General features: G+C 34.6%; 7 protein-coding genes and 1 non-coding gene across 15 annotated transcripts in view; 4 read left to right on the plus strand and 4 right to left on the minus strand.

The window, feature by feature from the left end:
• Window positions 1-11,054: 11,054 nt before the first annotated feature.
• Window positions 11,055-11,438, minus strand: LOC136062677 (cyclin-dependent protein kinase inhibitor SMR9-like). The gene has a single exon (XM_065762020.1). The coding sequence runs from the start codon at window positions 11,436-11,438 to the stop codon at window positions 11,055-11,057; it is 384 nt and encodes a 127-aa protein (XP_065618092.1).
• Window positions 11,439-15,631: 4,193 nt separating this feature from the next.
• Window positions 15,632-21,307, minus strand: LOC112033835 (uncharacterized). Of its 2 annotated transcripts, none has more exons than XM_024066600.2 (2): window positions 21,135-21,307; window positions 15,632-16,585 (listed from the first exon to the last, which is right to left on the minus strand). In XM_024066600.2, exons 1-2 carry the CDS (start codon window positions 21,146-21,148, stop codon window positions 15,817-15,819), a joined length of 783 nt encoding a protein of 260 aa, XP_023922368.1. In that variant the 5' UTR covers window positions 21,149-21,307; the 3' UTR covers window positions 15,632-15,816. The 2 variants fall into 2 exon arrangements, with proteins under 2 accessions (XP_023922368.1, XP_023922369.1); XM_024066601.2 differs by having other exon boundaries at window positions 15,632-16,582; window positions 21,135-21,304.
• TRNAQ-CUG (transfer RNA glutamine (anticodon CUG)) lies at window positions 19,391-19,463 on the minus strand. The gene has a single exon. It is a non-coding gene; the product is annotated as a tRNA-Gln (tRNA).
• A 5,806-nt stretch (window positions 21,308-27,113) lies between the features above and the next one.
• LOC112033837 (chaperonin-like RbcX protein 2, chloroplastic) lies at window positions 27,114-31,404 on the plus strand. 5 transcript variants are annotated; one of them, XM_065762041.1, is made up of 6 exons: window positions 27,114-27,813; window positions 29,339-29,430; window positions 30,044-30,101; window positions 30,417-30,482; window positions 30,603-30,772; window positions 31,285-31,404. In XM_065762041.1, exons 1-5 carry the CDS (start codon window positions 27,475-27,477, stop codon window positions 30,723-30,725), a joined length of 678 nt encoding a protein of 225 aa, XP_065618113.1. In that variant the 5' UTR covers window positions 27,114-27,474; the 3' UTR covers window positions 30,726-30,772; window positions 31,285-31,404. The 5 variants fall into 5 exon arrangements, with proteins under 5 accessions (XP_065618113.1, XP_065618111.1, XP_065618112.1 ...); XM_065762039.1 differs by lacking the exon at window positions 31,285-31,404 and adding an exon at window positions 31,039-31,265; XM_065762040.1 differs by lacking the exon at window positions 31,285-31,404 and adding an exon at window positions 31,042-31,265.
• A 1,079-nt stretch (window positions 31,405-32,483) lies between these two features.
• On the minus strand, window positions 32,484-42,547 carry LOC112033839 (uncharacterized). Of its 2 annotated transcripts, XM_024066609.2 has the most exons (10): window positions 42,056-42,547; window positions 39,747-40,463; window positions 38,460-38,555; window positions 38,294-38,377; window positions 36,195-36,429; window positions 35,945-36,105; window positions 34,066-34,344; window positions 33,792-33,975; window positions 33,224-33,326; window positions 32,484-32,973 (listed from the first exon to the last, which is right to left on the minus strand). In XM_024066609.2, exons 1-8 carry the CDS (start codon window positions 42,413-42,415, stop codon window positions 33,919-33,921), a joined length of 1,989 nt encoding a protein of 662 aa, XP_023922377.1. In that variant the 5' UTR covers window positions 42,416-42,547; the 3' UTR covers window positions 32,484-32,973; window positions 33,224-33,326; window positions 33,792-33,918. The 2 variants fall into 2 exon arrangements, with proteins under 2 accessions (XP_023922377.1, XP_023922375.1); XM_024066607.2 differs by having other exon boundaries at window positions 32,484-33,326.
• A 6,557-nt stretch (window positions 42,548-49,104) lies between these two features.
• LOC112033831 (zinc finger CCCH domain-containing protein 56) lies at window positions 49,105-53,316 on the plus strand. Of its 2 annotated transcripts, none has more exons than XM_065762019.1 (2): window positions 49,105-49,419; window positions 50,457-53,316. In XM_065762019.1, exon 2 carries the CDS (start codon window positions 50,497-50,499, stop codon window positions 52,663-52,665), a length of 2,169 nt encoding a protein of 722 aa, XP_065618091.1. In that variant the 5' UTR covers window positions 49,105-49,419; window positions 50,457-50,496; the 3' UTR covers window positions 52,666-53,316. The 2 variants fall into 2 exon arrangements, with proteins under 2 accessions (XP_065618091.1, XP_023922365.1); XM_024066597.2 differs by having other exon boundaries at window positions 50,473-53,316.
• Window positions 53,317-62,995: 9,679 nt separating this feature from the next.
• Window positions 62,996-64,177, plus strand: LOC112033827 (receptor-like protein 46). Its single transcript, XM_024066593.1, has one exon. The coding sequence runs from the start codon at window positions 62,996-62,998 to the stop codon at window positions 64,175-64,177; it is 1,182 nt and encodes a 393-aa protein (XP_023922361.1).
• A 6,557-nt stretch (window positions 64,178-70,734) lies between these two features.
• The window catches only part of LOC136062680 (cytochrome P450 94B3-like), a 958-nt gene continuing 244 nt past the window's right edge, over window positions 70,735-71,448 (plus strand). The window contains exon 1 of the mRNA XM_065762045.1: window positions 70,735-71,448. This exon is cut by the window's right edge and continues 244 nt beyond it. Within this exon, the coding sequence (XP_065618117.1) occupies window positions 70,821-71,448 (628 nt within the window). The 5' untranslated portion in view covers window positions 70,735-70,820.

Consider the following 71,448-nt stretch of genomic DNA (forward strand, 5'->3'; position numbering starts at 1 on the left):
AGTTTATCGAATGAATAGTAAATAACATTCGATTTGAACGAAACTTAATATGCATGTTAAGAACATAAGAAATATAAAATTCAGCAGTTAGATTTTCAAAATTCACACTTAAAAAAAAAAATATATGAGAAGTTTGAAAAAATTTTCTCCAAACTAATTTGGAGAGAAATTTTGTTCTTAAAATTTTAATTTTGATAAATTTGATTTGGAAAATGATTTTGGTTATATAGTAACTTAGTTTTTCTGAAAATTTGTCTGGAAATATAATATATATATATATAAATAATTTGATAGTTACTAGAGTGGCAAAAATAATTACATCAATGGTGAATGTCATGTCTATATATTCCCATCTACACTCCACCCTCCCTTATTGAAATTGTTGTCCCCTTACCTCTCCAACAAATTATTTATTGACATCAACTCTGCTGGCAAGCAAAAGTTAAGTTTCCACGGCGCGAGCTGCGCTTTAAAAGCTTTGTCTAAAGACAACATTAATGCCTTAATGGAGGCCTTTGGTGGTGGCCATCCATGCAGGGTTTCAATCCTTTAGGGACTTACAGATTGTAGAAAATAGAAATAATAAAGCGATAAATTAAAGCACTATACAAAAGTTGAATTTGATTCTTCTTTAAAAAAACAAAAGTATGGTTCAAGTTTAGACGGAATGATTCTTTGAATCAAAGAAATTGGTCAAGACATCAAATTTGTATGTTGCAGTTTTTGATGAAAAGATAACTAAGAAATTAGAAAATTGAAAAAACAAGCATTGGATTGTGCCATAAATAAAAAAGATCATCTACAACAATCATGTAAGTACTTGAAGAATCAAATACCCTTCTAGCTAGTAACAAACCATTTTAATTGTAATTTAATAATTATTTACTCCTAATTCATGTCAAGCTTTATTGTTACTCATGAGTGATTTCATCATAAATAGAGAGTAGTGCCATGTGTTGGGTCCTGGCTATAAGCTGACTAATTTTTTTTTTTAAGAACCATACTCCTTAAATATTATTAAATAGTTTTTAAATATTAATACAATTGAAATAAAGTTGCAATTTAGGACATTAAACAAGAATAATGATGATCTACATGTAAAAATAACAATAAATAATTTTTTTAGTTATAATCCTTATAACAAGTAAAGTAAGGCAGGCTCTATTTGGCTAAGATTATTTTAAAACTTCATTTTTTTTAATAAAGTTATATTTTCATAGGTTGTTTTTTAAAAAAATAAAAAAATAAAAAACAAAAAATTATAAAGAATATATTGCCACAAACTATGACTAATTCTTTTTCTTTGTTCGTAAGTTAAAAAAAAAAAAAAAAAAATCAAGGTATAGGGAAGAATAACTAACTTGACCTGATTAGTTGTAGAATATTGACATTGATGTAGGTGTATCTAAAAAAATGGTTAGTTAAAAATTAAAATAGGAAAAAGTTGAGTTTTTTGTGTTAATTTAAAATTTGTGTAAAGATATTAAGACACTATAAGCCAAAATTTCATTGTAAAGGCTTTTCTTTTCTTGTATTTTTTTTTTCCTTTTGTTGATGGAAGTATGAAAGTTTTATATAAAATTAATAATTCTATTTAATAATTATTTTTGAATGTTTATATTAGATGATCTATTGCACATGCACACCCGAAGGCTAATAACTAAATATAATACATACATTTCTATAGGAATATTCAAATCTCTCTCTCTCTCTCACATATTCATATATATATATATATATATTGTTAGAATCCAAGACTTATCCCAAACCCAAAACCAACTGCACTTTTGCCGCCCAATCAATGCTAAAATAAAGTTATGCAATTTATGCGGATTTATTGACAAAGTAATACTTTTATCTAAGCAACTACTATCTCTTTGTCACCGGATATACTAGTACTTTATTTTATTTACTAAATCAAAGGATATACTAGTACTTGTTGCTTTTCCTTGACCATTTGCCATTTGCTTTCAACTATAGACCATATATTCCGTTTGCTTTTCCTTACTATCAAAGAAACTAGCTAGATGGTGTTTATCAAAAAAGAAACTAGATGGTGAAGTTTCTTATGAAACTTCCATCGATATGTATGAAAGTTAAGTGTGCTTATAAAAACAATAATCCATATACTCTGTCTTAACCACTCTTATTTAACCTAATTAATTATTGGACATTATCAATAACCTGCAAATTAGTTAGTAATAATTAATGATGTTCATCACACTAGGGCATTGGTTGTGATGAGAGTTTCTTTTATTTAGATAGCTACATAAAGAACTATAAACCATTAAAGTTAATTATTCTTTTACAAAATCAATCGTGACGTGCTAGAACTCAAGACCCCCCCCAAAGCCAAAGCTATTTTCACCTTTGCATTGTCTCTTGATCATGCTAAGATTCCAATAAAGTTATGTAATTTATGCTGATTTATTAACAAAGTAATACTTTCATCTCATTAACTACGGTCTCTTTGTCAAGGATATACTAGTACTTTTCTTGATCAAAGGATATACTAGTACTAGTACTTGTCTAGTGTTGCTTCCTTGACTATATTCCATTTGGTTTCAACCATAGGTTACTCTAACTTTCATAAAGAACTACGTGGTGAAGTTTTCTTAAGCAGCTTCCGTGGATAATATACCATAAACAATTAATACTCCATATTCAGTCTTAACCACTCTTGTTTAACCTAATCATTGGACATTAATTATCAATGAGCCCCGAATCAATTAGCAGTGATGTTAACACATTGGTTGTGGTGAGACTTCCTTTATTTAGATTGCAACATAAAGAACTAAAACTGTAAAGTTAAGTGCAACAACGATAGCTATTTCAGTCTAAAGTGTTCATAGCCAATTCTTTTATAAATTCAATCGTGACATGTTGGGGGGGTTGGTCACTGGTGTCAGGTCTATTAATATTCCTTCTTGCTTTGCTTTGTAGGTGTGGCCTAAGCAAAAGTTAAACAAAAGCTGGTGGCACTGATTTTGTAAATGATCTTTGGGTCTACTTCTGGATACGTACACATATTCTTTTAAAAGGGAAGGAAGCCTTTCCAACAAATAAGAGGAAAATTTTGTTATTAACAAAGTAGTTTAAGTTTTATACAGTTGCAACTCAATTGAATTCAAAAAACAAAGTTAAATGTTAGTCTAAATGATTTTAACTTTAGTGATTTCAGATTAGTCTTAAGAGAAGACTATCCTTTGTATTGACTATTGATATGGGATTTTACCATGCAGGCATGCACGTGGATATATGTAATTTTGAACGAAAGAGCTTTAATTTGGTCCCAAAGGCAGATGAGAATGATTAGTAGAAACTATCAAAACTAGTGAGTAGGGACCTAAATTAGAAGAAACAAAAAAAGAAAAGAAAAAAAATATCCTCATCTTATGTGAAAGAAGAAGATTTGCATGAAGATTTAGTTTTCATAAACTTAAGGGTGTAAATAGTGTGATATCATTTAAAATTTAATTCTGCCAAATAAGAAATAATAACCAATTTTAATATACACGACACTTTGTTTACTTTTATATTTTTTGACTACTAGATCTTTAATGTGAAATTAGCTCATCTCTATCTCAAAGCAAATAGAGGGAATCCTTTTTGTGGCAATGTGCCCTCACCATTCTTTGAATGTATTGTCCTTGTTTTTCTTTTTAAATTCTAATGATTGTATATGAAAGATGAGACATGATATGGTTTTATCTTAATTTATTACAACATCTATTTAATTCTTTATTTATAGATACCATAAATTTAACATATGGCATCTACACGATGATGATTGCTTTTTATTTTAAGAAAAAAGACAAATTAGTTTTGTATGTATATGCGAGACTTGAACTTGAGTCAATCTTCTATTTAAGAATAAAATACTTTACCAATTGAGCTAAATGTACATACCTTTTTAATATTTGTGCTTTACTTTTAATTAGTCATCCATAAACTTAAAAGTTAAAATTCTAATGATACTTGTTTTGATTTGAAGACAAAGATTGTGCAATGAAATTTGTAAAATTTAAAATTACAACCAAAAGTAGGGAGGGAGAAAAAAAAAAAAAGAGAGAGAGAGAGAGAGAGAGAGAGAGAGAGATCCAAACTGGTTAAAGGAAAGAGTATACATATCTAGTACACTCTGATTATGAGAATGGTTCCCCCCCCCCCCCCCTTTCTATTCTTTCTTTGGGTCACAAAGATGAATTACGCATGAAGTTTTGAACTTGGTTATACATACATGAAGATGGAATTGCCTATTTTAAAGATATTCTATATCTCTTTTGATTCCAATGTTATCAAATCCAAACAAACAAAACTACAAATGGTCAACTGGCTAAAAGTCATTCTTCCCTATGTATCAATTAATTGAAGAATTTTAGCATGTGGATTATATTCACCAAGGATTATTATTCAGGGTATCAAAATTAGTTTACTTTTTTTTTGGCAATAATTTTACAATAGATTAACATATATAGCTCTTATTACTTGGCATATATAAACCCCTTAAATGTCATGAATCAATAATAAAAAGTAAGTGATAATTGAAGAAAATTATATCCTAGCGTTTGATTTTTGTAACCATTCATAAGGAACCTTCAAAACACTAAAAATGAACCCAAAAAAAAAAAAAAAAATTAAAAGGTTACAAGAAAAAGGAAAAGATAAAGAAAAGAAAAAGGTATAGGATCTTTTAGCATCAACAGCCCAATAATCAGTATGTTCCACAGCCCAGCCCACGAGGAGAATCTTTAGGGCTTACAACCACAATTGATCTGAAATAATAGGATAATTATGAACCTTTTTAAGTTTTAAGCATTAACGTACCTCTTTAAAGCAAAGCCTTGGATTCCTCTTTAGACTTTAGTTAAAACCTTTTAATATATATGCTTCTCCCAGTTCTGTCGTTTTACTTAGCAAAAATAAATAAATGCTACCCTCAGGCCACAAAATAATAATAAAAATAAAAAATATTATCATTATCATTATTGTTATTATTTTTTAGGCAAAAAATAATAGAGGAATCTTGTTATTTTGCTATGGATCGACCTACATCATTGGTTGGATCTATTAGAGCTCCCTTTAAATGTCAAGTGTAGGAGGCAACAATAAGACAAATGTTAAATTTTAATTAAAGATGAGTTAATATATATGTATATATATATATATATAATAATTAAAGATGAGTTATGCATGAAAGTTTTACACGTGGGATTCAAGTTCCACACAACAACTTAGGTTCATGAATGATTTTATCGAAGAAAGAAGCAAATCATTATTATTATCATTCATCTTCTTCTTTTTTCTCTGGTGAACTAGGTGTCAAAGACTAATACCTTGTAAATTTCAAAATAATTCCCTAACACATAAAAAAAAATTAGTACATCATATAAATCAAACAATCAAAATTAATGATAGAGCCCAGAGGGTAGTCCAAATTAATTACTGTGGTTAACTAGTTTGACCCAAAAGGTAATTAAAGAAGCTAAGCATCCTTTTGTGAAAGAAGTGGGGCAACCTCGGATTCTAGAAAAGTTAGCCAAGTCGATGATCTTAATAAATTTACTTTAACAAATCAAAGTAAATTAAGTCCGTGTTTGATAAGATATTGCATCATTGGAATTGAAAAAGAAGCTCTTTACTTTAGGGAAGAGACACCAATCCATATGCAATTTCTTATAGTAAAATATTAATTAATTTAAAGGGCCACTCAATTCATTTCTATTCTATATCATATTCATTCCTCATTCCAATGTTTCTTCTTGCTTCTCTCTCTCTCTCTCGTTACACACACCCTAAAATAGTAAAAAAGTTTTCATGAAGGTGAAGGTATCCATGTTCTCTCTTAGTAAAAGAAGTTAAATATTAAATAAATGGGTCCGATTAACGTATGTCCTTAGTTTTTACGGCACACATTAATTATCTATTTTAAGAAATTTTTTATGAAAAATTGAAAAAATTGTAAAAAAAAAAGTTTGTAATTTTTTCATCTTTCCATAAAAAAATTTCTAAAATGGTTTACTAATATATGCCTTAAAGGTATACGAAAGTAAAATTCTTAATAAATAAAAGAAATGATATGTTTATAACATTTTTACAACAAATCCTAAGTGGCAGGTTGTTATTAGTTGTTATAGTTGGGGCAAAAAAGTAATCTTAATGTTAATTTCAAATTTGAACCAATAACATCTAACTACCTGTGATTTGTTGTAAAATTGTTGTAGACGTAGCATCTCTCAATAAATAAGTACCTCATTGTTTTAATTTTTGGATTTAGATCCTCTAGATTTCTTAGGGTACTCTACTAAATAGATTTCTTTAAATCTTAACCACTCTTTAATGATTTGATGGTCAAAATTCTGCCATGTCAGCATTCCACTAACAATAATCTTAATTGTTTTGTTTACAACATTATTTTATTATTTTAAGAATATTGTTATTGAAATGCTGATATGGCAAAATCTTGACATCAAATCATTAAAGAGTGGTTAAGATTTAAGAAAATCTACTAATAGAATACCCTAGAAAATCTAGAGGATCTAAATCCTTAATTTTTTGCTAAAATACAAAGTTAATTAATACTAAATAAGCTACACGGATTAACTCGAATCTTGTCAATCTCGAATGTGCTGTAAAAGATAGACATGACGTAGCTTAGTTCATACCATTTTTTAAAATATCCTACCGAAAGAGGAAAAAACAAATTTAGAGAGAATAATTTGTTAGAAAATATTTTTTCACAAGAAAAAGGGTATCATGTGAAGATAACTTTCTCTAATATTATTATGTCTTTCTAAGTTACTGTATAACAATATCCTTTTCCAAAACAAAAAGTTATATATAGCAATAGAATCATAGTATTATGATTGCATTTCTGTTTATATCTCATTTTATTTATAAGTTGTTCTAAATTTTAGTATTTTATATTTTTAAAATATGAGATTTCAGACATACACACAATTATAAATATTATTTAACCGATGAGCTAAATAAAATATTGATCCAATATAAGATTATTAAGTAGTTTAAGTTTTGTTAAAATTATTAAACTATGTGTAAAAATTAAAATCTTTGTATAAAACTCTCTCTTTGGGATGACAATAAGGCAAAGTAAGCTCTAACACAAAATCCCAATATATCAAACATTCCAATTAAAATAAATTTTAAATTTTCTAATAGTCATAAACTCATAATGGTAAGTTTATGACCAAAATCCATCCCCATCCTACACTTCTTCGGGACTGTAAAAAAACTTGCTAGAATAGGATAGGTTTGGATGAAATTGCCACTCTAAGCTAGCGAGGTACTAATCATTTTTTTGACTGAAACTAAGCTAGGATAAAATAATTAACTAAAATCAAGATGCTACTAATAAGTAAACAGGAAAATAGTAACAATGTCATATATAATAGATAGGGCTCCTTGAATGATTTCTCTCTTTATCTATTTTAATGAAAGCCATGTATCAGTAAACAAGATCTTGCATGGGAAACGGCCGACAGTGCTTAGTTGCTAAGGCCATAAATTGAGGCGTGGACAAAGATTTTGTAGATTTTGCAAATTGGGTGTATATATAACATCACCATAGCTTTGTAACCAAATTAAATACTACTTTTTCATGAATTTCAATTAGCTCAATTGATAAAGTTTTCAATAGTTGAATAAAAGATCTGATGTTTAATCCCCATTTACATCAAAAATCGATTGATGTCTTGGTTTGATAATAAATAACACAATCACCAGAAACAGATACCATAAGTTGAAACTTTATTTTAAAAAAAATAATAGTAATAATACTATTTCTCCTTTTATGTACATTTTGCACATACACATATGGAGGCATGAACAAAACAAAAACGTTGTGTCTGCAAGATTATAAACATGTTCAAGAAGGAAATGTCCATGAAATTAACCTGGTTTTAAATATGCACATGAAGATATAATCATGCCCAACAAAGAAGGGCCCACAGTATTGTGAAAAAAAAAAAAAAAAAAAATTTCTCTTAAGTGAAAGGGAAACCCATCATCTTAGAAGATAGGACTCCTAATGATGCAAACTGTCCTTCACATATTCTTTCCGCAATTTTATATTCCAAAAGCTCTCAACACATTGAGATATTCAAGCTATTTGCTTTACCCACCACTAATGTCCCTTTTTAAGTCAATTCATTATGTTAGGACTAGTGGATTATCGCACTCCTAATGTGAAAAACACACATAGTTTGGCCAAAAAAAGGTTATTTTTGGCCCGGACCGAACGTTACAGACAAATTATATAGTGCTTTGTTTCCTAAAAGAACATAATTGAATGGATAAAAAGAAAGAATTAAGAATGAAAACTCCACTAATAACATGGAATCCGAGGAATATATAAAAAAGTAGTATATTGTGTTCTAACTTCTAACTCATAATTGTAAAAGATTTTAAGAATGTCGGAATTGTAACTAGACCAACTACAATAGACTTAAGGGTTTATGTAAGTATGAGCTAATTCAGCTGATTGTGAAATTGTGAAGGGTATGTAGAAGATTTTGTAAAAATTATGGTTATGATTGTCATTCGGCAGAAAATTAATTGAATTTCATGCTAGAATCCTTCAATCAATCTTGTCTGTGGCCAACCAGTATTATTAATATAAGACTCACAGACATGCATGTAACGATGAAATAAAGCTCGTTCTCAAATGTCTTAAACTTTTAGTTCGTGTTCAAGCTGACAACTGATAAGGACAAAACAGGGTTTGGATGGGTGTGTGAAAGTCCAGCTGATGTTATTTTCTTTTTCTTTTTATTAAGTAATAAAAAAATAAACTTAAAGAGGTCGGTAATAATTCTTAAAGTCTCGTGAGATTCATGAGTTTTTAGGTTCAAAACTTATACAATAAATTTAGATGTCACAATAATTTTCACCCAAAAAAAAAAAAAAAACTTTAAACCAACTAGTTTGGAACTATCTCTCCCTTTAATCAACTATGTGAACTATCTATATGTAATTTTAGTCATATGACATGCAACTTATTTAAATAATATATATGGATAGTTTTATAAATCGTGACGAAATGAGTTGGTAAAGATAGCTTTAAACTAGTTTGGAGGCAAATTTTCTTATTCACAAAATACTTCACAATTATTAAAGTGACAAGTTGTGAATAGTAAATGATAAAATGATGTCAACGGTGAATCCAAATTAGAATTAATAAAAATTCGTCAATTCAACTGTTGTGAGAAATGAATTAGGCCTGTGACATTATTAAGTCTAAAAATCTTAACCACCATCTTGGTGTTACCTTTACAAGATTTCTCCATATAAATCTATAAAGGATGTGGGAAATGGCAGACTACGCACATATGGGCATGTATTTGATTCTGACCAACAAAATACAAATGGTGAAAGAAATAATTGAGGAGTATCTAATGGTCCATCCATAACACACGAGTGCCCCAATAAATTTCACAAAATTAATTACTAGTATATTGAATGGGGTACAAAGTATTAAAGTCTGAGAGAAAAAAAAATGATGAGAAATTTCTTGAGATTCTCTAATGTGACAATGATCGCAACCCGCACGAGAGTTTCTCATTGGATTCTCTTAAGATGCAGGGCTCAGCTCAGACACACAGACACTCGCAGATCTGACAACATGATCTCACCTCAAACAATACGCATAAAAAAACACAAAACACCCCCAGTCACTTTTGTGTTCCCACTCGGCAAGGAAAAGTTAAACAAAACTCTAATATTTACTACTAAAAAAGCTGTGTCTTTGCAAAATTACACTAAAAAGTTTGTCTTGTGGCCAAAATTCCAAGAGAATTTTAACTGCAAGTAGCATTCAATGTGGGGGAACCTATAAGGAATTAAGAACTTTTCTGGAAGTCTTTTTTTTGGGCAGGAGAGAAACTGTGCTTTCACATCAAAATTTGGAGTTGATTATCAACTGTTTAAGGGGGCCCTTGGTTTGACAAATATAAGTCACTAATTGAATTTAATTAATTATCTTAGACAAACATTAGTGCTGTCAATGCAATGATTAGGGGTGTTTTATAGGCTCCTCACATCATTAATGTGAAAAAAATAGAGCAAATTGAATTTGATTCAACTGTACAAAACTAAATATGCCCAGGAAAAAAAAAAAAAAGTGTACAGAACTACACATATTAGAGAATATCTATTGGTAACTTTATCTATATTCTTAACTCCTGCAAGTACATGTTTAGGCTATACAACATGCTTTAACCTATGGATTCGAATACATCTAACATAATGGATAAAATTGAAACTATTGTCCAACTTAAGAGCAGTCAATATTTGTTAATATAAATAAAGTATAAATGACTTCCAAAGGGATCAAACAGGTCATTGGGTAGACAAAGGATAACAGATATCACCTTAAATCCTCAAGAATATGTTAATTGTACATTTTTTTTTTGTGAAGGGTCGTAAACGAGTTTATTTTATCCACTTTTCGGTACTAACGATTACTCTTGAAAAGTAAGATCTTAAAAAATTATGCATAAACAAATAAGTTAATAAGCTCATACATGAAAACTAATCCAAAAACACTACAGTGCAAATTGAAGAAGAGAATGATAATAAAGAAAGGTTATGCCTTTACTTTCTCAGGTTGACTTGACAAACAAAAGCTGATATAATTGCAAGCTAAACACACTCACAAATTTACCTCAAATCCACCCATTACATTTCACTCACCAAACTATATAGAGTCAGCAATACATTATAAGAAGAAGAAAAAAAAGAGAAAAAAAATAAATAAATAAAAGGAAAGTAGACATAAAGGCTAAATTTAGTTGGACAACACCAGCTAAATTTAGTGATTAGTATACCCTACAATTTGAAAAAACAACTAAAATAGTAGCAAAGGGAAATTAAAGCTAACAACTGCTTCCTAAGATCACCCAATCAAAATCCCAAATTCTCACACTATACTTCAATAATCAAAAGGAAAAAAAAAACACAGATTAAAACTAAAAGAACTTCACAAAAACCATCTCTTAAATTAGTGGAATGATCTTTATATTCTATAAACACACATGTCAAACCGAAATATCTCTTAGTGCAAAGAAGAAGAAGAGCTCTAAGTCTGGAGGAGCAAAGAATGCGATTGGAGACCTTTGCAGTGAGCAATTTGAAACTACCCTTTGCTTCTTGGGTGCTGGTGGGCATGTTAAAATCTCTGGTATTTTGAATCTCTGAGCTTTTGGTGTAGAGCAGCCACTTGAAGTGAGTTCAACTTCAACACCCTCAGAAGTTAACTCACCAATCTTTGAATTGAAGCTTGTGGTGGTGGAAGAGTTAGAAGGCAAACTCCTTGATGCTCTTTGATTCTTGGGCTGTACAAGCTTCTTCTTGAAATATTTTCTTCTTGGCTTTCTTGTTGGTCTTCTTCTTGTTGTTGTTGTACTACCAGATGGAGCCATTTGAAACAAAATGATGAAGCTTTTGCTAAGTACAAAGAAGAATTGTACTGAAGCCGGAAAGAGTAGTAAGCTAAAAACCTTTACCAAGTTTTCTAGGAATAAGATTGCTAAGAAAACACAAAACTTGCACTAGAGAAAACCCTATTGGAGTACTATAAAGCCACTATTTTTGACTGGAAAGTAGTGAAAAACAAAAGTGAAGTAACCACTAACCACCCCTTTCGAACCAAAACTTTTCAAGCTCAAAACTACTTGAAACAAAAACCCCACTATAGATGTTGCACTTTTGAAGTTCCTAACCCAGAAATTTTTATGAAGATACACTCATAACAGATTCATGTACATGATGAATCTTGAACCTTGGAGCCAACAAAAGATAGCACTAGCTACTAGGACTGGTACTAATGTAAACTATTAATTAAGACCATCACCACTCTACCTAAACCTTGATAAAGTCATGACTAGCATCAATCTTTCAGAAATCCAACAAAAACCCTACTAGAGTTTAAGGAAAATAACAACTAAGAGGCAATGACCCACTTCAGTATAAGCCCAGAGAAACCCTAATTAAACCCTAAAAGGGAAATGGGAGTTAGAGAGAGAGAGAGATAGAGATTTCATTTTCAGAGTTGATGAGTGCTTTGTTTAGGCCTTATATTTATGAGGGATAATCTGGGCAGGTCTGCCCGCTGACCTAAGCAATACCTAGAGAGGCTAGAGAGAGAGAGGGAGAGAGATAGTTCAAATTTCTGTGCAATTCCTACTTCCTAGGGATTACAATTGATGAGGAATAATTATGGGTTTTACTTGCCCTGTGCCCTAGAGAGAGTTAAAAGTGATTAAGATATTTCCTATTGATTTCCCCTCTCTTTTTTAACCCTAGATTTCACACTTTTATGTTAGGGTTTATTGCATTGCTTAGTGTTAGTGGTAATTTGGTCAGGTCTGCCCGCTGCCCTTAACAAAAAGCCAAAAAGAAGGAGAGAGAGAGAGTTCAAATTTTTTGTTTATGATTAAAGTGATTAAGTTTATTGTTTTAAATTTTAAATATATATATATATATATAAATTTCAAATTTTTATGTACATTTTCAGAGTTGATGAGTGCTTTGTTTAGGCCTTATATTTATGAGGGATAATCTGGGCAGGTCTGCCCGCTGACCTAAGCAATACCTAGAGAGGCTAGAGAGAGAGAGGGAGAGAGATAGTTCAAATTTCTGTGCAATTCCTACTTCCTAGGGATTACAATTGATGAGGAATAATTATGGGTTTTACTTGCCCTGTGCCCTAGAGAGAGTTAAAAGTGATTAAGATATTTCCTATTGATTTCCCCTCTCTTTTTTAACCCTAGATTTCACACTTTTATGTTAGGGTTTATTGCATTGCTTAGTGTTAGTGGTAATTTGGTCAGGTCTGCCCGCTGCCCTTAACAAAAAGCCAAAAAGAAGGAGAGAGAGAGAGTTCAAATTTTTTGTTTATGATTAAAGTGATTAAGTTTATTGTTTTAAATTTTAAATATATATATATATATATAAATTTCAAATTTTTATGTGCATTCTAGGGATTATATAGATTAGGAAGAATGAGGGCAGGACTGCCTGCTGCCCGAGGAACAGATAATATATTTAGTTAAGATTCTCATAAGTTTATTTACAATTCCATTTTAACACTTGATTTAAATTTTAAAAAGATTTCTAAAAAAAATCTAGATGAAAATTTTCTTATTAAAATATTTTTTTTCTATTCAATTTTTAACACTTGATTTAAATTTTAAAAATGGAGTTCTAAATAAAATTTAGATGAAAATTTTCTTATTAGAAAAAAGAAAAAAAAAAAAAAAAGAAAAGAAAGAAAGATGAAAGAATAAAAAGATGCTATTGAAGATGCTTTAGCAGGCTAACAATAGTGAAGACAAACAAAACTAAAAGACAGTGAAAGGACACAGGACACTTGAGTGTGCTATCTGCCGCTAGAGTCCTATAGCCTATTTCTAAGTTTCACCGGGTCAGATATATTTATTTAATTAATTAATTAATTAATTGTATGGGTTTTGGTTCTGATATCCTTGTTTTTCTCTTCTTTTATTAACCTTTTGTTTTAAAAACTTTCCTTCATGGGATTCCAAGGGGTTTCACTATTTTTGCACGTGGCTCGGTAATCCACAAGTTGACAAATAACATATGACTTTAAAGTCATAGTACTGTACTATTACTTATTTATTTGAGATGGGTTGGATAAACATAGGTCAATGGACCTAAAATCTCAGATTTTATTTTGTTTTTTTCTTGTCCTTTTTTAAAAAAAATAAATGTCAGGTGATAATATTATCATGCGGTATCAGCTTAATGGACCTAATTTGAGTTTTCTTTTTTTAACAATTGGACTTAAGCTGAGTTGAACCGCCCATGTTTAAATTTGTCTAATATCTTAAAAAAAAAATTATTATTATTATTATTTGTATGTTATATGTGCGTGCAGTGAATCTTAAACCCACAATTTATGATGCCACTTGAATTAAAATTCAATGCTGCTTCATTTCAGTTTGGCTGAGGAGTAATTGATTTTACAAGTTCAAAGACATAGAAACCTCTGAATCTTAGACCAGAGAAATAATGGTTGGTTAAAACTGAAAACCTGTATATATTGCTTACAAGCTTATCACTTAAGTTAATGTGTATATTATTGCCCTAAAAAAAAGTGTTTATATATATAACACGCGTTTAGAAGGTCTTATTTACTTGCTATTAGACTATTTAGATGGAGGATGCTTTCAAAAGATCCTACTAATATTGAAAAATAACAAAAGTAAAAAAAAAATATGACCGTGAAACTAAAAGCAACTAGATTCTTTATAAAAAATAGATCGACTACATTATAAAATTTTATTTTAACGAGTGCACAAAGGCACCTCATCCTCGTTGAGCAATTTGAAGTTATCACATAACACTTATTTAAAGGCACAAAACAATACTTGTACGCTTCTGACAGAATCTCATCATGTTGGGATGGGAGCATATGGATTGGTTCCAATCAATATTGAACTATTGCCACTCATCGATATTTAGAGCCTGGTTGATGATAGAAGGCACAACATTATTTTATGCAACTTCAGCGTTCCCTAGCCAACCTAATTTAAATTAGCACTGAATTTAATATAGCTAACCTTTTCAGAATAATAAACAAGCTTGAAAGAGATGCTGAACAGCTGAGTTCAGCAAAATATACTTTTATAATGGGAGGAATATAATAATTCCCAGCTATTAAATGTCAAATATCCATAATTACTATTATGGATACCAATGTAAAATGAAATATATATTTATAGTCTTCCTCTTGTGAGCCATGAAATTAAGTTCGGATGAAACTATTATGAAGCAAATCAGGTTATGCATGACAGGAATGTATGAACTGTGACTGCAAAATGCATTTCCAGAAAAAAGTAACAGAGTTTGGCCCTGCAGTCTTAAGATGTCAAAAAGAGAAGGGCTTACAGTTTGTTCCATAGACTTCAAATTGAAAGCATGGTAACAGAGTCAGATTTCAGAATAAAAGATTTCTGCATTCCGCATTAGACAGTTTTCCTCAAAAGAATTTCCATTGACCCATTGCGTGGCAATTCATAAAATCATCAAGAGGTATATTATTTCAACAAATCACATGATCCATTAAATAAATCATGTAACTAAAAGTATATTTGAATGGTTTTATCAATCGCCCCGTGGTGGGCTGAAGGAATTTTCCTTCAAACCGGTTTGGAGGTAAACTTTTCCCTTCCATATTTTCTCTAGCCAGGTTGAGCAAAAAAGCACATGGTTAAATTCTGCTTTGTGCAAACAATAAAAGACAAATCAGCTTAACAATGTCATTGCATACATCAGAACCATTAGTTGAGGCAACAAGCAGCTCCTTAAACTCATTTTAAACATTCACATGATGCACAAATAAACAATGTCAAAGGGCCAAGGTTAATAAGCCCTTCTTCCTAAATAAAAATTAAAAGAACCTGAACATAGATAGCAAATCCATCTCATGGCTAAACCAATTGGTAGACATATAGTAAGCAAGTCCTTGCAAAGCTCTCAGAAATTCAATAACAATTTGAGTATAGTGCATTTCAAGTCAATCCACCAATTTGCCAGGCCATTCTCAAAAACTAGTCAACAAGCACAACTGAAATAGATGATACAATCTAAGTACGCATAACTTCTTATAATTAATTCCAAACATAATTTGAAAATAATTTTCTCAAACAACAATGGTAAGTTATGTTTTGACCTAAAAAAGTGAAAACTAGTAAAGCAAAATTCATAGAAAGTAAGACAACCTTAAGATAATAAAAGTACAAAGTAGCAAATTAAAGAAAAAGGCACAATAAGAAGTCACCGCCCTCTAGAGACTGCTTCTTCCAACTCTTCGTTCGAGGATGGAAACAGTTCTATATATCGACTCCCAAGCGTCATCCTATCTTTAACCATTGCTGCTTTCGAATCTTCTGCACTTGCAAACTCCACAAATGCTTCCCCTGTAGGCCTCCCCTCCGAGTTCAATGTGATATTAATTGCATCTTCTGACAACACAAAATCTTTAAAGAACTCCATTATGTCATCCTTTCCAGCAGAAAATGGCAATCCCCTCAACCGCAATACCCCAGTGTGTTCAGCTGAGTCCTTTGCCTCATCATAAGATTTAGCCCTCGGGGCCCTTCGGTGTGGTGAACCACCACGAGCATCTGAAACCTCCCTTGCTATCGCTTTATAGTACTCCTGCCTCTTACTTCTGAAAACCTCAATGTATCTCCTGCCCAAGTTCTGCCTATTCCTTTGAAGGGCAAAATCAACTTGGAGAGGATACCCCAAAACACAAAATGCTTCCCCAGAGAACTTGCCATTGTTATGGACAAAAAGAATATCAACTATGTCCAGACCATGGAAGAACTCAGCCACATCAGTTTCCGTGCAATCAAATGGAAGACCACGTACTCGGACAACAGGGAAAGGTGGAGGTTGGTTAACATAGGCCGTATAAGGAGCTGGATTATACATAAAACTTGAAGCAGGGGAAGTCCCATAGAATGAAGGTCCCTGATCAACAACCCGTTGACGTTTCGCGCCCATTTCACGCCCATCACCACCATCAATAAATTTACTGCTGTTTCCAACATCCATGTAGACAACAGAAGTCAATGTTTCAATAGTCCACGTAAAAACTACAAACAAATTAACATTACTTTATTCAACTGTATCGCCAATAGGCGATAATGGAACTTGCAGCCCCATGAAAACAGGGTAATGGTAAGAGGCTGCAGGTTCTAATCCTAATGGGTGTGAGTTAAATAAACAAAAAATAAAAATAAAACCATTCAACTGCATTACAAACTGTTTCTAATTTTAGTTATTCTTTGAGCATCTATAAAAATAAAAAAGTAAAAAAAAAATACTCATACATAAAAATGCATCATCTGGAATGGGAACTTAAAAGAAAATATATTAGACATCAGGACTGATAGTATATAAGTTCAAATTTAGGATTTATTAGAAGCTGCTATTTCAATTTTTCACAATCATTTGCATTAATAACTACACATATTCTATATTTAACCCAATGATGATGGTGGCTTGGTACATAAACTCGACAAGAAATCTTGAGGCAATCTTAATATCCCACAAGACATCCATGTGTCCCCTGATAATTTGTTGGGGGGGAGCTGGGGAATGCTCATAGAAAATATTCAATTATTTAGGCTTCACCCAAGCAAGCGTTTTCCTTTCTATTGCCTGATCTTCCTGAGAACCAGCTAAAGCCTACAGTTTGAACTTTATCTAAACCCATGACCACTCTTCACTAAAGTCAGCCATTTTGAGTTTTCCCAGCCACCAGCTAATTACTAGCTCACCCTGCATAGATTAAATATCTAGACAATGGAGTTTCCAAGTGAGTGTGTATGTATCTCCATGCTAATTTAGTAGAGTTAAATTAACACCACTCTCTTCTATGCAAGTTGAGGTCTAAGCAACCACAGGACAGTGTAAGATGCTACATTTGTAGTTGTTACTTCTAAACCTTAACTGCATGCATTCGTAGTAGTTAGGCTTACCCTTTGCTTATATCCACTGTATTAATGTGATCATCCACACATCCTCTCCTAGTTTTGTTATCTTTGCCCATACTCTAGATATTAGTCATCTACGCTGTTACCATGAAAACCTGTTTCAACGTCTTTTTAAAGTCCACAAGGTAACTACAGATTCAAATCTCAATTTGTTGGGTGAATATTTTATTGCTGTCTTTGGGTGTGAGTAGACTTCCAACGAATTATGATTTTTTTTATTTAATTTTTTTTTGGATAATTTGATAGTTGGGGGCGGGGAATTTGAACCATATTCGTCTTGGTTAGAAACACCAAGAAGTGTTAGTTGAGCTACAACGCTCCTGGCTGATTTATGATTTTATTGTCTCATTATATTTGTAATTTGTTTTAAGGAACCTTTGGTTATACATGCAGTATGCGGTAAACTTCATTGGTTCCCTAAGTATAATTCTTTCTTGTTTAATACAACTGTTTATTATCTATGATTAGTGCACCAGAAAAATAAGTTATAGTACCTCTTCAGTAAGGAAAGAATATATGAATGTGAAGTTAGGTCTGTTATTAATATGTTATTAGACAACAGCTAGGAGAAAAGAAAAGATGCAAAACTTGACCAAGATAGAGTGCTTCTCAGGGTTATCCAACCACACCATTCTCATAAATTAAGAAAAATTGAGACTTGAATTTTCAAAGGCCTAAATGCAAAAACAACCCCTGGGGTTTCATTTTTTCCTTATAACTCCCTAAGGTTTCCATGCCAGCCAAATTGACCCTTGGGACTAACTTTTGTTAGCTCTTATGATCGAAAAAATCACATGACCATTCCTTGATCAGTGATGTGAATCAGTTGGTGAGTCTTCTTAAAGTGGCTACATGATTTCTTTCCATAAGAGCTAACAGAAGTTAGTCTTAGGGGTCAATTTGGCAGAATGGAAACCTCAAGGAGTTATAAAGAAGAATTGAAACCCAAGGGGGTGTTTTTGCATTTTGGCCATTTTCAAAACCTACCTAAAAATCACAGTTTACAGGATGAAACAGCTGAATGTCATGGATATATTTGAAAACATAAGCTAAATCAAATCTGATTCAATCCCAATCTTCATAAATACTCATATGGAAGGGTCTATCACAATACACCATATTGCACTCCAACTCATATTTCCAATTTTAGCTTTTTTCTGGCATGCCACAAAATATTGTGCGCCCTACTCACATACATCTGGGTCATTGTGCATTCTTATCACTGCCCCCCTCCCTTCCCCAAAAATAGGCCTTTTATAACAGACCTAATTTCAAATTTGCAATATGGTATTACTACCTAAAGACTAGCCATATAGAGCACTGAAGTCAATAGTAAAATATGTCCTCACATCTTGTCATAGAAGGTAACAAATTTACTTATTGAAGATTTGGTTATTTGGGTTGCACAGGCTAAAAGGGTTTAATATCTAGCAGGCTCTTTGGGGTATTAGTACTAGTATCTATACTTATATAACCATGTCAATTAATATCTAGGTAGATTCATCTATTAAAGTACATAAAAGCATATCATGTTTTGAGTACCGAAACCAATCCTTCAGTAGATTCTTAGTCTTTTTCCATATTATGAAGACTTCAAGAAAAGAGCTACTGTCCAGAGAAAGTTGAAGAGGTGTGTAAGCATTGCGTTCCCCCAAAATTAACTGTTTTGAGGCAAACAAAACCCACAAACCATGGTATAGATATAGAACCAATGACCTCACCTTCCACATTTGTTGGAGGGAGATGCCATTTTGGTTTGTAAACCATTGGCTTACTCCAAATATAACTGAATTTTTTAATCCTATGATTTTTTTTTTTTGATAAGTAAAGAAATGGTTAATATTAGGTTCCACCGAGATTTGAACTCGGGTTACTGGATTCAGAGTCCAATGTCCTGATCACTAGACCATGGAATCCTCTTGATATGATTTTCAGCAGAGATGAACATGATTTTCAGCTTTTGACACATACATGGTGTCAAAAACAGTAATCTCCAAAAATCTAGACATGGAGAATGACTCTGCAATATCTTGATGAACTTAAACTATTTAACAAATATGAGTTCATCTACACTTCGTGGCATGCATAAGAACCACAATAATTACAAACATAATAAGTATGTGTATGTTTCAACAACATAATTCCGCACTATCCTAAAGTAAATCAAACTGAAATTACTTTATAGAAACTTAAAACAGTAATTATGCCAAGAGCCCTTTAGCTCAACTGGCAGTTCATGGTGTTCCCAACGTAGAGGTCTAGGTTTCAAATCCCCCTCCCTCATCTTTATAACTATTAAATTATCCATAAAATAAAGTAAAATAAAAGAACTAACATTTTTAACAATCAGAACACGTCACCTTCAGTATAATTTCATCAATTATACCTTCTTCTTTTTTTTAATATATCTTGAATACAAGAAAGCAAAACAAAAACAAACAAAACTTTGACACTAAAGTAGCCCTTTTCAAAGAAATTTTATTAAGTACCTTTGCATTGTTTTAATTTCCATCTTAAGAAGAAAAAAATGGTTATCAATTCTGCTAGATCTTCCTGTTTTTCATCTGAATCTATCGCCTCACCCAGGAAAAATTCTTGGTATTTATCTGGTTAATTATAACATTTTACACAGTCCATTTTCATTGTTATGAGTTTAAGCATTTTTTCCCATGCTCTAAACAAGTCGAGTTGAATTATGCCTCAGGTTCTCATTCACGTTTAGAATTGAGTTCGAGCAAAACTCTAACCTCAAGGGGTAACACAATCGGTGGCACCACGCCCCGTTAAGCGGAGGTCAATAGTTTGAATCTCCCTTTCCTCCCTCTCATTGGCGCTAAAAATCACTAATCAAAAAAAAAAAAAATTGCATTCAAGCAAAACTCAAGCTTACCATTGAGCTCAAATATATGTGCTAAGCTTAGCATGTTCACCTTCACACAAGAGCTTATGAAGGATGCTTGAATAATTGTTGTTTGGAACAGTTTGAATTGTTTTACAGCCTGCTCTTTACCCCCACAATCCAATAACCCAAATAAAACAGAAGTAAAATAAACAAATAGACATTGTTTGAGGACACAAGACCAGTCTTTGTCCCTAAATGGTTTATTTCTTTCTAATTAACCTTCCTCAAACCCAAACAAAGCAACCCCAGAACCCAAAATAGAGAATTTCCCAATGGGTATATTACAGTAGTTAAAAACTTGGGTCATGCGGGCACTCGTTAATAATCTACTTTAAGAAAGTTTTAATATTACTTTTATGGGAAATGAGAAAAACTGTCAAAATATTAATTACTTTTTTTTTCATAAAAAAATTTTAAATGAATTATTAAGCAGTTGTTACTTTTACAAAATTTTCAGCACCAAACAGATACCCAGTTGAGAAAAACAAACATATAATTTCAGATACACAGAAAATCAGAACTAATAACATAAATAGAAGCAAAAAAACATTGATTAAGGATGTTAATTAACAAACCCAGTTGTCAAAATATGAACTTGACAAATCTAAATCAAAGGAAAGTACAAGGGTATATGTAAAAAGACAAGAAATTTGAAGAAAAAAGGCTAAAGTGAAGGTCTTTCTTACCCTCTGTAGAACATGTTTGTGATATATGTTCAGCTCAGTAACTCACTTGGATCTTATTTTCCTTATTGGCACTTTGAAAGTTTGGAACTTTGTGTGTTTAGCGGATGAACGAAGAAAATAGGGGATGCTTATAGTTATAGATGGAGATTTTCTTCGACATGTACAGGGAGGCTTTCAGACAAGGTAAACGATGTCGTTTTTCATTGATGGCTTCTTCATTTTTCTTTTTTTTGGAGATGGGGGATTGGATTTGGGTTTGGTTTTATATGTGGCCCAAAGAAATGCTCAAGCAACAGGCCTCAAAAGAGCCCAAACACACACATTCACACACAGTTTTTTTTTTTTTTTTTTTTTTAAAGACATAAAGTTAAATTGGGTACAATACACTTAACAAGTAGGGTTTAGGTTTGTAGAGAAGGAAAATTTCCGACCTATCACAAGCTGACACATCACACTACCAAGTCCACAAAATGCAGCCAATTACAAAGCGCCACATGCTACTGCTAGGTTTTACTATTGCTATTCAGAAGCCAACAGAAATTCGCCAAGTGTCATACAAGAACCAATCATGCATCAGCTCGTGTAAGCGATGACACAAGCAACCTCGCACGTGTAAGCGATGACACAATCATTCTAGCATGTGCAGGCGATGACATAAGCGGACCAATCAAGCTCTGCCATGTGTCACCAATCAGACTCCGCCACATGTCGCTTACCTACCCCAAAACTCCTATAAATAGAAGCCTTCCTAAGCCATTAGGAGGACACCAAGAGCCATTTGAAGCACAAGCAGCATCAGAGAAGATTCAGAAGTCCAGAAACTCTGCAGGAACCAAGCTCTAAAGCCTCCAAGAACTTCAAGAACTTCACCTTCGAATACGAAGAACATTCGAAGAGAAATCATCCAAATCATCCGCCTAGATCCAAAAGTTTGCGGGAATCAAGCCTAAAGTGTCCGAAAACACCAACAAAGCACAAATCAGTGAAGCTCTACGGATTCAAGCGTCTAAAGCCCCGAAGAACTTCCACCACAAATCCAAGAACACGAAGAACACACGAAGAACACGAAGAACAAAGAATTTCTAACAAGCTCATAGCCAGAGATTCATTGTAATTCTGTTTTAGCAATCTTCAATCCATTCTTCAACCAAATTGAAGGATATTTTGTGTTCAAGTCACAATCACATCATCACAAATCCAAATCAATAAGTCTTGCAAGGAGATCGAATCAGAGGATCACTCTTTTGTAATTACAGAGAATTGTACCATACAATCATCAATACAAATTCGCATTTGTACAACTATTTTACTTGTTTGATTTATTTCGAACTAGAAGTTTAGTCGTCTACAAGGTTAATCCCAATTAGGTTTGACACTGATCAACTTGATTTCTAATCGCCATGAGAAAGTGGAAAACTATGATTAATGATTTAGGATCCAAATTGAGTTTAGAAACCGAGTTGGTCAATTTTGAAAAATCATGGACCTATTTGGCATTAACCCAAACCTTAGGGTGTTAACTGTGTTTTACCATATTAAATTTAAAAGGGTGATGCAAGGTTTTGTACATATTTTTCCATCTTTTTCTTTAGGACATATTTTACCATCATTCAACTTGTTGAAGCGGTTTTTATAGTGATGTTAAGACTTATTTGTGTATTTATGATGAATGTGACACAAGTACATTAAGTGTATTGTACATTAAGTATTTTTCATAGGATTAATAGCATTTTTTTAATCTTTAACTATGTAGTTATTTTGTTAAGAGTCTTGTAACTCATCTGGTTGACATCTCTTGATTTTTCTAATAAATCCAGAGTTTAAATGCCCTCTCCTCCCCCAACTATCGTTATACAATATATATATATATATATAAAGTTAGTTCAAAGTCCCTCTCTATTTAAAAAAAGCAAGTGGGCTGTTAGGTTTTTATCTGTTTCTCTGTCGCTAAGAAAGTTGGGTTTTTTCCCTCTTCTCTTAGGCAGTAGAAGTTTTTGTCCCTTCTCTGAAGGAGAGTTTGTTTTTTCTCTGTTTAATTTGTTCCTATGTCCTCTGGAGTCACCAAGTGTGCCTCTTGAGTTTGTTGGTTTGTTCTGTTCGAGGGTTTTGGGATACACTTTTACTCCTCCTGTTTCTCTTCTACCCAGTGTTACTTCTCTTTTTATTCTTCACTACTCACCATGGAAGACCTCACAATAAATTTGTCTGAATTATCTCTATCTGATAGAGAACATGCTGGTTTTGTCCTCCCAAAAATTCATAAATCAGGGGAATACATTATAGTAGCGAAGTTTTTAACTTCATGCTATCTCATTGTGGAGGCAGTGGTTCGTACGTTTCAGCAGCGATGGAGGTCGGTGAATGGTTACAAAATTCGAAATCTGGGAGATCATAGGGTGCTTTTTGTTTTCAACAATAGTTCAGATGTGGAAAGGATAATAAAAAATCAGCCATGGAGTTTTGACAAACACCTTGTGGTCTTGCAAACATTTGAAGAGTTTTCAAAACTCAAAGATCTAGTTTTTGATAAAGCATTGTTTCTGGTTCAGGTTCATGATATTGCAGAAAGCATTTGGGAAACCATTGGAGAGGTACGAAGGTCACCTGAATCCATAGATGATGATAGAGGTAACTTCAATCGGGAACGTTTCACAGTGGATATTACTCTTCCTTCATTCCGTGGTAGGGTGTTCAAGCTAGAGAATGGGGAGAAATCATGGGTTTGTTTTCAGTATGAGAGAGCGGCACCATATCAGACAGGTGGAAGAAGAGAAATTAAGGTGCCTAGGTACTATGGTCAGGTGGCAACGACTGGAAAAATTTCATCAGAGGAGGGTAGTCCATCAGTTGCTGCAGTGGTGGGGAAATCTGAAACGGTAATTGAGGACGATAAGGAGAGAATTAATGCTCTAATTAATTCAAAAGGCTTGGTAACGGCAGAAATTTATTCTCATAATATCAAAATTCCGGATTTTTCTCTCCCTAATAAAATGGAATTGATATTAATTGAGAAGGAGGCTCTAGCAACGTTAACTGAAAGTAATGAGGGCATTAATTCTAGCCTCATTCTAGCGCCTGATTTGGAAAGGATGGCTGAACCAAAGAAAATGGTTGAAACGGTAAGGTCACTTGAAAAGGAAACTCCTTATTATCATAAAAGCTCACTTTGGGATTCTACTTTTACTAAAATTCCGGGATTGAGTTTCAAGGTTAATAAATTTCCTTCAAATCCAGCTGGTTCGGTAACGTGCTTGAGAGGAGATAATGAAGGGAGAAGCTACGGGTGTCCAACGTGTTTACTGAGTAAAGATGTGAAAGTGTTTCCTAACAATTTTGTAAAATTGTTGTATTCTCACGTTAAGAGAAACGACAATAGGGTTGCTCATAGTTTGACTAGAAATGTACTATGCATACCAGATGTTCAAGTATGGATGGAAGATGTCCCATCACATATTGGTTCGATTTTACTATTGGATGTAGTTGAATTACATTAATAAAATCCATCAGTTTTCTTCTCAAAAAAAAAAAAAAAAAAAAAAAAAAAAAAGTCCCTCTCTATTTACGATATTGTTCACTTGGCAAATAACCTTTGTCACTCAAATAAGACTAAAATTTTCACATGCCAAATGATTTAAAATTGGGGACAATTTAAGTGGTCCAATATTCTAAATTATCTAAAACAACGTTTAATTAAGGAAAAAAAAGGAATGAAAGATTTTTTAAAGTAAAATAAACATATAAAAATAAGCTTATTTCATTTATAAAAAAAAGAAGCTTAATTAAACACATTAAAAAGATAATCATTTTCATCTCTAAATATAATTTTTTTTTTTTAAATGAAGAATATGTTGGCAAATTGGAGAAGTAAAAATGAAAAATATATTGAATGAAGAATTGAGTGAGAATATGTTGGTAAGACTAGCATTAGATTATAACATGATTGTTCTTTCATCCCTAAAATTTCTTATAGTCATTCTAGCCTATTTAACCAATAATCATGTAATGCATTAAAATATATGCATCCTCCATCTTACCATGGGTGAACCCCACAATCATGTAGAATTTACATGTTGTAAAAGAGACAATACATATATCTGTTACATGAAATACATTTTCTTATTTGAATGATTAGGGAAAACTTGCACTTAGCTCCACTACTTATCTAGGTTTTTTTTCCCCTAATTAATTACTTGAATAAACAAATAGGGAGAGAGAATTTCAAAATAAATAGATAAAGGCATAATTATTCATTTATGATAAATTAAATCTTGACTTTTTAAAAGTATGTTTAAGCCCTAAACTTTTAAGTCTTGACAATGTAATTATTTCATCCATATCTATTAAAATTCACTAACGCAATAACTTATACAACAGGAGGAAAATTTTCATTAGCACTCATTACATGCAAAACAACATTGTTTTACTCTCTCTCTCTCTCTCTCTCTCTCTCTCTCATCCATATAGTCCTATCTATATACTACGCTTTTACCCTTTCTCAAAGTTCCATTAATTATGTCTTTAATGTGAAGAAAATAACAAACTATCAACAAAAAATTGGTTTTTTTTTTTTTGGGTAAAAATTGAATAGCATTAACAAAAACTAAGAAGAGAGGCCACAACCTCTCATAATACAGTCCAAAATTATCATAAAATAGCAACATACGTAAGTCTACAGGCAGACTATCAAAAAGCATAAAAATCTTGGTTTGAATCTAAACCCTTTTCTTGTCAAGGCGTCAACGCATTTGTTTGCTTCATAGAACCAATGCTTCATTTTCATAGAAGCAACAAAATGATGTTTTTTGGATGTAATCGATGTCAACGAGAATTTTCATCTCGCTATATAGGTTATTTCATTAGTGGTTTTTTCAATACATATTGATGAATGAGTTAGATTGTCATGGGTCATGACCATAGAGTTTAGAATTAAAATGATCTCTTTTAGGATTTTATCCAAAACTATATTGTTGCAAGCCTTAAACCTAAAGAATGGTCTTGAGCCAAATAAGTTGAACCCTAGATCTCTTAAGAAAAAAAAAAAACTTTATTAATTGAACTAATTGAAACCCATTACATGTGTATTTAGCTAATTTATGTGTTTTATGATAATGTAGTTCATGTGGCATGATAGCCCAAAGAGGGGGGGAAAGCCTTATAATTCAATTCAATTGGTTCACCTCCAAAGTTCATATCCTGCCAAAAAAGAGGAGAGGGGTCGGTGACGTTTGGTAGACTCTGGCTCTTCAAATCAAAACTGCAGCATGCAAATAATTAAAGGCGGACTTCGTGCCTTTTTTTGCTGAAATTGGTTACTATTCTATTCATTCCTTGCAAGCAAGTAAAAGTCATACCCGCAAGGATTCACACCAATTTGGAAACATATTCTCACGCAATTTTATGGAGCGTGTCATCAAATTCTAGAGTTTGCAACTTGCAAGTCAATCAAGTCCCTGCTTAAATCTCTAAAAAAAAAAATCCCAACTTAAATAAATAAATAATAAAATAAAATACATGCACCATAAACTTTATTGCCAAAATGGTTTATTTTTTAATTCTTTTTTTGGATGAATCATAAATAAAAAATGTTTGATTCTTTGGAATTATCTTGTCTCATTTATTATGTGACAATTAAGTATATCATCTACACGTATACCATGGACATTCATGATTTCCTTCGAACCTAACTTCTAGTACTTGCTATATTCTATCATTCTATGTTTGCTCCAGCAAGGTAGGAAGTGTGTTCCAGGCGACAACATTGCGAGTGGGGCACTGACAGGTAAAACCGTTCAAAGACGTTGTTAGAACTTTTTTTTTTTTGAGAACCACGTTGTTAGAACTTAGAACTATCGAACTAATTTAACACGTTCGTATAACCTCGACAAGCTGATTCTCCCCACGTGGCAAGACACCCACCAAATTATAAAAACTGTCCAGATTCTTAGAGAAATCAAAAATTTTCACAAAAAATTACTAAGGAGTTAAAGTTCGATTTGAGTCCTAAGCCTTTTGGGTGGAGAATTTTGGACCTCAAAATTTTGTCTGGTTAAGGTTGTTCACACTTTGCTGACACACACACCTTGAAAAATCTGCCATTTCCCCCCACACTTTTTTCCCTGCACACAATCTTTCTTTCTCCTATAACTTCCTGACCTTTCAGCTTATGAATCTTTGACAACAATTTCTAATCTCCGATTCTCTTGGATACCCACTAGCTCTTTCTTGGTATTCTCTAGTGGGTACCTCTTATTTTCTTGAATTACACCTTGCAAGACAGAATTTTTTGATCTGGGAATTGTCATTTTAAGCTTGGATTGAGTGTGTGTGAGAGAGAGAGAGGATGGTGGGAGCTTTATCTATCATGGGTTCATCTGTGGTGGATTCTCATACTAGTCCATGTTTGTGTTTGGATGCACTACCTTCAACTAACATGAACCTCAAGAGTGGTGGAGATTTGGTTTTCCATAGGAATTCAATGAGCAGGAAGCGTTTGGGGAAGCTAGGATCCGTGGAGTTAAGAAGTTCTTTCATTGATTCTGGGCGTGAGTTGCGGCTCTCAAGGAAAGCACTTTCGGGTATTGTTAATAGGAGTTCGAGGAAGCAGAGAAAGGATCGGAGATTTGTGATTGTCAACGAGCTTGGTGGCCAGTATGAAGACACTTTTGAGGATGTTAAAACGGTGAGAGAATTGACTCAAACTTAGAATGTTGCATTTACGTTTGTGAAGTTTGTGTAAGAGTGTTAGTGTGTTTAAAACATCTTTTTCTTCCATGATATGATGAACTTTTTTCGCTGTTTTTGGTGACTTGATCTTTTTTTAGTGTAGGATTGGATTCTCTTTGTGTATATGGTTGAATATAGGATAGGTATCCAGAAGTATAGGAAGGATTGCATTCCCTTTGCATGCATGGTTGAATCTTGAATATAGGATAGGCAATGCTAGAAGCATAGGAAGGGCTAGCTGTTTACTGGAGGAATTTTCAAGATTTGTGAAGGTTTTTTATTCCGCATGGTTATTTGATTGATTAACTTCAGAGAATGCTTTACTTTTTGGTCATTTCTGTTGTTCCCTTCTTTGTTTATAGAGTAGAACTTGTGGCAGTTTCGAAGATCCCTCTTGATGTGAGAAGACAAAAATAATGTTGCCGCATTTATATGTGCACTAAAAATTGATGCCTCCAGTTGTTCATCCAAAAACTGAAATAATAATAATAATAAAATGATACCTGTAGACATCTAAAAGATTAAATCTTCACTTTCTAGTTTGAATCTTTCCAACGGTGATTAGAATGTTATTCATGTTTAATAAGGAGTCATAGAAGTTCCAACTTGATGGTAGCTCCATTAGTTAGAACTTGAGCTACGGAGGCTACAAGTAACAAATGGGAAGATTGTAAAAAAATAGACATGAGATTAAAGCTAACTTGTTCATAGGCACAATTCCAGTTCACAAATTTTCTGTTTTTGTTAAAAAAAAAAAAAAAAAAAAAAAAAAAAAGCACGCTTTTTTAGTCTCTTTCTTTCTAAACAACAGTGTCTTAATCTGTTGGGTAGAGCAGCAGCTTCTGCTCCATTGTTTACCTAATCCAGATGCAATAGGCATGAGCATATCATGTATGTCAAAATACTACTGCCTATTTGATGTAGCATTCTACCCGATTCATGCCTTTTAACGTTAGATTCTGATTTCTTAATTAAACTTTCTTTTGTTATCCGTTGCCAATCTGCATATCACCACCTATCAGGCAAGGTGTTTTCAAAACACTGTTTTGCACTCTCTGCCCTAGTTTTATCAATCTTTAGTTTGGAAAACTTTTTCTTGATGTAAGGGTTGTGGCCATGGCCATTTTTGGAATATGATGACAACTGTATGTGCTCCAAACCATTTGAACTCTGATTTGAATCTAAACTATTTATGTATTTTCAAATTTACATCATAAGCCTATTAAGGAAATGCATAATATAGCAATAAATGCCATTGTGAGTGAGTACTCATGATGTCTTGATAGTTGATATAACCTGTTGAAGGATATAGTAATCATGCTATTTGATATACGGATGTGCCCCTATATTCATTCAAGAGTACAAGTGTTAACCAATCCCTTCTAAGCATTGAAACATGTGAATTTGTGTACATCTTCCGTTCATAATAAAAATTGTAACCTGTTATGGTGATATAACTGACAAAATGTCCCTATTTGCAGCAAATTCTCAACTATTTCACATACAAGGCTGTGAGGACTGTTCTTAACCAGCTTTATGAAATGAACCCAACGCAATATAGGTGGTTTTACGAGTAAGTGGGATATTCAACCTTGTTATATGCAATTATCCTACTTATATATGCCTTGTTTTTGGCTGTAACAAAATGCAGCGACATGTGATTTGCCTTCTATCTGATAGACTTAAGAGAATTATCCACCTTCTTGATTTATAAAATACTTGTGGTACAACTTGAATTGGGAGTTATGGTGAATCATCTGAAAGCGCCATATGGAACCAACCATATTCTTTTGTGAATTAGATTAAAATGACAACTGTGAGATTTTGTATTTTAATAGCCAGGGATTGATTAAAATGCTCTGAGCTGCATAAGCTGGCTAATTTGAAATTTAACCTGTTAAAGAGTTCCACATCAGTTAGCTGTGGTGCTTGATAAGTGTTTTTGTTACTAGTTTGCCTCTCCATCTAATAGCTTAATCTTTTGGTTTGCTCGTTAAAAAAAATTGGTTTTGATGCTTTGACACAGTATCAGAACCTTGTGTGTCTCTGAGTTTGAGGAATGCATTGCACGCGAATCGAAGTCACAGATTCCACAACTCATATCTGAACAGACCTATGTTTAGACATGTCTATGTTATGGTAATTATTATTTTATCTAAATCTTGCTTCTTTGTTCATGTGGACAGCTTTGTTGCATCAAACAAGCCTAATGATGGAAAACGTTTCATCCGTTCCCTTGGAAAGGTAGTTTTTGCCTTTAATGCATTATATTGGATCTGCCAAAGTGATTCATCCATTTGACTGTACCTAATTAAAACTATTTCATATCATGAGGCCATTTCTTGGAAACCCACAACATAAAGTCTAATAACAAAATTTCTGATATATGTTTCTTCTGTCCTTTTGTCTTGGTGAATAGTAGGAATGTTCAATTATTTATATATTGTGCCAAATCTCATGTTTGAACTTTGAATGCTGCTATAAATGATGCTGCATATTTTGGCCAAATTGAAGATATGTATGATATCATATGCAACTTTTTTTTTTTTCAAACAACAGGAGAAGCAAGACCTTGCTGAGAGAGTGATGATAACACGGCTTCACCTGTATGGTAAATGGGTTAAGGTGTGGAATTTGAACCTTTGCTCAATTCCCTTCACCCCCCCCCAAACTTGCAAATTACATACAACTTACAACAAAGTTACAAAAAGTTAAAACCCCTTCTTTTCTGTCATTGTGATGTAGAAATGTAATCATGCTGAAATATATCAAGAGATTTCTGATCAAAACCTGGAGTTGATGCGTGAGCGTCTCATGGATACTGTGATATGGCCCTCGGATGACACAAACACGGAGAGGATTGGCTGACAACTTTCAAGTTCATATATAATTCCCCTCTGTTATTCCTAGTCTAGGTATATTTCAATTCATAATCAAGGTCCACTGAATGTCATTTAAATCATTTTCTACAAAACTAATAGAATGTTGTATTCTGTAAATTGTATATATGAATACCAGCAACTTCAAGAGCCAGAATGAAAATGACAAACTGAGTTTTTTCTCAATTGAATGCAGTTCAACCTTGACCTTTATACATCAAACTTTAATTGTATGATGTGTGCACAGCTCATGAATTTGATAACACTCGACTGCTGAAGATATTGCCCATATTTTTTTTCAGCAGTTCTACATGTCTGAAAATCAATGAAACCTGATGGTCCAGATCCAGTGTAATGTTTAAGGAAGTCACTGACTCACAATGTTTATATTGACCCTTTTTTCCCTCTACTTGCAATGAGTTCATGTTCTCTCTATGGAAAACGCGTAACTCTTCTAATGGATTGGAGTATAAATTCTGTGCGTCTTTTAGTCAATACCAATTAAGAGTTGAATTCAGGCTCCTAAGAACTGAACAATGTATTTTCAGGAAGAGCAACTCAATTTCAGATCCTGTGGACTTCTACTGAATTGTAAATCTACAGTACTAAATATGTTTTTGCACAACTAATTTTGTACTTACGCCTAATGAATAGGAACATTTTAAGAACATTCACACCCCAAAATGCTATCCTATTTTACTTTACCATCAAAAAAACTACTTTATCAATTATACAATACTATTTTACAATACTTCAGCATCCCAACTTTTATTTTACAATATAACACATTAAAATAATATTTCTACACAATAAAATAATATATTCCAAAATAGAAGAGAGAAAGTGTTGGCATTGTTTAATAAAAAGTAAGAGAGAGAGAGAATTACATAATAATATATCTCTTTATCATTTGCAATTCTATTACAATGTAGCAGTATTGCAAATTTTTGTGCAATACTTGGCTTTTACAAGTTCTAATGGAGTGGGAATTTTGAGCTTAAATGCTAAAAAATGCTTACATTTAGCATAAAGCATTTGAGATGTGAATGCTCATATCTTCTAATCATCAGAGCCATTTTGAATTTGCTTATATGATTTGTTAAGCTCCAATTTTGGGTAAAGTGAAACCAAGATCTGCAGAGTTATCAAAGATTTTTTTTTTTTTTTTTAATCACATAGTACTAAGATTTTCTTTTTCTTTTTTTGAAAGTTCAAACAGAAAGAGGGAAACTAAGTGCGATTAATTATGCCATTGCTTGAGGAAGTGGGCGACCATATATGCATAAAATTACGTTCACGTTTCATCACAGTGACTTTTTAGTTTTCATTTGTTTTAGCGATTGTGTATTTCTATTCTCACGATGAATAATGAGCACCCCAGAGTTCAACTGCATCAATTATTATTGGTACTAATTTTTAGATTGGCCACGTTTTCATTGAAATCACAGCAGAAATTAAAATAATAAACTTGCTTGAATTCAATGCCGCAAGATCGATGGTACAATAAACTTGTTGATCCACAAGGTGCACTCCAAATTGGACAGAGTTGAGAAATAATACGCCCAGCATCTTAACTGTTTACTCGGATACATTATTGTTTTACATTCACTATTTATTCATAAATATGCAAGTGCAGCACACATTAAAAGGGTTAGGCTCCAGCACAAAAACAAAAGATAAAACATAAATCAGCCACAAAAGGGGGGGGGGGGGTGGTTGTTGAGGGCCTAATGTTACACAAGTAAGATAGATAAGGATGTCTATTGTGAAGGCCATAAACCAAGATTGGCCTTTTAAAAAATGAAAATGATGCAGAAAGTTTCTCCTGCTTGTCTTGTGACTCCATGCTTGAGTTTCAACTTTGAATCCCCTAGCACACCTGCTGGGGTATACTTGCATGCTAATCTTACTAACCTTAGTCTTTTACCAAAAATACAAAACAAAAAACTGAAAACATTGGTTTATCCAATATGATACCAAGCCTAATCAACCAAGGGAAAATATCTACCAAAGCCGCAGTGGTCTCACCAACCATCTCGAAGTAGTTGGATCAAGTCTAAATATTATGTATCAGCTACCAAATACCTTACTAAACCATTATCCCAAGTACATCAACAGAAAAAAAATTTCTGTTCCATGGCTGTTACAAGAACCTTCAATCAAGCATAGAGTGGCCAGCAAAGCAATGAGTCAGGGCATCTTAGTGTGAAAGGAAAACTTCAGTGGCATCAGTAACCCTGCTTTGCAGTAGCAAAACAGCATCCACATTCAGTGCCCATTATAATGCTCCTACAGAGCCATTAAATAGGAAATGTGCTGTCACACTAGCATATCCAAACAACATTTGGACATGATATCATCTTCACAATCTGATTAATGGTGCAACATTTGACAGGCAATATGTAGGAGTCACATGGTACACTATTCAAGACTATTACTAGTGAATCATTTGAAACATACAACAAAATGGATACAGAATGTATGTACCATGGGAATGAGATTCTTGAAGGTAATTGATCCGGAGTACCTAAAAAATGTGAAAACTCTCACACTGCTCCAACTGGAAAAAACTGAAAGCAATGTGTTACATCTGCAAAAGGGGAACATAACAACAAAAGTTAACCTATCAGAACAGCAATTCCAATCTTTTGAAGCTATTTCAAGGCAAATAATACTAAGCATCATTCTGAAAGCTAAAACTATAACAAAGAAAATATAGTGATGGTGAGAGTACAACATAAAGTTACTTGAAATAGGGTGAAAAAGATCAAAGTAACATACATAACCCCCACCACACACTGGAAGTAAAATTTCCAGGTATTGAAATTGCTTCAGATACACCCTTCACATCTTGACTTGAAGCCAAAATGTAAGATGGCTATTATTCCATCATCTTTACCATAACAAACCTACTGCTATCACCTTATGATCAATATTTTTAAAATTTATAATGAGCTACAAACAATTCTCATTTTGACTGTCACAACAGTAGATTAGTCAAAACCCTGTTTCATGACCATAAAGAAAGTTATTATAGACCTTGAATGAAGCATACCATGTTTTGCAGGCCGCCAATGGAAGGCTGGATAATATCCAACAGAAGAGATGAAAATGCAAACTGCAACCATATTCTTTTGCTTTGCTTGGGGTTCAAGCAACAGGGAAAAATGAGAAAAGAGTGATCACGTTGAGCCGTCACCAATAGTCATAAATTGCCCAAGTGCTGTACTTACACGGAACTACACCAAACAAGAATCAGGTATGGTTTAGCAAACAGATAAAAAATGACCAACAAAAATCCATCCAGTTTGAGATAAAAGATTAATAACCTTTACATCCACACAAGGATCATTGACCATTGTCTTTATTTGAGAAACTATGCTAGCACTGCGTAATTTTACAACCCGACTGGATGCACCAGGACTTGATGGAATAGTGAGATTTATTATGGTCCAGATGGCTGCCGTACGTAACTGGCTGTCATTACTCTGCAAAAACTTGAGTATAAAAGCTTGGGTCCCATTGTTCACTTGTAAAAGGAGTTGGTGCATTACTGCTTCCTTATGAAACTCGTTCCCACTGGCAATATTGCTGAGCACATACATTCCCTAAATGAAAAGAATTTCAGGGAGCTATAAATGATGATGATGCTAACAAATATATATATATACACACCAAAACCTGCTATGCGTATTAATATCAAACGTAGACCTTGTTCTATAAATTTTATCATGGAATTTATGTCAGTTGTGCCCTTTAATGTTGATACTATATTACATATGAAAAGGCATGAATGCTATATTATGATATAAACTTATTATAACTATTGTAAGGGGTTAGTAACTCATCTTACCATTTCACTATTCATTTTTTTTATATTAAAAATTCTAAATAAAAAATTGGAAAGCATACTTATCACATATGATACAATGGATGTGTCCAGATTCTTTTTCCTGATGTGTAAACACTAACAGAAAATCCTTAAATTCTATAGTATAGAAGCTGAACATATCCAGATCCAGCAATATTCCACAGGAAGTACCTGTACTCTTTTTCTTCCCCATGACAAGAAAATTTTAAACCTAAGACCAATCCAACAACATCGTCATCAAGTGTCCATATGGATAACACCTAATTTTATGGCTCAAATACTTTTTTTTTTCTCTAAGTACAAAAATTTCATCACACTGCATGAATTAACAGTTACAGCCTAACACTACATGATATAATATTCATGATCTCTCATATCATTCACATCAGGGGCAAGAGACAATGAAAACAGGCGTGTGGTTTCACAAGTACTAATACATAATTATGTATGTATCTCAAGATAATTGATTATATTGTATTCCATGTGCAGGTTCTTTTATAGTTTCCATTGTAAAGATAAATTTGTAAAACCTCACATTTAGTGGAAATTCTCCATATGCCTTCAAATATTAAACAACTACAACAATGAGGCTTCTTTAATAAAGACAGCAGAATGAATTGTGCTAAACTCTGTCATATAGAGAAGAAGTTTTCTAATGGAGGCAAAAGAAACCAAAATAGGCGCTTTAGGTCTCACTTTCAACTCAAAAAATAATTTTGTAAAATCATACAAAACTTCATTAGGTAAAAATGAAATTGACTGTCCTTATTTATCAAAAAAGGGATTAAAATAATACCTCCAACACCCCCCCCCCTCTCAAAAAAAGGTTCAAGAACTACTAGATGCACATGTAACTTACCAATTTATTTATTATAAAAAAATAAAAAGGATGCAGGGAGGATGAGATTCATATGAAGTCTGCCAGGCACTGGTTATATGTATGTATTTAACATGATTATGCAAAAGATTTTAAATTCTGAGTCTCTTGAAACCATTGGCAATTTTACAAATCAATTGAAATTAGTGAGAAGTTTTTAGACTAACATTTTAACTTAGCATAGCATTCCGCCAACAAGCTTTAGCTCAAATGGCACTTCCTTCCCTTGTAAGAGCAAGGTTACGTAATAAAGTTATAAGCAATTAGGAATTGCATCTCATAATCTCAATTGGTAGTGATGACAAGATGCAACATGTCACTATCAAATCAATATGACACTCTAAAGTAACACTCTTATGTAATAATTACCAGCTAATGTTGCTTGTCAGACCTGTAATTGCACTCTATGTAATAATTACTAGTTCAAAATGTTACTTCTCAACTATTAAAGGCTTCTAACCTGTATCCCAATTTCGGCCTTTGATGTATTCTGCAATTGTCTTCCTATAGCATCTAATATAATGCCATCTTCAGCGAACACATACTTAATAGAGTCTAAACATCCATCAACAAGATTGCGAACAAGAGCCAGAGCTCTCTCTTGGACAAAAGGCTCAGGGTCTGCACCGTAAATGCAATAAGCAGTGGTTTATACCCCATCACTATAGCAAGAATTTGAACTATTGTCACAAAGAGAGTTTGATCATTACCACAGATAAGGCTTGATAATGAGGGTGCCGTGAGCTCTAAAAAAATTCTTTCTTTACAAGTGTTGTCTGCAAGGAACATCAAGTTCCTCAAACCACACAAAGCATTAAACCTTAGAATTGGATCCATTGATTTTGATAATTGTACAAGAAGTTTTAGACCTCCACATTGTAAAAAGGTAGACTTAGCAGTTGTAAAATCCACCACAATATTGCTAACAGCACCAAGAGCCGCAACCTGAAAAATAGAGCATTCAAGGGAGATTTTCTAAGCAACACTTGCTAAATTCATAAGTACTAATAAGGTTATATCTGCTCAAAAGTGATCACGCAAGTACTTTTTTTTTTTTTTTTTTTTTTTTGATAAGTGGAATGGAGAAGCACAGTTAAAGACAATGCATGTTGAAAAAGGATTTTCCAATTCAGAGATGGATGGGAATCCCTCTCTGTGTGATTTCACAATGAATAATTGCTAATGGCATTTTTTGTCTGCCTTCCAAACACCAGATTCAGGAAAAAGAAAATATGAGATAAATACTAATAGCTGCAAAGCTTAAAATTAGATAATCAAAATAATAATAAAACTGTTAAGGCTATGCAGATGCTACCAACACAGCATGGTTTTAATTTATAAAGCACAATTCCTCACGAAAACTTAGTTGTTTTGTTTACAAAGTGTTCACACCATTTATTATTATACCATTCTGATGATGTGAGTACAGACAGATCAATTACACTCAACCTCCAGTCTAAGAAAACCCGTCTCTGAATCTATGAACCAGTTGACTCTCTCAGAGACTCGATACATTCCCTTTATTATAGGTATACAACTCACACTCAAACACAGTGGGAACTATATGAGAACACGGGATTGCAAAATTGTCTGAATACTAATGTTCTTTATGACTAGGATACAGAGCTTACGTCCACTTCCATTTCTTTGGTGAGGTACCATCTGAGATCACAGGAAAATCAGTTGCAAACTATCATAAATTTTAAGCTAATCCTGATTTATGCAACAATTTGAATGATTATGCTATAGATAATTCAATTTCTAAAATGGGGTGTCATTAACCATGAGAAAAGTCTGCACCAGAAACCTCCCTTCCCTTGTACCTAGAGCTAAGAGGTGGTTGGCTTCCTAAGGGTTTTAGTTGGGCCACATAATAGTATAGTACACATTACCTGTCTAAATAAATTGAGAAAACTACAATTCAACTCCAAACTATTTACTGGGGATCAACCTGAAATCACCTACTGATATACACTTCCAAAAAAAAAAAAAAAAATATTGAGAAGGTTTGTCCAAATTTGATTAGATTTGAATATTTAAAATTTATACCCTTTACAAAATGATCAACTGATTGTGTTCAGGGTCTGATGTTGTCAGCTCCACTCATATTAAGTAAGCTCAATATTACTTTGCATGCATATGCAAACAATGAAGAATAATACGATGTATAGAGAAAAAAAGGGGAGGGGGGGGTGATGGATGGGGAGAAGCAAGAAGCATTGGTGTACTTCAGGGAACAAACAAAGTATGATGAATGGGGGTGTAATATATACAATCATACCCTGATTTTATCAGCACAATCATATGCTACATTTTATATTATGAGGAGAATCTTTCACTCCTTCACATCTTTGAACTAAAGCAAGAAACCAGCTACATATAACCTAAATTAGGGGTTATAGGCAGATAGAATAAGTTTTACACAATTCCAAAAGCTACGAGCAAACTCTTCTACTTGATTGGGGCTCCCGAGGTGCTTACCCAAGAAACTCCACATTCCAAACTATATGAAGGTTCGTAAGCAACTTAAAACAAGGTATAAATGTAATAACTTCAATTATAATTATAAATAAATAAATAAGGCTACCACACACAAATTTTTTTAAGCTATGAGTAAAATCTTCCAAATGGCTTCCAAAGCACTTAACCAAGTATCTCCACATTCCCAAGTCCCAACTCTATTAAGGTTCATACAGAACTTACAACAAGGTGTAAATATAATAGACTTCAATTATAGTAAAGAATAAATAAATAAATAAAAACAACCTATGTGAAGAAAAATGATCATCAGTATGATAAGCTTGCATACCTGGACAGAAGTAGAAGGGTCATGTAAAAGCCGAACCAAGGGAATAACAATCATTTCTTTCATAAAACGACCTGCACTCAAACTCTGAACGATATTTTATCAGCAAAAGTCTATTCTGTAATCATCATAAATCAGTTATCATGAACTAAACATTCATAGCACAAACCTTGATTGACCGAGAGACACTTCTTAAGCAAATGCAAGCTGCAGTACGTACGTCAGCAACCTCATGAGTCAGTGCATCAGTTACCAAGTTCAATACCTGTATTCATGACAATATATTAGAAGTTACAAATTGGTAAAATAAACATAAAAGTCTAAAAAGTGCAGACTTTATATTATCTTTAATTTGGCTTATTTCCCATGTATTCATAAGTAGTTGAGGATGGGAAACAAGGCAAAAATAGATAGCATATCATTAGCATCAAGAAAAAAATATATTTGAAAATAGAATCAAACACGTTGAATGTCCAGCAGTCATGCACCCAAAAAAAGGTGACCTTCCAATTCCTAACAATTAGATTAGTTGAGCAATTCAATTCTTAATCAATTCCTGCACTCCCATAGTGATTGGCTATTTAGAAATGATAAATGATGCACATAAAACATACTAGAGGAGAACAAAGATATAACCAGATATTATTGCTAAAGGATGATGATGAGGCAAACACCAATTATGGCAGTCAACTATGGCTATCATGGGGTTGCAAAAACTTCTTTAAGATGTCTAAAACCATTAGCATATATTTTGCATGCAAACTAAAGTCAAGTAAAATCTACAGACGCCAAGAAAAAGATGGACAGCTAAATCCAGGAGTAACAATACTTAGGAAAGACAATGTTCCCTCATAAACAAAACTCATCTACAATGACATATAAAAGAATTCTACATGGATATTCAATACCAAGCAGTTCAATAATGATACTTAACAAGCTACAAAGTCCTAAATTGAAATACATAAGATCTCTCTTCAAGCACTTGGGATTGTAATTACTTTTGCCAAGCAAGGGAAAAAAAACATATTCCGTATGTGTGCACATGCACACAGAGGTAAAACATAATTTAGCCATGCAAACTTCAGCCAACTATTAATTCCCATAAACCAAATCTCTGTTGCCCATCCTCTTTAATATTACCCCCAATTCATAAATCTACTTCATTACCATCATTAACGTGACACATACATATCGACATCCCTTACACTAAAACAAGTCCTCAACAACAAAGCGTTAGTCCCAAATCTATATCCATTATGAAAAGAAATTAATAAATAAAATAAAAAGTTATACAATATAGGTCCATGTTCCTAATGACTCATTGCAAGGGATGAATGGACAGTGAGATTGAGAACAATTAATAAGCATACAAAAATTCAACAGATGATATAAATATTAAATGCAAACAATTAAAATCAACTGTGCCAGTTTATGCATCCATTATGAAACAACAGACCTCTAGTGAGAGGAACCTGGACCTGCAGCTCTCCAATTTTGAGCATAGCTCAGCCAATGCCAACAAAATTCCCTGGTAACGTCTGGGCTGTAATAAATGTTTTTGCAAATGGTTATGAAGTTTATCAATAGCATTTGCCTCAAAAGCCAGTTTCTGTAGATCCTCCTTTTGTGCAAGTAAACTAGAAAACGCAAAGGAAGCTTCTTCTCCAACTTGCCCAGGATCATCAAGAAGTTCAAGTAAAAGGTAAACCAATTTGGTTTTAATGCCTATATCTTGCAGATGGCAAGGAGACGTGTTCCTTATAACAATTAAGCACATGCAGGCCAGTAACCTTGTCCGAGGATTCCTATCTTTAGATAAGTCAATTACAGAGCTCAGAGCTCTTCTGCTTTCAGAGACAAACTTTGAAGCAGCTTCTGGATTCTTTTTTATTATGGTAGCAAGAGATTCTAAACTAGCATCTTTCTGGCTTGGGGAACCTTCAAGAAGGCTAGTAAGTTTCTTTAAAACCCCAGCATTACATAATGCTTTTTGCTCCACAACAGTCTCACAAGAATGTATGATGATACTTGCACCAAGTCCCGTAACAGTTTCATTCTCACTATTCAATAATGAAAGAAGAAATTCCATGTTTTTCTCTTGTAGGAAATCATACTTTGGAGCCAGTTTCGATTGATAAATCATTCTAAGGGAACGTGCACCAGCATCCACAACCTGAAAACAAAGCAAGTGTCCAAATGACATTTGAAATGAAGCAGGCAGAATCAGTCACTATTAGATACAGGGTACAATCAATTTTGTGAACAATCCAAGAATGGAAAGATTAAGAACAGACTAGTCACTTATGTGTGTGTAATATATTAAAATGATAGAAGTTACAACTAATGGAACTGAGAGTAGATGAAAGATTTTGAAGAATCTGAAACAAATATGAAGATTTCATTAAAGAAAGGAAAGATAACAATTTCCCTTCCCAAGCTTCACCCATCCCTACTCTAAAAACTATATTGAAATAATCAAAGATAAATGAAGAAAATTGGGCATAAACTACAAAAAAATACTACAACCTTAAATGAAGCAAAATCCCCCAACATTGAGCTAACAACCACCACACACCAAGTTACCAGGAAAACACACACACGCTTATATACCCAATACACAAAACTAAGTCCATGAAACACTCCCTACACAAGTATGGCACCTTTTTCTTTTCTTTTATAAGCAAAATAATTCATCAAAGAGATGTCAAGGGGTGTCACCAAGGTATACAAGAGAGAAGCACCAAAGACAAAGCAAAACAAGAGAAACAAAAATTGGAAACTAAGGATCCATGATAGAAGGATAAGAACGTTTTGGCCCTAGGGGGGGAGAGGCAAGAGGAGATTCAAACTAGTGACTCTGCTTCATGAGGCATTGTCCTCAACATATCTGTTATCCCTTGGGGTTAATAAGAGGTCAAGCATTTGTCATCCAAAGCATAAAGTGTCAGTGAGAAACAATTTTCGATTCTTCCGATTGTGTGTGTCCCTTACCATAGAATATCTCACCAATCATATTCAACACCATCCCAACTAAAACAGGAGTTCCAGCGTAAATTATCCACCATCCCCCAGCACAATCAATTACCACTGCATTCTTATCGCCGGCAACAGACACCAAAGCACAGAACACAGTCTTAAAGGACTTTCACCACACCAAAACACTACATTAAACTACTTTAGAGTCCCAAAACGAAACGACAAGCTTCTGATTCATTATCAAACACAGACAGAATGGCTTGGAAAAAAAAAGAAACGACCGCTCAACTAGAAAGCCAAATACAAGAGTAATTCACTTCTCAAAAAGATGAAATACAAATTCTACTAGCATTTCATCTCTCTCTCTCTCTCTCTCTCTCTCTCTCTCTCTCTCTTCCAATAATTTACATAATTCACACATGACACAACATGAGAGCGCGCACACCCATATACATTCACTTCTCAAAAGCTGAAATACAAAACTTACTAGCATAATAACTCTCTCTCTCTCTCTCTCTCTCTCTCTCACACACACACACACATACACACACACACATTTGATTAGAATCCAATAATTCACACAAACAGGAAATTCAAAATTTTTTCGATATACACATATGAGTAATTCACTTCTCAAAAGCTGAAATACACAATCTCCTAGCATAATCTCTCTCTCTCTCTCTCTCTCTCTCTCCTAGAAGCAAATAGTTTGATAAACATAATCAATTCAACAAAATTTCCAATCCACAAAACCAAACAGTGAATTCAATTATTACAAATCGAAATCACCTTATCGTCCGGAAAGGAGAGAAGAGCGACGAGATTAGCGAAAGCACCGGAATCCAGCACGGCACGAACGCCGGCGTCGAAGCCACAGGCGAAGCTACCGAGCGCCGCAGCCGACTGGACGAGCAGGTCAGCTTGCGCTTGAGCCTGAGCCTGCGCTAGGGCACAAGAGACAGCCGGCACGGCGCCGAGCTTGAGGAAGAAGAGCTTCTTGGTGCGGTTACCGATGATCTGGTTCTTGAGCTCCCTGAGAGCCCTCAGCTTGATTTCCGAGTCCGCGGAGCCTATTCGGACCATGAGGTCCGACGAGGCGCGGCGGTGGCTCGACGAGGCTGAGGCTAAGGCTGAAGCTGGGGTTGGCATGGTTTGCGAGCTTCGTACGGAATTTCATGCGAGCTCAAGAAGAAAGCTTTGGGGGTTTCTCAGAGACAGAGAGAGAGAGAGAGAGAGAAATGGGAATTTTGAGTTTTTAAAACTTTTTTTTTTTTTTTTTTTTATTTTGCTTAACAAGAAAAACTAACAAAGCTTTACGTCTTGGTTAAAATATTAAAAGCATGCAAAAACAATCTTGAGATTTGAACTCTTTCTCATACATATCTAAGATTAATTTTTCATTAGCTTTTATGGACGAAAAAATCATATATTAAGCGAAGTCCTTTCGGATTTGGTTGCACAATAATCATGTGATTTTTTTGTTCATGTTAGACTTAAATACCAATTTGACATATATGGAAACGGTTTGAAGTTGTAAGAAAGAATTGAAACACCGTAATTTTGCATTTTGGCCAAAAATTCATAGTTCTTTTTAATGTCCAATGAGATATTAATTTAAAATTTAAAACCTTTGCAATTTGATCGATGATAATTGTTTGCATTGTGATTGAGTTGAGAGATTAAATTGAAAAAATAATGTAAAAACTTGGTGATTATAGATTTAGAAGGTGTAAATTATAATTTAGTCATAATTTAATTATGAAGTGATAAGGTGTATAATTCTAAAATATTTCCCCTTCTAAAAAAAAAAAATCTAAAATATTTTAAGAAAACATATCACTTTTAGAACGTCGTTGAAAATTAAAGTTATACACATGCAAAAATTGTATTTATAAAAATATACGTATGTTTTATATGTTTAATGTATTATTTATTTCTAATAAATGATGAATGAGATGTGTACAAGAAAGGAGAGACTACAAAATCGAATGGATAATTAGGTATTTGTAGAGATTTGCAAAATCTTGTTAGGAAAAAAAATGAAATGAGGGTATGAGATCTAGAAGTGTTGTTAGTCAAAATGAATTTATTTAAGTAGGTGAAGAAGTGCCATTTTGATTAGGATAGACCCTCCCCCAAAAAAAAATGTAACTAAAGGCTTGTCAAATGGTTTTGACATCCTAAAATCATCATAACATTCAAGACTCTTGTTCAAGATATTGTTGTACTTTTTTTTGTCAGTTTCCCTTGAGAGGATTTGCCAACGACTTTATTCTATGAAAAAAAAAAGTTGTGGATAATTCACGATCCATAAAGTCACAAAAGAATGAAGGAAAAGGAAAAGGGGCCTAGGGTGACAAAATCTATCACTTTGTGATTCACTTGTCGACTTTACTGTTAGCAATCTTTCAAAAATTTAATGGACACTCGCATTTGGGGCAAAAGTATATTATATTTTCGCACGGCCGCAATGTATGGGCCCTGTCCAATTGTAGAACATACACGTGTAAGTGTGATATTATATAGAGCGAAAATACCATATTCTTTCTCTACATTTGGACCCGCATAATTGAAATGTCGGAAACATCATATTAAGAAGGTTTTGCAATTCATTTTTATTTTTATAAATTGATAGTTATAATGGAGATGGAGGATTTGAATCTGAAATGTCTCAATTGAAAATATTAAGAAGTGTCAACTAGTTGAACTATAAGACTCTTGGCTTCTGTGCGGAAATCATATTTTCAGGTGGGTAAATTGAGATTGTATCTTCCTTGGCTTATCCATAACTCTAGTTTCCAAAGTAGTAGGGTCTAAGCAACATGACAAACCCACTTCTTCTGGTATGAAGTTATGTACTGAACTATCTCATGGGATCCTCATAAGCAAAGCTTTGATAGCTTGGTGATGTATTTAATGTAACTATCATGATGTGTATATGAAAATAACTAACAAAGAAAGGTACTGTAACGGTCGCTGGATAGTCACGGTTGTCCACAAAACAAAAGTTACAGGAGTATAGAAGACCCTTTAATTTGTTTATGCATTTACCAACATGAACCATAGGCTTGTTTGCATATTAACGAACAGAGCCTTTTTTTTTTTTTTTAGTATGAAGTTATGTACTGAACTATCTCATGGGATCCTCATAAGCAAAGCTTTGATAGCTTGGTGATGTATTTAATGTAACTATCATGATGTGTATATGAAAATAACTAACAAAGAAAGGTACTGTAACGGTCGCTGGATAGTCACGGTTGTCCACAAAACAAAAGTTACAGGAGTATAGAAGACCCTTTAATTTGTTTATGCATTTACCAACATGAACCATAGGCTTGTTTGCATATTAACGAACAGAGCCTTTTTTTTTTTTTTTAATTATGAAAATTATAATTTTTTATATTTAAAATATAGCTTATCAATGTGCAAGTCTCATTAGTCATGAAACTAGTGAGGCTTGCATAGTAATATACTAATATGTGAAATTTCAAATAGGTGGTTTGATGGATGAAATTTGGATTTACCTCAGTTAAGAGGTCTTTTAGTAGAAAATACTAATAACACTAAAAAATGAAATGTTTGGTTCACACATCACTTGAATCTCACTTCTCATACCTCAATTCTCACGATTCAAAGCTTAATTTCATATCTCTTATTGTATTCTCTACTTTTCTCTTAACTTACTCAACAATGTATTTCGCTCAAATAGTGGCTTTAGTGTTCAGCTTTAAAATTAAAGTTTAACTCAAAAAGGTGGAACCCACAAGTTTGTTTTTTCAAGAGGGTAACAATACTCTTCTTGCTCTCATACTCGCGTGATATTTTCTCTCTCCCACTCTTTCATTTTTCTCTCTAAAAATGTCAAGCAAACAGTAAAGGGGAATAGCAAAAAAGAATGGAAAGCAAATCAAACACAAGCAAATCATTCCTAGTGCAAATTCATATTCCACTACATAGTTAGTTCGTATGCACACACGCATCAGAAGGCTACATTTTAAACTAATACACACAGATACCCATTTTGAAACAAACCCCAAAACCCAAAACAAAAATCTTTTCTTTTGAAACCCCAAATCCAAATCAAAATTCTATTTTTCAAACCCTCAAACCTAAATCAACCAAATCCCCAAACGCACAAACAATTACAAAGGAAGGAACTTTCAGCCCAAAGAAGAAAAAAAAGAAAATTGAACAAATAAATATACAAAAAATAAAAGAGATCTGTAATTGCTAACATATCAATTCTAAGCCTAATTCATCTAAACAATTAATGATTCGAAGGTTCACAATGAATAGATCAAAGCCTAGACCATCACCATCAAATTGATTTGAAGTAAACATATTTTATGAGACTAACAATATAGATCTTCAATCAAACTTCAATATAACTTATATATATATATATACATATACATAGACAAGATTAATTTGAGTAACAATATGCATGACACTTTTTTTTTTTTTTTGAGATACCAGACTTAAAGTAGTTTGGGACTTTATTCAATAGAACTAATGGACATAAAAAAAGATTTGCGGGAAAATGTCTTCAAGGAGGTCTTCCAACCACACTTGAAGTCCTGAACACCTTCTAAAACCCTATAAACTACAAGAAATCCACTAAGGAACTAAATATATAAGAGAATGATTTATGTGTATTCAAGTTTAGGGGACTAAGGCAAGGTGACCCCCTGTCAGCCTACCTCTTCGTAATTGGGCAAGGAGTCATTTCCAGGGTCTTGGAGAAAGAATTCGCTCTAAAAAACATTGATGGGGTTAAAGCAAGTGTTCATGCACCACCAATCAAGCATGTAATGTATGCAGACGACATTATTTTCTTCTCCAAGGCAACAAGGAACAATGCTAATGCCATTGTCAATTGCATCCATAAGTACTACTCCTAGTTGGCCAAAGCCTCAACAACTCTAAGTCCGAGGTATATTTCTCAAAGCACTCTTCACACCAAAATTGCAGAGCTGTCAAACACATTTTGCAAATGAAAAAATTGAAGAAGGATGCTATCTATTTGGGCTCTCCCTTCTTCTTGTCTAGAGCCCGAGCAAAGGACTTCAAATATATCATAGATAAGGCCAAAACGAGGCTCACGGGTTGGAGAAGCAAATGCCTTTCATGGGCAGGGAGGTCAACCCTTTTAAACTCAGTGGTTCAGTCCATCCCTACCTATGTTATGTCTTCATTCAGCATCCCTAACACCATCTGTAACAAGTTAGACTCTTTGTCTCGAAGGTTTTGGTGGAAACCTAAGAATTTAGAGGGGAGATTCCTAGCCTTTACTACCTGGGACAACTTATGTAAGCCAAAAACCAAAGGAGGTTTGGGGTTCAAAAAAGCAAAACAAATGAACAACGCCTTGCTTGCTAAAGTCGCTTGAATGGTCGCATCCAAAAGAGACAGTCTCTACATGTCTATCCCCAGGGCTAAGTACAGAGTAAGAAATGATTGGCTAAGAAGAGAACCCCCAAAAAGCGCTTCTCCAATTTGGAAAGCCATCAAAGGTGTTAAGAAAATCATTGTCAAAGGGGCATGCTACCTAATAGGAGATGGAGCCTCCATTAATGTCTGGCTAGACCCGTGGGTTCCTTGGATCCAAAATTTCATGCCAAAGCCAGCATAGCCTGCCTTTGCTGAGACAGCCATTATGGTATCCGTGCTTATAGATGGACTATCTCAGCACTGGAAAGAGAGTCTTATCCACCAGCTCTTTGAGCCATCATCAGCAGAGGCAATCCTATCCATCCTACTGGCATCACACAGAAGCAATGACAAGCTTATCTGGGTGCCTTGCTCAAAAGGAGAATTTGCAGTCAAATCAGCTTACAAAGTCACCAACCCGCATACATCACAAAGTCCTCTAACTGACCAGCTATGGAGAAGGCTTTGGAAAATCAAAATGCCTGAAAGGATCGAGATGTTGCTATGGAGGATCGCATTAAACACCATCCCGGTTAAAGAAACTCTAGCTCAGAGAATGGGATTGGAAAACCTGGTTTGTGAACTTTGCCATGAAGCTACTGGATCTTCCTGCCATCTATTCTGCCATTGTCTTGTAGCTAGAGCAATCTGGTTCACTTCTTGCTGGGGAATGAGAGTTCATGACCATAACCTTACCAATTGTGCTGATATTGTAAAGTTGGTCCTTGATCCACCTATACCCTCGGCACAGGGAGTAGATAGGGAGCACATCATTACAAATTTGGCGTTCACTTTGGACGAAATCTGGCACTTGAGGAACTAAATCATCTTTGAAGGGACCAAGCTTGACATCCTTTCATCCAGCAATCGTATTACTCGAAGAGTAGCAGAATTCACCAATTTGCACAACTTGGAAGACCAAGCACCCCCCCTTGCCTTACCAACTTCTTGGTCACTTCCACCAGTGGCCACCATCAAGCTTAATGTAAATGCTGCAATTGGCTCCACACTCACAGCACTGGCTATTCTTGCTAGAGACCACACCGGGGTTCCCATCAAACTCTGGGGGAAAAATATATTAGCTGTCTCCTTGTCCAAGTAGAAGTCGCCTCAGTGTTGTAGGCCATCAACCTTCCCTCTGCTGAAGGATGGACAAGAATCATCATCGAAGGAGACTCTAAAATTTGTTTCGATGCCCTTTTTGCCAAGGACTCCCTGCCACCTTAGAGTATTAGTAATATTGTTAGTGATGTTTTTTCTACTAATGTGTTGTTTAATTCTGTTCCTTTTGTTTGGGTTAGAAGAGTTTGCAACGATGCAGCCCATGAAGCTGCCAGGTTTGCACTCCAATCCCCTGTGTCTTGTTGTTTCTCTTTGGACAGTCTACCATTGGTGCTTGCCATCGCTTGTAAGGCAAACTTCCCCCCTTGTTCCTCCCTTTTTTAGTGAATGAAATGTCATTGAAGTTTAGCAAAAAAAAAAAAAAGTTTGTTAGTAGTGAGTGGCATTGTTCTCTTGAAAATGAGCATTTCATTTGTACTTGAGGCTTATCAATTTTCACAATTGTTCATTTCACGTGTCTTCCTCTTCTTGAGGTTCAACAACTATTATCAATTGATTTTTGACATATCTCTCTCACTCTCTCTCTAGGGTTTCAACGATGCTTATCTCAATGCCAGATGGCAATTTATAAATGTATAAAAAACGCTTCGAAGCTACATTCCTTAAACATGCACTTTTTATGGGCTAATAACTCCCTATAGGAACCACCATATATTCTCCCACATCATTTCACACACATTCCTTTGATACTACAAATTAAAATTTCCCATCTTGCCACTCGTCATGTTTATTATGGTTAAAATAAATTTTAATTTAATTCCAACATGCTTAAGCTTTTTTCAAATTTATTCACTTTGAATGATAAGGATAAAATGATTGGCAAATAATAAAAGTGATATGAATGACAAATTTATATAAAAAATGACAGTTATTTAATCAATTATAATTTAACATTTCAACCAAAAAAAAAAAGAAAAGAAAAAAAAAAAGAAAAAGAAAAAGAAAAGAAGGAGAAGGTATTTTTAATTATTATTTTTTATTGTATTTAATGTGTTAAAAGACTTAATTTGACTCTTGCCCATAGCCCATATTGACCCCTCCTCCTACCTGAACCAACCAAACCTCCGCTCCCACCGCACCCACTACACTACGCTACACTTCCTCCAATGAAAGTCCACAGACCCCACCTACTTGGTCCACCGCTTCATCCGGTCACCAACCTCGACTTCCTCTCACCTACTCTCACTCTCACTCCCACCCCTTCTTCCGGTTACCCCCCCCCCAACAAAATTTCACGCCAAATTTCAACGCTCTTTTACTCTCTCTCTCTCTCTCTCTCTCTCTCTTCTCTCCCTTCATAAATTCAACTCAAATTCACTCTCATTCCGAATTTCATTTCACTGTAATTTCAAATACCCCACACACACTCTCTCTCTCTCTTTTTCTTTCTCTTTCTCTACCATGGCGATCGAGCTTTTACTCTCTCTCTCTTCTTCTTCGGGTTTTTGCTCGGTCTTGAAGGCCGTCTCTGCCTCTGTCTTCGCTTTCCGTTTCCTCTTCGCAGATCGATGAATGTGTGTGCATAACAGAGTTCCCGTACAGTCACTTAGGGTTTTCAATGGCGCTTCTCGGCGTATTCCATACTCACCATTTTCGAATCTGTAAGTTTCATTTTTTCTTAATTTTTTTTTACGTTTCGGTTTTTTTTATTTTATTTTATTTTATTTTATTTATTTTTTAAATTTATGTAAATATATGTTTTGTCGTTTGGTTGCCGAGAAAGTGTGGGAAAAGAGAAGAAAAGAAAAGAAAAGTGAAAAAGTTTTGAATTTTTTTAGTTTTTTTAGTTTTTTTGGTTGTTTGACGTTTGTTTATTTTTTATTTTTTTTGCTTCTCTTTCGGATATATATGTTTTCATTTTATTTTAAATTTATGTAAATTAACGTTTTTGTCGTTTGGTTGCTGAGAAAGTGTGGGAAAAGAAAAGAAAACAAAAGAAAGTTGAAAAAGTTTTGAATTTTTAGTTTTTTGCTGTTTGACTAACTGAACCTACTTTACTGTTTTCTTATCAACCAAACGAAAGCGTACTTGGGTGCATTTCCTTTTGTTGCGTAGAGAAGAAGTAGTTAATTTCAAACAAAAAGATTACATTTTAAATTGTAATAAAATCATTTTCTTTTGTGAATTTGAATATCGCAATGAGGGGGTTTTCCTCGAGATCCGATCCGTAAGATAAGGGCATTTGGGTCGGAATTCGGAGTCATCTCGAACTTTCCATCTTAGCACATCAAGATTATCATATATATAATAAATATATCTTTACCATGTTTGTAATCTGCGCCTTTTTCTTTAATCTATATAGTATATATACCCTATAAGCTTCTTGACCCTTGTCTTTCACTCAATCCCCTTTTTTTTTTTCAATGCTTTCCAATGTTCTGGTGAGTCTCTCTCTCTCTCTTTATTCTCGTCCCTTGGATGGTCTTTGGGTTGCTTTATTGTTATTTAATTGATTTGTTATACTTGGTTCTGGCTTACACTGTTAATTTTGTCAAGTGGGTATCTTTTAGATCAATATTTTTTTGCCTTGGGGGGTATGGAGGATTGATGCTAGAGAATCGTGGTGTATATTAGTATATGATTCTAACTAGTTTTTATATGCATTTATTCTCTTGAACTAGTATTTGATTCTTTGTAGATTGGGTGTCTTTCAGATTTTTTTCCCTGTTAATTAAAGCATGTGCGGTGGCCCGGAGCATTTAAATCCCCAACCGGTTCTTTTATCTTCCTCAGAGAGTGAATCTTTAACTAAAGATATGAATAATCCTGCCGGAGCAGTTGAATCCGAGCTTTCTGTCTCGATTTTACTTGAGCTTGCTGCAGGTAATGATGTGGAGGGTTTTAAGCAATCTATATGTAAATGTAATGCTTCTGTGATTGGCGAGATTGGATTATGGTATGGTCGGCAGAGGTTTTCGAAAAGGATGGTTCTTGAGCGTAGAACTCCACTAATGGTTGCTGCTAAATATGGTAGTATTGATGTTGTGAAACTAATTCTTTCTCAGTCTGAGGTGGATGTAAATTTTTCTTGTGGACTGGATAAGAGCACTGCCCTTCACTGTGCTGCTTCTGGTGGGTCTGTTGGAGCTGTGGATGTTGTTAAGTTGCTTTTACAAGCTGGTGCTGATCCCAACACTACTGATGCATATGGGAATCACCCATTTGATGTTATTATGGCTCCTGCCAATCTACCCAATTTGAAGGTGGCCCTTGAAGAGCTTTTAAGAACTGATGCTTCTTCTTGTCAGCAGGATCCACAGGTTTCAAGCGTTGATTTGAGATCCAGTTCTCCATCCCTCCCATCATCCCCAGAAAATAGTTCGTTGTCCTCTCTCTCAAATTCAATATTGTCTCCTGTAAATTGTAAGCCCATGTATGTTTCATCTGTACCAGAGAAGAAAGAATACCCAATTGACCCATCTCTTCCTGACCTCAAAAGTAGCATTTATGCTAGCGATGAGTTCCGTATGTTCTCATTCAAGATCCGACCTTGTTCCCGAGCTTATTCCCATGATTGGACTGAGTGTCCTTTTGTTCATCCAGGTGAGAATGCCAGGAGAAGAGACCCGAGGAAGTACCACTATAGTTGTGTGCCATGTCCAGAGTTTCGAAAGGGGACTTGTAGACGGGGAGATTTGTGTGAATATGCTCATGGGGTGTTTGAGTGTTGGCTGCACCCAGCACAATACAGGACTCGACTTTGCAAGGATGGGACGAGCTGCACACGACGGGTTTGCTTCTTTGCCCACACACATGAGGAGCTGCGACCCCTTTATGTGTCTTCTGGATCTGCAATGCCTTCGCCTCGATCAGCTGCCTCTGCTGCTGCTGTCATGGATATGGCAGCAGCCTTGAACATGTTTCCTGGCTCTCCCTCAGCGGCGTCTGCCATGTCACCTTCTCCATTTTCTCCATCAATGTCTCCTTCTGGTAATGGTATTTCACATCCATCCATGGCTTGGCCTCAGCAGAACATCCCGACTTTGCATCTTCCAGGCAGCAATCTACAAACAAGTCGTCTGAGATCTTCTTTCAATGCAAGAGACATTCCCTCTGAGGAGTATAATATGTTGCAGGATTTTGAAATGCAGCAACAACAGCTCTTTAATGATTTGACTTGTCTCTCGCAGCCTCACATCAGTAATTCCGGTGCCAATCTTTCTGTCCGTTCAAGAACCCTGACACCCTCAAATCTAGATGAACTGTTCTCTTCTGAGCTCTCATCTCCTAGATATTCTGATCAACTTGCGGCTTCATCTGTTTTCTCTCCATCACACAAATCAGTGCTTCTTAATCAATTCCAGCAACAGCAAAGCATGTTATCTCCAATTAAAACTAACGTGTTCTCTGCAAAGAATGCAGACCACCCTCTCTTGCAGGCTTCATTTGGTGTTTCCTCACCAGGGATGATGTCTCCTCGGAGCATTGAGCCTCTGTCCCCTATGGGTTCTCGGCTCTCTGCGCTTTCTCATCGTGATAAGCAGCAGTTACAATTCCGCAGCTTCAGCTCAAGGGATCTTGGATCCAACCTCCCACGTGATCTTGGATCTAACAGTGTTGTTGGGTCCCCCATGAATTCTTGGTCAAATTGGGAGTCCCACAATGGGAAAGTAGATTGGTCAGTTCAAGGAGATGAATTAGGGGGGTTACGCAAATCATGTTCAACTGCACATAATGGAGAGGAGCCTGATGTTTCATGGGTTCAATCACTGGTGAAAGAATCACCATCTGAAAATGCAGCTGTTCCAGTATCTGGCGCGGCACCTTCTGTTCAGGGTTCTGATTCTAAGCCCCAAAGTGAATCAGCGTGGCTTGAGCAATTGAAACTCGATCAGATTGTTGCTTAGTGAAAATGAAATCATTTTTACTGAGCATGAGGTAGTTAAAACTGAATTATTAATTCTTTTAGTTGTTAGGTAACTTGGGAGTTAAGAAGTTTACAGCAACAATTGAAGGAAAAGGAAGGACGAAAGTCTCTGATAAATATTGTTCAGTTCTCCATTTATTGTGTCATTACAGAAGTCAGGAAGGGATGAGAAACCTTATCTGGGTTATTTTGCAATGACCCTGCCCAGTGTAGGTAATTTTCTTTCCATATTTATCATAACCTAGGTCTATTTTTTCCTTAAATTATTTTGTTTTTATAATAGGTTACTTGTTTACTAGATGACAACTAAACCTTTGGGGTTGTTGTCCCCATTTCTTTTATTTCTTTTGTCTCTAATTATTGTAATTTGTAATGGAGTTGGGGGATTTTTTTTGTAATGCTTTAACTAGGTCCTTATTGGGAGACAAAGCACACATTTATTAAGAAATAAAAAAGAAAAGAAAATGGTGTTGCTGATGTGTTCCATATGTGGATGGAGTATTCTGGGAAGAAAAATAGTGACAGGACAATAGGGCATTTGGTTCTTAGATAATGATAATGATGTAACATTATATTTTAAAGTTTTATTATTTTGTCAAAATTGTTGTCTCAAATACTTCATCTTTTTCCATATTTGATTCTCATCAGTCTCAGCATTTACTTTTCTTTTCTTTTTCTCTCCTTTTATAGTATTTGTTTGTTTCTGTATCTGAAAGTATGGGAATCTGTGATGAGGTGGATCCCAATGGTGGGAATGGTGGGTTGGGATATTTGATTGGGGAGGTGGAAAAGTATTTAAATTTGGATTCTCTTTTTTTCTATTTTTTTTTGAAGATCAGGTTGTGTGGGGATGGGGATTTTATAATCTCCTTCAAGATGAGATTGTGATGTGGAACCTGCTTTTTTTGTGTGTGAAAGATTATGCCTATGAGGTATCAGTACCCAGATATGATGCCACCCCACTAATTCATCTGGTTGTGGGTCTTTATTGGCGTGGAGAATTTTTGTACGGTTCTGATGTTATGTGGGGGCATATATTGCTTGATGTTTTTTTTTTTTTTTTTTAAATTTTTTTTTTTTAAAATATTTTATGGAATTTGGGTTTTCTGTTTACTTGATGTTTTTTTTTTTTTTTTTTAAATTTTTTTTTTTTAAAATATTTTATGGAATTTGGGTTTTCTGTTTCCTAAGGACAAAGGCAATTGATATTATTGGGGTAAGGTCTGGTCATCCATCAATTTTCTTTGATGGTTGGTTGTTGGTGTTGCTGTTTATTGAGGGATTGTTTAAGTTATGGGCACTGTTAAATAGAATTTAAAACAGAAAACTCGTAGCATTTTGAGTTTTTGTTAAATTAAAGTGAACGACTCCCTCTTTGTCTGTGTCCCAAGGCCGAGAAAAGGAGGAAGGTTGCAGTAGGTTGATGGCCAGCTTAATATTTAGTCATTCTTTGTGAATAGATTCACTACAGTTAAGACATATGGCCGACTACAACTAACCTATTGAGATCCTAGCAAACTCCAAAATTTTGGAACTAGTACTTTGTTTGTTGTATAAAGGGAACAACTCTTGCCCAAAAGTTCAAATTATGGTCTTAAAACCGTTTTCAGCTTTAAGGATTCCAAAATTTATTTATTTGATAATTCAATAGTTGGGAGTTGGGAGATGAGGGATTTAAACTCTAAACGTGGGTGAACCATACGGAGAGCGAATTTGAAATATGACGAGGCAACTGAATTTTCTTTTTTGGCTGGCACCATGGTCATGGTGGGAGAAGTATGCACGGGCATTTTAAATTTAGTTGTGTAACATGGAGACATCCTAGCAATTTTAAAAGTACATTAATTAACTAATTCAATCTAGATAGACATCTGCACCCTCTTGGGACAGGCTTTACTATAATTATTTTGAAAATTGTTTGTTACAGTTTATTTCTAGATTATTTATCTTATTTTCAAAGCTAATAAATCAATGAAAATAAACTATTATTACCTTTATATTTCTATAAATTCCTTTTACGAATAACTTCAAGCTTTGATTTTCTTTCTTAATTGTTAAATAACAAATGGGGAATAGAGGATCCAACTTTTGACCCTTACAAGAGAGATTAGGTAATATCATTAGTTTACCGGTCTAAAATAAATAAATAAATGTATCAATTAAGCTTTAATTGGTCAGACGATACTAGAGATTGGTAAAGGACAAACAACTATGAAATGGATTGCTTTATAATTGAGATTCCTTTTCTCATTAATCAAGTTAAAGATCAAACAACTTGGCTTTTACATCAAAAATCTCCTCTTAACTATTGCTTTCACATTCACCAATTGACCTTCGTAGAATCCAAGGTTTTGAAAACTTTAAGGTACGAGTTTGAGGGAAGGTTAGGGGCACCAGTTCTTTGCTTATTAGTGACCCTAAGCTATGACCATAAGATAGATGACTTTTCCTACTTGACATTGCAATGTTTATACATATTATTAGCATTAATACAAGTGGTACTAGCTTTTCATTGAAAACTTTACCTAATTAAAGCTTGTTATTCTACTAAATCCTAATATTGTCAAACCGACCAATGTCTTATCAAGTCTTACCAATATCTAATCAAGAAAATGACTCCATGATCATATATATTAAGATGTCATTTTCAAGAAAAAAAAAAAAAAACAAATGTTGATTCCATTAACATTCTTGTCCCTCAAAACAAAATGACAAATCTTGTTAAAGTTTTTCAGAGCTGACAACCAATATAATTGCCCATACTATTTACAATGAAAAGAGCACTTATTAGCGTGCCTGTTATTATAAAGGAAAGAATGCAACAAAGCTCATAAGATATGAGCACTTCCATAGTAGCCTTGCAAAAAGATGCCAAATTCTTATGTATGCAATATGCTTAAGATGAAATATGGACAAATCAAAAGTATGGGACAAATATATAGCTATGGAAGTAGGGAAAAATTTTAAAAAGAGAGAGAGAGAGAGAGAGAGAGAGAGAGAGAGAGAGAGCTATTCGGTGGATTTATAATTAGGGGGGAAAATGTCAGGATGTCAAGCTTAAATGTACAGATTCAATTCTTAGAAGTGGTCCTTTTCATACAAGTAGTTGCATTTTACCAAACACAGAAATTGGACATTTTTTTTCTTCCCTCTCTCAAAAGTGGTGATGTTAATATTTTATAATATGGGAAAATGTTAATGGGCACGATAAGTTGTTTTTTAAAGATAAGCCATTGTGGAGTCTAGCCAATAAAAATGAATAAAAAAAATTGGCATTAATTAATGAAAGTAGCTAAAAATACTATTGAAGTAATAAATGAAACTTAAAAAGTTAGCTCAATTAGTTTCACACCTTATAAAACCAGTAAAAAATCTAATATAAAGCAATTCCTTCACATGCCTGTCAACACAACCCCAAAACTTAGTAATCTGTCTTCATAATATCAATAACTTGGGTGGCATGGAGTTGCTTCACAACAATTGAAATAATCTTTTTTGATAATCATGAAAGATTTTATTGAAGCAAGCAACAAAAGCATCCTAGGAACAGATCAAATTAAGATCCTCAAAATACACATCAAGAAAGGCTTGAGGTCCAGCAACTAAATCAAAACAGCCCATAACCTATTCTTTAAGAGACCAGCCTGCTAAAACATGAGGGGCTCTGTTCACCTCTCTATGTCCCCAATTAAGAGAACAAGAAGAGAAAGAAACAGAGAGGGCTAAGGCTTATGCTATGTTGCTTGAAATTCTCGAAGGAGTTTCTGCAGAGTTTCTGCAACTATCTTCTGAATGGTTTCAATACTCAATTTTGAATCACTTTCAATCATGACGTTTTCCTAATTGAGAGACTTTGCAAGCTGAATTAACCAGAGGATGGCCTCCGCCTCAGCTTGAAGAGGGATGTTGGTATTAACCCTTTTAGAGATAGCTAATTCATCCTTTACAGTATAATCAAAGAGTTCCCACAGTGTTCTAGTCCCTTTTTAGCACATAGGTTTGCAAAGAATGCCCGGCATTATGAAAAACGTTCTTGCCTAGACCCAAATGCAATAGAGAATGAGTTTTTAAACCACATTAATGTCAAATGTACAAAGACAATTGATAGTTTGATATCTATTAGCTGAAACTGAAAACCATTTTGTTAAAAGTATTATAGATAAAGTTAAAAGTTAGTTGAAATAGTACAATAAGATCCATAAATAATACTAAAAAATGTAACGAGACCCATGAATATAGCAAAAATAAGCTAAATAGTAAAAGAAACTGTCCAATATAAGCTATCCCAAACGCAACCTAAGTCTTATTAATCTGTAGATAAAAAAATTACAAAGAAAAGAGGTTACATGAAGATTACAGAAAATATATGTGCAAATCAATAGAAATTAAAAGAAAAAAAAAAAAATCATAAATACACAAATATATACATACACTACCATCATAAATACACAAATATACAGTTTCATATGCCTACGAGCGTTCATGATTACGTTCGTTGCATGTATATTCATCATCCCTACCTGTTTAAAGATCAAATTACCAAAATAATAAATTTGAAGCTTAGAAAGTTTGTAGTTGTGCCAAAAAAATTTTAGGAAAGCATAACCAGCTATGATATAAGTTAAAAGAATATGGCCAATCTTAAAAAAGCTTCGTAGAGTTTGAACACATTTCTACTGTTCAAGTTATTGGTTTTATTAAATGCAGTACCGGTAGTGTGGATGCCATTGCTATACTAACTACAAAGCCATTGGTTTAGTGTATCATTCAAAACATTTATGATGTTCAATCTTCATAGAGTCCACTATGAACTTTTTTACCATTTGAAATGTTTTCAAACATACTTGAAGATGAAACCTACAAATGACTTATGGTGTGGATATAGCGTATAAAATAATGATAGTTTGATTTTCCAATTCCTACCTTGATAAATATAATTATTTATAAGACTTAGGTTGACATAAACAACATACCTAAACTAACATAAATGATTTATATTTAGAGGTACAAAATTCAGTTCAATGTTGAAGATTTAACTGCAAGTGCTACATTTCCTTTTATATCAAAAGGGCTGAAAGTTTAGTTCAAACAACAAGAAGAGGCTGTCAAATGAATGCTCAAGTGTAAGATTACAGAATATATAGTGTTACTTAATTTTCAACATAATTGTACTAAATCATATTTATTATATAATCAATTGAAACGAAAATTTTGTTCTGCCTATTAAGACAAAAGACCTGATTGTGTGTTGATGTGTTCCTAAATTCTAATAAAGCCGAATGAAAGTTTTCAATAATACATTAGAAGCATGACAGTCCTATACATTAGAAAATGTATTTGATTAAGAAAACTTACAAAAATCAATAGTACACTTTTCAAATAGTACATATGGCCTGTTTAATCTACAAATCTAGGTTACCCTATTTCTTCTTCTTCATCTTCTTCTTCTTCTTTTTTTTTTTTTTAAAAAAAAATATTTTTTTTATTAATTTTTTATGTGAATAATACTATTTTGATTATAATTCCCCCCAAAAAAAAGGCTGCTACTCGAACAGCATTTGCAAAAGGATAATGCTATTATACACACCCCTTTACATACATTTGAAAAACACTGAAATTATGACTTGAAGTCACGATTTCCAAGATTTTAGTATATTTTTAGTGTGTGTAAAAATGTGTGCATGCAATAGAGTTAAGTCCTATATCTTCCCTCTTGTTTTTCTTTTGCAAAAGGTTATAAAGGAAAACAAGAAGGAAGATATAGGGCTTAACTAGCGGCCTTAAGGAGGAGGCTAGGCTAGGAAGAAATGAATGCAACTATGATGCCCCCTGAGGACTGAGGAGATACATCATATATCCAAACAACTGGGATTTTAAAGCCCATTAGGGAAGCTCCATCAGCATAGCAGACCCACAAAAATTTAAAACCCTGTAGACCCTATTAAATTAATATAAACCCACATCCATTCATGCAATGATTTCCCTAAGGCCCATTTAGTTGAATAGTGCCCTTGTTTGGTTGGGAGAGGAGAAGGTATACATTGTTATGGATATATAAGTGTTTTCTCTCACAACTAGGTGAAACCCACCAGTTGTGAGAGAGAGGACTCACATACCCATAACATGGTATATTTTTCCATTGGGAGAGGAAAAATAAAGGGATTAAAACAAAATACCCGGGTTCACCATTTTGGGGTGTTTTGTTTTTTCCCAAATTGGAAAAAAAGAGTGGCCTAGATTAGGGTTGTCCAGGGGTCGGGCCGAGTCAGTTTTCGACCTAACCCGGACTCGACTCGCCAGCGTAGGATGGAGGGGCGGAGTAACCCGAAACCGACCGTCGAAAAAATCGGTCGGTTCGGTTTTCAGTGATGGTTAGCGTCGTCGGGTCAGATCGGTTGCCGGAATTAAAAAAAAGCATTGAAATCTGGAAAAAAAAAAAAAAAGGTCGCCGGAATCTGGAACTTTCGCCGGAAACTGGATATTCTTGCCGGGATCTGGAAAATTTCGCCTGAAACTGGAAAATTCTCGCCGGATACTGGATTTTTTTTTTCTGAAATCTGCATTTTTTTTTTTCGCTAGAAATTGTTGGGTTTGGCCGGATTTGGCTAAATCCCACCAGATATAGCCAGATCTGGTCGAGATCTCGCTAGATCTGGTCGAGATCTCGCCGGATCTGGCTTGTTTTTGCAGATTTGGCCAGATTTTTTTAGCTCGGTCGGGTTCGGGTTGCTCAGGTTTTGGAGATGCGAACCAGCCACTCGACCCGCCGATGTCAGTTTTTGAGAATGGAAACCCGCCGCCGATTGACTGGACCTTCGGTTTGGGCTGAAATCGGGTTCTCGTCGGGCGGTTTGGCCGGGTTGTCGGGCGGCAGTCGGGTCTGGACAGCCCTAGGGCCCTAGATGATAATTTACTCATTTGCCCACATCCTCCCTCAACATTAATTTTTTTTTCAACATTAAGTTTAGTTTTTTTTCCCTAATAATTAAAAAAAAAAAATATATATATATATATAGTAAAGGTATGAGAGTAAATTTAAACAAACATTACATTTTATCATCTCATTTTTCTTTTTATCCAAACAATATAGTTTTTCATTTTTCCATTTTTCACTCTTAACCATTTTCCATTTTTTCTATTCACTACTTTTTCTTTTTTCACCCCCTCATTAAAAACAATACTCTTCCATCTACTTTCATGATTTAAATATACATATCTTCCTTTTGTCTTTTAAAATGTATCAATCTTATCAAGAAACTTCTACTAACCACTTTTCCTTTACGTAATTTGCGCTAGAAGACCATGGTCAGTAGTGCATGAGGTCTTCACACTTTCTATCCCTAATCGCACTCCAGTTCCAAGTCCAACAAAGAACAAAGAAACCCAACAATGGGTTAATGATGAATGTCATATAATCTAGCCCTACAACTAATCAAGTTTGCTACTTTCAATCAAATGCAGTGACTTGCTTAACGGGTTGACGACTTGTATAGTTGTATACGTATCAAGATCACTCGAGATCATTAGTCAATCGCGAGGAAAATGCTAGGATTACAACTTTTGTCACAACTTGTTCACGTGGCAAGTTATGAGTGGTGAAATAAAAGTGGTGGGTTTACATGGGTCCACAAATCTACCACTTACAACTCTCCACATGAATAAATTGTGGCAAAATTGTGATAAAAATTATGGTCTTAACATTCATAATTGATATAGTATTTTTGGTTTGTCAAACACGTTTCTCAAGTGGAAAGAGATCACATTACAAACCAAAATCATAGTGCCTTCCAGCCTAATCTTTAACTTGACTTGACTTAGGCCATAATTATCAATATTATATGGGCAAGTCGTGAATGGTGAAATAAAAGAACAAAGAGGTCTTTGCTTTTTCTATCCCTTATCGCACTCCAGTTCCAAGTCCAACAAAGAACGAAGAAACCCAACAATGGGATAATGATGAATGTCATATAATGTAGCCCTACAACTAATCAGGCTTACTACTTTTAATCAAATGTAGTGACTTGCTTAATGGGTTGAGGACTTGTATAGACATACGTGTTAAGAGCACTTGAGATTATTAGTCAACCGCGGGAAAAATGCTAGAATTACAACTTTTGCTACAACTTTTGTCACAACTTGTCCATGTGGCAAGTTATGAGTAGTGAAATAAAAGTGGTAGATTTATATGGGTCCACAAATTTACCATTGACAACTCTCCACGTGAACAAATTGTGGTCTTAACATTCATAATTGGTATATTTTTTTTGTTTGTCAAACACGCTTCTCAGTGGAAAGAAATCACATCACAAACCAAAATCATAGTGCCTTCCAACCTAATCTTTAACTTGACTTGACTTAGGTTATGATTATCAGTATTATGTGGGCAAGTCGTGAGTAGTGAAATAAAAGAACAAAGAGGTCTTCGCTCTTTCTATCCCTTATCGCACTCCAGTTACAAGTCCAACAAAGAACAAAGAAACCCAACAATGGGTTAATGATAAATGTCATATAATGTGGCCCTACAACTAATCATGTTTGCTACTTTTAATTAAATGCAATGAGTTGCTTAATGGGTTGACGACTTGTATAGTTGTATATGAGTCAAGAGCACTTGAGATCATTAGTCAATCGTGAGGAAAATGCTAGGATTAAAACTTTTGCTACAACTTTTGTCACAACTTGTCTATGTGGTAAGTTATGAGTAGTGAAATAAAAGTGGTGGGTTTATATGAGTCCACAAATCTACCACTTACAACTCTCCACATGAATAAATTGTGGCAAAATTGTGATAAAAATTGTGGTCCTAATATTCATAATTGATATAGTATTTTTGGTTTGTCAAACACACTTCTCAGTGGAAAGAGATCACATTACAAACCAATATCGTAGTGTCTTCTAGCCTAATCTCTAACTTGACTTGACTTAGGCCATGATTATTGGTATTACGTGGGCAAGTTATGAGTAGTGAAATAAAAGTGGTGAATCCATATGAGTCTACAAATTCATTCCTTACAACTCTTTGCATGAATAAGTTGTGATCCTAACATTTGGTATAGTATTTTTGGTTTGTCAAACACGCTTCTCAATGGAAAGAGATCACATTGCAAGCCAAAATCATAGTGCCTTCTAGCCTAGCTGTTGACTTGACTTAGGCCTTAACTACCGGGACCATTTTTATCCCACATGCACAGCTAAGCTATATAGCCCACTCCTGCCCAAGTTAAACATTTATAGGCATCCAATTCCAAGTCCAACAAAGAAGAAAGAAACATAAGAATGGCAAAACTTAGCCTACCACTACTACTACTTGTACATGTCATCTACTTCACCACTTCTTTCTCTTGTCCTCAACATCAAAAAGAAGCCCTTCTCCACTTTAAAGCCTCTCTCTTCAATGTTACTTCTTCTTTTCCATCAGACAAAGAAGACCTGCTTTCTCAGTTTGAATCATGGAATTCTGGTTCAGATTGTTGTGACTGGGACAGGGTAAATTGTGATTATCAATTTGGTTCAAGGAATGTGATTGCTCTAAATCTGCGGGGCTTCTGGACTCTTGAGCTCGTGGCTTCCACCATCTTGACACCACTCTTTCACATTAGAAGCTTGACGCACCTTGATTTGGCCTGGAGTCGAACACGGGGGGAATTGCCTGGAGATGGCATTGCCAATTGACCAAATTAATTCATCTTGATTTGAGTGGCAATCACTTCAGCGGCTCCATTCCCCCTCAAATTTTTAACTTGAGGTATCTCCAAATTCTTTATGTAGATTATAATTCATTGAATGGAATCCCTAACGAGATAGGGAACAAAACAGAGTTGCAGACATTGTCTCTTAAACACAATTTCTTTGGTAAAATTCCATCTTCAATTTTGAACTTGAAGAGATTGGAAACATTGGACTTGAGTTACAATTCATTGTCCATGGAAATGCCTATTGATATTGGCAATCTATCTAACATAATCAGTTTGAACTTTGAAGACAATGAGCTCACAGGCACAATCCCATCATCCGTATTGAAGATGACGAAGTTGGAAACACTTCAGTTGGAAAACAACTTGTTCATTGGGGAAATTCCATCCTGGTTGTTCAATATAACGGGGTTGCAGAGACTTTACCTCGGAGGAAATAATCTCATTTGGAATACTAAAGCAAAGATTGGAACGAGTTTATGCTATCCGACTTGTCAATGAGGTCTTGTGGTCTTGCAAGAAGAATTCCATTCTGGATTTCTATGCTTAAGAATCTTTTTTTTTTTGGACTTGAGTGACAACCAGTTAGAAGGAATGCTTCCACAATGGCTTGTTAAAATGAAAGTGCCAAATATCATTCTATCAAATAACAATTTCACAGGTTCTCTCCCACCTGGTCTCTTTGACAATCCACAATTATACGTTCTTTCTCTGTCTCGAAACAATTTTTATGGAGAACTGCCAAACAACATTGGTAATGCGACTTCAATCAGGGGTCTCAAGTTGGATGGAAACAATTTTTTAGGAAAGGTTCCTGAATCCATCAAAATCATAGACCTCGACTTATTGGACTTGTCAAACAACAGATTTTCTGGCAACTTTTTTCCAGCTTTTTGGCGTTTTGGCCCAACAATCATTGATTTGTCTTCAAACGAATTCTCAGGTGAAATTCAAGCTGACTTTCTTTCTGGTACTCGCGTTCTTGCATTAGGCAAAAATAAGTTTTCTGGCAACTTGTCTAGAAGCTTTACTAGAATGAGCTGGCTTGTATACCTAGACATACATGACAACCAAATCACAAGTAAATTACCAGATTTTATTTGCCAAATTTCCACCCTTCAAATCCTAAATTTACGAAACAACTCCATCCAAGGTTCAGTCCCTGATTGTATGTCCAATCTTACTGACCTTCAAATTCTTGATCTCTCAAGCAACCATCTTGTTGGAGAAATCCCTCTAAATTTTGGAAAGCTTACTGGTATGATCGAAACAACCGAGGTATTTTTGTCTCTTAATTTTGGAATTAATGATTTCAACTGGGAGACCAAGATTAAGGATTTGATTGTAAATTGGAAGAAGTCAATACAGGGTCTATCATCCAACAACCTCAAGCTCTATTCTTTGTTAGACTTGTCAAGTAATCAACTTTCTGGTGAAATTCCAGCTTCATTGGGAAGTTTAAAGGCTCTAAAGCTTCTCAACGTCTCATTTAACAAACTTTATGGGAGAATACCCAATAGTCTGGGAGATTTAAAGAATCTAGAGAGTTTGGATTTGTCACACAACAATTTATTGGGCTCAATTTCACAATCACTAGCAAAGTTACAACAATTGACTATTTTGGATGTCAGTAACAAGAAGCTCATAGGTAAGATTCCAGTAGGTAACCAAATGGATACAATGAATAATCCAAACTTTTATGCCAACAATAGTGGGTTGTGTGGAATGCAAATTCGGGTGCTATGTCCAGAAGACATGTCACCAACAAAACCACCAAGAGTTGAGAGTAAGGAAACATGATTCTCGTGGGAAGGAGTAGGAATTGGATATGCACTTGGCTTCTTTATAGCAGTGGGAATCTTTTATCATACTGAGTATTTTGTCCTTGCAAAATATATCAAATACCATTGTCAACAAAGAAGGTAAATGGTGTAAATTTCAAGTTTCTTACAGGTTATGCATTCAATCTATGGTAAAATATCCCAGCATTGTAAGACTTTAGTCAAGCAAATAATGTTGACTAGTAGTCATTCATAAGTATCAATAAGTAACTTGCTTAGGAGTCTACTGTTTTGGATTGTTAGGGTGATGTTTCTGTTGTAATTTAGTAGTCAGTGAAGCTTATTTCTTATTGTTGTTGTGTTGATGTCTTTTTATTAAGTTGAGGTTTTTTATTTTTATTGTTTGTTTGCAATTTTGCACGTATAAAAGCAAGAATTTTTGTTTTGTTTTGTTTTTTTTTTTTTTTTTTTTAGGAAAAAAAAAGCAATAAATTCAGTTAAAATGGTTTGATTTTTTTTTTTTTTTTTTGAGGAAAAAAAAAGCAATAAATTCAGTTAAAATGGTTTGAGGTTTTGTAATGTGACATTTTTTAAGTGATTCTTTTTAGGGTAAAATACTATTTTGGTTTCTAAACTTTATTAAAAGTTTGTTTTTCATCCCTAAATTTTAAGAAGTTTATTTTTTCCCTTAAACTATTGAAAAGTATATCTTTTGTCCCTAAACTATTGACGATATTTTATTTATGTCCTTAAATTTTACCAAAAGTTTGGTTTTCATCCTTAAACTATTGAAAAAAAAAAAAATTCTATTTTTGTCTCTAAACTATTGGAAAAACTCTCTCTTTACAAAGTTTAGAGATGAAAAAGAATTTTTTAAAGTTTAGGTACAAAAAACAAATTTTTGATAAAGTTTAGGGACCAAAATAGTATTTTACCTTTTTTATTTATTTATTTTTATTTATTTGGCTGATTGGCTCTCAACTTCATCAAAGTTTAGCATTTATGTTATTAATTACTCTCTCTCTCTCTCTCTCTCTCTCTCTATATATATATATATATATTCAAAATCATACTATTGGATTACACACTTTATTATGCTTAACACACATGCCAAATTTTGTATTGATAAAATGTTATTTACTACCTAATCAATCAACTCTTATTTTTTAATTTAAAATATAAAAACTTAATATTTAATTATTTTGCAAATAATAATAATAATAATAAAACCATTGATCTATTATAATCTTAAGTTTTTGCAAGTATAAAGAACATAAAGAGGCAAGCTTATATATAATTTTCAAAACATAATTCCAATCAAATTGATTAGGTGGTTTTATTTTGTCAGGTTACATGTTTTCTGTTTTGTTAATTCACATACCAAATTTCATATTAATAAGATGTTATTTACTATTCGATCTATAAATTCAACTTTTATGCATAATTCTAAAAACTTGAAATTTAAGCATGTTAAAGATGATATATCTATTTATCTCTAATTGTCCTGAAATTTTGGATAATGTAATTTGACCGTGAATATGTTAAAATAAATATCCAATGAAAATTATATTAAGTTATTTAAGATTGTTAAAAGCTACACTAGCTTTAATTTTAATCAAAACCGTAATTGCCTAAATCGGTGTTTTGTTTTTAGAAAGGGTTTAATGAACTAAATGCATTTATTTCCACTTATTAATTATGTAGAATGATTTTTATAGTTATTTTTTCTAAAATTTGTGTGAGAAACAATTGATTAGGATTATGGTATTCTTGCCAGGGGCGGCTCCACAGCCAGCCAAGGGGATTCAAATGAACCCCCTGGCTTGGCCCTAAAAAAAAAAAATTTATATATAAAATTTTTGTTTTTTTTTTTGTTTTTACCCTTAAAATAAAATTGTGAACACCTTTGTTTAAACCCAATTGAAATAAACTTGAAATATGGTCATATTAGTTTTATTTTCATAATATTTTCACAATAAAAGTTAAGTGACAAGTTGTAATTAACTTTTTGTCTAAATCCATAACTGACATCACTTTTTTTTACATACCTTTAACAACTTGCTATCTAGATTTTATTGCGTAAATGTTTTGTCAGTAGCACTACTCTTAAAATTGCTCTTTTGTTAAAAAATAAATAAATATTCTCTCTAGACTCTATCTTACTTTACTGTTGATGGTTGTAGGGTCTCGTTTCTCTACGTAAACCCAAAGACAATTAATTTGTAGAGTATGGGTTGAAGAACTAGAGTGGACAAGGGAGTTTTTCCGCAAAAGACTATCACTTCTTTTTCTTATTTCTTGATCAGCTTCGCCCCCCTTTCATGCCCCGTTTCATACCCTCACCCTCTATTATATAACCACTCTCACTCTCATCCCTACCGTCCACGTGCTCCCCATCCGTGGACGTGCTCAAGTACCTGTCACGTCAGGCAGCTGCTTTTCATCTCTGTGTGAGTGGCGGTAGGTCATGAAACACTGTTCAGGTGTCTTCTCCACATAAATGCGGCCAGAAAAGCTGTTGCAATGCATTGAATACGGTGGCAGCAGCCTTTCCCTCAGATATTTCTTCATCCTTATCGTTTTTGAGTGTGCTTTGAGCTTATCTTGATCAGGTGGGCTCCTCGGACGATCAACCAGGCCTTTCTCCGGCTCAATTAGTCCCCTATCATACCAGGGTAAAACTTCCTTCTCGGACAGGAGATGTCCTCCTCGGACTGGAGACATCCTCCTCGGAAAGCAATGATCCTCTGCCCAGAGGATTCCGCTCCAATCTGGACCTTGCATTCTACTCATCCTTCTCTTCGGATGTGAAACATTCTCTCGTGGGTGTTCGGCCCGTTAATTTGGGCCTGATCCTTTTATCCCCCACAATAGCCCCTCAAAATTTCATTTTTTCCCCGCGAACGGGAAGAAAAAATAAAATTTTGATTTGACACGCGGGAAGGAGTGAATAAAAATAAAAATAACCTAGAATAAAAAAGATTGATAGAGGTAAAAGGTCATGAATGCCCCTGTTTTCACGCGTGAGGCGTAGAGACGCGCGCCTCATTATTATTGCTGCAGGTCTTTCCTTCCCAAAGCAGCGCATCAACCACTTCAGGCGGCTGTGTCCCTCGCATCCAACGGTGGATTATTGATCAGACGGGTAGGGTTTGCCCTCGTAATTCGAGTGAGGTGATTGATGCCGCTCCAGTTGTCCCGTATATAAACCTCCTCGAGCAGTTACTTTTCTTACTTTAAACACTCGCATAGCGTTCAGAACTTCCTCAGAGCTTACCAAGAGTTCTTTCCTTCAAAATTATTTTACGCCCACCCGAATCTTTGCGCTTTCCACTGTCTGGATTCCATCCCAGGCTACATTTTGAGTTAGGGAATTCACTTTACTCACACTAGTGTAAGTCTCGGTGCCTTCTACACCTTTCTCTCCTTCTCGGCTTCCATTCCCCTTCATTAACACTACCCTCCTTATTGTTTCGGTCAATCTTTTATAGAAATGGGCAAATTCCAATATCTCGTCGATAGTCCGGCGTTGATTGAGGAGTTTAAAAGAGTCCACCATATCCCACAGGGGGTGAATCTCAGATATTGCCCCCCGGAGGGGCTATTGCTAACCCGACAAGAAGGAGAGGTCATAATACCTATGATCGCCTTCATTGAAGGGGGAATGACCATTCCCATGGGTCCCGTGACCCTAAACTATCTTCGTAACCATAGGCTCTCTCCCGACCAGTGTGCGCCCAACACTCTTAAGATTTTGGGGGCTTTTGATGCCATAAACGCACAGTTAGGCTTAGGGCTAACTTGGCACGATTTAGTATACTTGTATGAGTGTCGTAGCCAACAAGGGGGGGGGTATTACCTTAAATCCCGCTCCGATATTGTGAGGCTATTCTCCTGCCTTCCCAAGTCCAATAAGGGGATGAAAGACGATTACCTGATCGTCTCGGGCGCGTGGCACGATGGTTTACACTGTCCGACCGAGCCAGGAGAGCCAGGTGTGCCTTCTCGGACTCAGGGTCTCTAACCATAGTCTTAGGGCTTTTTCTTTCAGTAGTTGTTCTTTTCTTTATCCTTGTATCTGATTTATGAACTGACCAGGTGTGTTTGTTTTACAGATAAGACACATACTGCTCCTCGGCTGAGCCTCACCAACGTGCCTGCCCTCAATTATCTGTTACGCTCGAAAATATTCGTCAGCGAGGACGGACAATTAAGATCCGTCCACTTATACTTGGTTACACCCCCAAGAAGGCAGACGTCCAGCCAGTGGGAAACGCGATTACCGAGGGGGATTACAGGTTGCGGAGGATAGACGTTGCTCGGAAAATTTCCTAGCGCCCTACGACCTACCTATAATAGAGGGTGAGGGTATGAAACGGGGCATGGAATGTGGGCGAAGCTGATCAAGAAATAACAAAAGAAGTGATAATCTTTTGCGGAAAAACTCCCTTGTCCACTCTAGTTCTTCAACCCATACTCTACAAATTAATTGTCTTTGGGTTTACGTAGAGAAACGAGACCCTACATATATATATATATATATATTAAATAAAGAATAAATTTAAATTCAATTAAAAAATATAAATTGGAATAATGACATGTAAATTTATAAGGTGGTGCCAAAAAAATATTATGAAGTCAACAAAAAATCAAACTCTTCGAATTTATATTTTTCTTAGAATAAATCTAGGGATTCATCATATACCCAATTTTACAATATATTGAAGTAGTCGACTCTAAGTGGTGGGCACTTTTTAGCTTTCTACCTACCGTTTTTTACATTGACTCACGACTTTTTTCCACCACCTAAAATCGAAAACCTCAATAAGTTGTAAATTTGAGTGGTGGTGTGTTTGTAGTATTGTTGACCTAATTAATCTTTAGGTAAGTAGCATGGTTTAGGATTGGTTGGTGCTAGGGGTAGGAGAGTTACACAAGGCTACATGATAAGAAATCATGAGTTTGAGTAACCATTTGCCCTACCCCTTACCCGTTAGAGTTACAATTTATAATGTGTATAAAATTCTTAGAGATTAAATTTTATAAGGATGTGATGTAAAACCCAAGTTTTACACTCTCTAATCCCAACATACCATATCATCATATTATATATTAAAGAATTGCTAAAACCATATCTAATCAATTCTAATACTCATCTAAGAATTCAACCCAACTAAGAGTTTATTAAGATATTATTAAGTGTGATAGGATATATAGAGTTTTTAAGTAAACAACTAATGTGGTAATCTTTTATTAGATTGTGTAAAATATGAATTTTACGCCCCTCATCTATACCAAATTCAAGCTCTATTTCTTAATATAACACTTTTCATTTTATTTCATTTTTAAATAACCAAAAAAAAAATGTAAAGTGTCAATTATATCCTCAACTTATAATTAATATGTGTAGAATTTTACTTTTTATTTTTTATTCCTTAAAAAGGTAAAATTCTATACATTTTTATTTAATTTTATAGAATTCTAAAATTTTTAAAGTATGAATATATGCTACAATCCCTAATTACTATTGTGGGGGGGAAAAAGCCCAAAGCTACTTAATGGGCCCGGAACTCCCTATTAAGGACTATTGTATTTCCGAGAAGCAATAGGTGGTTGGGTCAGCCCATCTAAAGCAGGAAGCCCAGAAGCAGAGGGGGAGTGTCGTCCGAAGAGGTCACCACTGGTCCGAAGACGTCTTGCTCCTCGGCTACGAAGAGCCTTGATCAAACGAACATGTGGAAGGTCCGACTAATCTTCCTAGCAATCCCAACGGTAATGATAGGTCCTGGGTGGATCCGAAAATGATCAGAATTAAAAAATATCTAAAGGAAAAGCTGCTACCACCGCATTTAATGCACTGCAACAGCTTTTCTGGCCGCATTTATGTGGAGAAGACCCCTGAACAGTGTAATCTCGGCTACCGCCACTCATAAAGAACTAAAGTAGGCACATGACGTGACATGCACTCGAGTAGGTACGCAGATGAAGAACAAGTGGACGATGGAGATGATAGGAGAGGATGCTATATAAAGAAGAAGGGTCCCTGATAATAGAGGACCGAAAAAAAAAGAGGGAAAGAGAGAGAAAAGCTTTACTGTAGCTCTGAATGTTGTAATCACTGTTCACTCAATAAAACACCTCTTCGGACATTCATTCATGGAGTTATCTGAGCATTATTTCATGTCATCCTCACTGCAAGTAATCTAGCCCAGCACTGTCTACTTCATAACCAGCCTAGCTCTTTCGCCAACTCTCTACAAATTCATTGTTCTAGGTTCGTTGGGCCTTTAACCCATATCCTTTGGGCTTGGGCTACAAAAACAAACCCCACAACTATGATTAATATAATGAAAGGTTTTTGTTTTCATTTTTCTAGTTTTTATTCGATACTAAAAACTCCAACGTGATTAGAGTATTCATATCAAGTATCTCAAAAAATATAGCGTTTAACAACTCAAAAACCTATTTTATCAATTTTAACAACCCACTTTACAATTCATCTCACATCAAAGTTTCTATTTTTTTTTTTTTTTTACTATTTCATTATTGTACATGGTCTTGTCTCGGAGATTATACTAACCAAAAGGCAAACCGCGTGTGAAAACCGTGATTTATTGTCACGGTTAGTACTAGCGGGGTACGATGAGCAAGTCATAAGAGACATGGTGATAAGCTTTATCATAGCTGGACGTGACACAACATCTTCAGCCTTGACATGGTTGCTTTGGTTGCTCACTAAGCATAGAAACAAAGAGGAACTCATTGTGAAGGAAGTGAATCATGTATTAGAGAATCAAAAGGCATTGGATTTTGAAGCTTTGAAAGAGTTGAGATTTTTACATGCTTGTTTATGTGAGTCCATGAGGTTGTACCCACCTGTTGCTTGGGATTCTAAGCATGCAGCGACCGATGACATTTTGCCAGACGGCACTAAGGTAAGGAAGGGGGATAGAGTTACTTATTTTCCTTATGGAATGGGGAAGATGGAAGAGCTTTGGGGTAAGGACCGGTTTGAGTTTAAACCGGACCGGTGGTTTGATGAACCGGGTGGTGCAGATATTGGCGGGGAGTTGAAATATGTGAGTCCATACAAGTACCCGGTTTTTCAAGCGGGTCCAAGGGTGTGCATTGGGAAAGAGATGGCTTTTATACAGATGAAGTATGTGGTGGCTGACATATTGAGGCGGTTCGAGATCAAGCCGGTTTTTGAGGTGGATGAACCGGTTTATATCCCTTTGTTTACTGCAGAAATGGCTGGTGGGTTCAAGGTGATGATCAAGAAAAGGAGTG

The sequence above is a fragment of the Quercus suber genome, unplaced genomic scaffold (assembly GCF_002906115.3).
Source record: "Quercus suber isolate HL8 unplaced genomic scaffold, Cork oak 2.0 scaffold_439, whole genome shotgun sequence".
Lineage (NCBI taxonomy): Eukaryota > Viridiplantae > Streptophyta > Magnoliopsida > Fagales > Fagaceae > Quercus > Quercus suber.

What these genes read in the sequence shown, in the direction of transcription:
- LOC136062677 (XM_065762020.1), bottom strand. Translation starts at nt 11,438, where the DNA reads ATGGCTCCATCTGGTAGTACAACAACAACAAGAAGAAGACCAACAAGA.
- LOC112033837 (XM_065762041.1), top strand. Translation starts at nt 27,475, where the DNA reads ATGGTGGGAGCTTTATCTATCATGGGTTCATCTGTGGTGGATTCTCAT. An exon ending in CTTTTGAGGATGTTAAAACG is followed by an intron (nt 27,814 to 29,338) that starts GTGAGAGAATTG and finishes CCCTATTTGCAG; the next exon opens with CAAATTCTCAACTATTTCAC. An exon ending in TCATCCGTTCCCTTGGAAAG is followed by an intron (nt 30,102 to 30,416) that starts GTAGTTTTTGCC and finishes TTCAAACAACAG; the next exon opens with GAGAAGCAAGACCTTGCTGA.
- LOC112033839 (XM_024066609.2), bottom strand. Translation starts at nt 42,415, where the DNA reads ATGCCAACCCCAGCTTCAGCCTTAGCCTCAGCCTCGTCGAGCCACCGC. An exon ending in TCTCCTTTCCGGACGATAAG is followed by an intron (nt 40,464 to 42,055) that starts GTGATTTCGATT and finishes CTTTGTTTTCAG; the next exon opens with GTTGTGGATGCTGGTGCACG. An exon ending in CCAGGTTCCTCTCACTAGAG is followed by an intron (nt 38,556 to 39,746) that starts GTCTGTTGTTTC and finishes TCATGAATACAG; the next exon opens with GTATTGAACTTGGTAACTGA.
- LOC112033831 (XM_065762019.1), top strand. Translation starts at nt 50,497, where the DNA reads ATGTGCGGTGGCCCGGAGCATTTAAATCCCCAACCGGTTCTTTTATCT.
- LOC112033827 (XM_024066593.1), top strand. Translation starts at nt 62,996, where the DNA reads ATGAAAGTGCCAAATATCATTCTATCAAATAACAATTTCACAGGTTCT.